A 72,089-nucleotide genomic window follows, 5' to 3' on the forward strand; every position below is an offset into this window, starting at 1 on the left:
CAAACTGCATCAGGCGGATCCTCATATCTGACAGTGTCTTTCCAGTGGAGGAAAGCAGATAGAAAAAGGACGGACAGAGGGCAGGTTGCATACTATGAGGGAAGGGCAGGGTAATGCTCTTGCGCCTCTCAGACACATACTAGACGGGCAACACCCTTGATAGTCCACAGAGTCTACCTCTGCTCAAAACACTTCAAATGTCCTGAGATAACTGTGCCATGGGACGTACTCATGACAGGGATGCGTCTGTGTAAAGCTGGAAACTGTGGTACCTGTCTGTGGTGAGGTCATGATGTTTTCCATACAGGGCGCTTACCTGTGTACATAGTAAAGTGTCTATTCAGGGAAGCTAGTTCAGTTGGATACTCACTCATAACAGTGTCTTCTCCTTTAAGGAATGAAGGTAGAACAAGGACGGACTGTGGGCACTTCAGATACTGTGAATGAAGTGCAGGCTATAACGTGTAGGCATCCAAAACCAATAAGGAATGTGCACGACATATGGTCATCCACACTCTGTTTCTGTGTCGATTCCCCAGTGTCCACCTCTGCTCAAAACACTTCTAATGTCACGAGGAATGGCGTTCTAGGACGTACTCATGACAGGGATGAATCTCTGGAAAGTGGGTAGCTCTGGGAACTGTCTGTGTTGAAATGATTAAGTGTTGCACACAGGGCCCTTACAGGTGATTCATAGGAAAATATCTGTTTGGGAAAACGACTTCAGGTGGATACTCATTCATAACAATGTCTTCTCCTTGGAGGAATGAAGATAGAACAGAAGCGGACTATGGGCACTTTGGGTACTGTGAGTGAAGTGCAGCCTATGGTGAGTAGGCATCCCAAACACATATGGATGTTCACGACCGGTTGTCATCCGTACTGTATTTCTTGTCAAAAACGCTTCACACATTGGGAGACAAGTGTGCTTGAGGAGGGATTCGTGGCAGTGTTCAGTCTGTCCAAGAAAGAAGCTGCTGGGACTGCATTGTGGGAAACAGGAATAGTCGCTTATAGGGCTCTAGTATCAGACGTCCATCGCCTTGACTCTAGGACCTTCTGTTTCAGGCAAACTGCATCAGGCGGATCCTCATATCTGACAGTGTCTTTCCAGTGGAGGAAAGCAGATAGAAAAAGGACGGACAGAGGGCAGGTTGCATACTATGAGGGAAGGGCAGGGTAATGCTCTTGCGCCTCTCAGACACATACTAGACGGGCAACACCCTTGATAGTCCACAGAGTCTACCTCTGCTCAAAACACTTCAAATGTCCTGAGATAACTGTGCCATGGGACGTACTCATGACAGGGATGCGTCTGTGTAAAGCTGGAAACTGTGGTACCTGTCTGTGGTGAGGTCATGATGTTTTCCATACAGGGCGCTTACCTGTGTACATAGTAAAGTGTCTATTCAGGGAAGCTAGTTCAGTTGGATACTCACTCATAACAGTGTCTTCTCCTTTAAGGAATGAAGGTAGAACAAGGACGGACAGTGGGCACTTCAGATACTGTGAATGAAGTGCAGGCTATAACATGTAGGCATCCAAAACCAATAAGGAATGTGCACGACATGTGGTCATCCGCACTCTGTTTCCGTGTCGATTCCCCAGTGTCTACCTCTGCTCAAAACACTTCTAATGTCACGACGAACGGCGTTCTAGGACGTACTCATCACAGGGACGAATCTGTGGAAAGTGCGTAGCTCTGGGACCTGTCTGTGTTGAAATGATTAAGTGTTGCACACAGGGCCCTGACAGGTGATTCATAGGAAAATATCTGTTTGGGGAAACGACTTCAGGTGGATACTCATTCATAACAGTGTCTTCTCCTTGGAGGAATGAAGATAGAACAGAGACGGACTATGGGCACTTTGGGTACTGTGAGTGAAGTGCAGCCTATGGTGCGTAGGCATCCCAAACACATAATGGATGTTCACGACCAGTTGTCATCCGTACTGTCTTTCGTGTCAAGAAAGCTTCACACATTGGGAGACAAGTGTGCTTGAGGAGGGATTCGTGGCAGTGTTCAGTCTGTCCAAGAAAGAAGCTGCGGGGACTGCATTGTGGCAAACAGGAATAGTCGCGAATAGGGCTCTAGTATCAGACGTCCATCCCCTTAAACCTAGGACCTTCTGTTTCAGGCAAACTGCTTCAGGCGGATCCTCATATCTGACAGTCTCTTTCCAGTGGAGGAAAGATGATAGAACAAGGCCGGACAGAGGGCAGGTTGCATAGTGTGTGTGAAGGGCAGGGAAATGCACTTAGGCCTCTAAGACTCATACTGGCAGTGGAAAACCCTTGAGAGTTCACAGAGTCTACCTCTGCTCCAAACACTTCAATTTTGCGAGACAACTGTGATATGGCACGTACTCATGACAAGGAAGCCTCTGTGCAAAACTGAATACAGTGGTACCTGTCTTTATTGAAATCATGATGTGTTCCCTACAAGGCACTTACCTGTGTTCCGAGGAAGGTACCTATGCAGAGAAACGAGTCCTGGTGGATACTCAATCCAACCAGTGTGTTCTCCTTTTACGAAATAAGGTAGAACAGGGACGGACTATGGGCACCGCAGGTACACTGAGTGAAGTGCAGCCTAAGGCGCTTAGGCATCCCAAACACATAGTGGATGTTCAATACCTGTGGTTATCCTCACTCTGTTTTTCTGTGGAAAAGACTTCAAACCTTTGGAGGGAAGTCTGTTTTAGGTGGGTTTCGAGGCCTTGTTGAATGTTTCATGAAAGAAGCTGTTAGGACTGCCTGTGTGCTAAACAGGAATAGGCGCGTATAGGGCTCTAGTGTCAGATGGCCATCCCCTCGAGCATAGGACATTCTGTTTGAGGCAAACTCCTTGAGGCGCATTCTCCTTTCTGACAGTGTCTTTCCAGTGGAGGAAAGCAGATAGAAAAAGGACGGAGAGAGGGCAGGTTGCATACTGTGAGTGAAGGGCAGGGTAATGCACTTGGCCTCACAGACACATACTCGACGTGCAGCACCCTTGATATTCCGCAGAGTCTAGCTCTGCTCAAAACACTTCAAATGTTCTGAGAAAACAGTGCCATGGGACGTACTCATTACAGGGATGCGTCTGTGCAAAGCTGGAAACTGTGGTACGTGTCTGTGGTGAGATCATGCTGTGTTCCATATAGGGCTCTTACCTGTGTTCATAGTAAAGTGCTATTCAGGGAAACTAGTTCAGTTGGATACTCACTCATAACAGTGTCTTCTCCATTAAGGAATGAAGGTAGAACAAGGACGGACTATGGGCACTTCAGATACTGTGAATGAAGTGCAGGCTATAGCGTGTAGGCATCCAAAACCAATAAGGAATGTGCACGACATATGGTCATCCACACTCTGTTTCTGTGTCGATTCCCCAGTGTCCACCTCTGCTCAAAACACTTCTAATGTCACGAGGAATGGCGTTCTAGGACGTACTCATGACAGGGACGAATCTCTGGAAAGTGGGTAGCTCTGGGAACTGTCTGTGTTGAAATGATTAAGTGTTGCACACAGGGCCCTTACAGGTGATTCATAGGAAAATATCTGTTTGGGAAAACGACTTCAGGTGGATACTCATTCATAACAGTGTCTTCTCCTTGGAGGAATGAAGATAGAACAGAAGCGGACTATGGGCACTTTGGGTACTGTGAGTGAAGTGCAGCCTATGGTGAGTAGGCATCCCAAACACATATGGATGTTCACGACCGGTTGTCATCCGTACTGTCTTTCTTGTCAAAAACGCTTCACACATTGGGAGACAAGTGTGCTTGAGGAGGGATTCGTGGCAGTGTTCAGTCTGTCCAAGAAAGAAGCTGCTGGGACTGCATTGTGGGAAACAGGAATAGTCGCTTATAGGGCTCTAGTATCAGACGTCCATCGCCTTGACTCTAGGACCTTCTGTTTCAGGCAAACTGCATCAGGCGGATCCTCATATCTGACAGTGTCTTTCCAGTGGAGGAAAGCAGATAGAAAAAGGACGGACAGAGGGCAGGTTGCATACTATGAGGGAAGGGCAGGGTAATGCTCTTGCGCCTCTCAGACACATACTAGACGGGCAACACCCTTGATAGTCCACAGAGTCTACCTATGCTCAAAACACTTCAAATGTCCTGAGATAACTGTGCCATGGGACGTACTCATGACAGGGATGCGTCTGTGTAAAGCTGGAAACTGTGGTACCTGTCTGTGGTGAGGTCATGATGTTTTCCATACAGGGCGCTTACCTGTGTACATAGTAAAGTGTCTATTCAGGGAAGCTAGTTCAGTTGGATACTCACTCATAACAGTGTCTTCTCCTTTAAGGAATGAAGGTAGAACAAGGACGGACTGTGAGCACTTCAGATACTGTGAATGAAGTGCAGGCTATAACGTGTAGGCATCCAAAACCAATAAGGAATGTGCACGACATGTGGTCATCCGCACTCTGTTTCCGTGTCGATTCCCCAGTGTCTACCTCTGCTCAAAACACTTCTAATGTCACGAGGAACGGCGTTCTAGGACGTACTCATCACAGGGACGAATCTGTGGAAAGTGCGTAGCTCTGGGACCTGTCTGTGTTGAAATGATTAAGTGTTGCACACAGGGCCCTGACAGGTGATTCATAGGAAAATATCTGTTTTGGGAAACGACTTCAGGTGGATACTCATTCATAACAGTGTCTTCTCCTTGGAGGAATGAAGATAGAACAGAGACGGACTATCGGCACTTTGGGTACTGTGAGTGAAGTGCAGCCTATGGTGCGTAGGCATCCCAAACACATAATGGATGTTCACGACCAGTTGTCATCCGTACTGTCTTTCGTGTCAAGAAAGCTTCACACATTGGGAGACAAGTGTGCTTGAGGAGGGATTCGTGGCAGTGTTCAGTCTGTCCAAGAAAGAAGCTGCTGGGACTGCATTGTGGCAAACAGGAATAGTCGCGAATAGGGCTCTAGTATCAGACGTCCATCCCCTTGACCCTAGGACATTCTGTTTCAGGCAAACTGCTTCAGGCGGATCCTCATATCTGACAGTCTCTTTCCAGTGGAGGAAAGATGATAGAACAAGGCCGGACAGAGGGCAGGTTGCATACTGTGTGTGAAGGGCAGGGAAATGCACTTAGGCCTCTAAGACACATACTGGCAGTGGAAAACCCTTGAGAGTTCACAGAGTCTACCTCTACTCCAAACACTTCAATTTTGCGAGACAACTGTGATATGGCACGTACTCATGACAAGGAAGCCTCTGTGCAAAACTGAATACAGTGGTACCTGTCTTTGTTGAAATCATGATGTGTTCCCTACAAGGCACTTACCTGTGTTCCGAGGAAGGTACCTATGCAGAGAAACGAGTCCGGGTGGATACTCAATCCAACCAGTGTGTTCTCCTTTTACGAAATAAGGTAGAACACGGACGGACTATGGGCACCGCAGGTACACTGATTGAAGTGCAGCCTAAGGCGCTTAGGCATCCCAAACACATAGTGGATGTTCAATACCTGTGGTTATCCTCACTCTGTTTTTCTGTGGAAAAGACTTCAAACCTTTGGAGGGAAGTCTGTTTTAGGTGGGTTTCGAGGCCTTGTTGAATGTTTCATGAAAGAAGCTGTTAGGACTGCCTGTGTGCTAAACAGGAATAGGCGCGTATAGGGCTCTAGTGTCAGATGGCCATCCCCTCGAGCATAGGACATTCTGTTTGAGGCAAACTCCTTGAGGCGCATTCACCTTTCTGACAGTGTCTTTCCAGTGGAGGAAAGCAGATAGAAAAAGGACGGAGAGAGGGCAGGTTGCATACTGTGAGTGAAGGGCAGGGTAATGCACTTGGCCTCACAGACACATACTCGACGTGCAGCACCCTTGATATTCCGCAGAGTCTAGCTCTGCTCAAAACACTTCAAATGTTCTGAGAAAACAGTGCCATGGGACGTACTCATTACAGGGATGCGTCTGTGCAAAGCTGGAAACTGTGCTACGTGTCTGTGGTGAGATCATGATGTGTTCCATATAGGGCTCTTACCTGTGTTCATAGTAAAGTGCTATTCAGGGAAACTAGTTCAGTTGGATACTCACTCATAACAGTGTCTTCTCCATTAAGGAATGAAGGTAGAACAAGGACGGACTATGGGCACTTCAGATACTGTGAATGAAGTGCAGGCTATAGCGTGTAGGCATCCAAAACCAATAAGGAATGTGCACGACATATGGTCATCCACACTCTGTTTCTGTGTCGATTCCCCAGTGTCCACCTCTGCTCAAAACACTTCTAATGTCACCAGGAACGGCGTTCTAGGACGTACTCATGACAGGGACGAATCTCTGGAAAGTGGGTAGCTCTGGGAACTGTCTGTGTTGAAATGATTAAGTGTTGCACACAGGGCCCTTACAGGTGATTCATAGGAAAATATCTGTTTGGGAAAACGACTTCAGGTGGATACTCATTCATAACAGTGTCTTCTCCTTGGAGGAATGAAGATGGAACAGAGACGGACTATGGGCACTTTGGGTACTGTGAGTAAGTGCAGCCTATGGTGAGTAGGCATCCCAAACACATATGGATGTTCACGACCGGTTGTCATCCGTACTGTCTTTCTTGTCAAAAAAGCTTCACACATTGGGAGACAAGTGTGCTTGAGGAGGGATTCGTGGCAGTGTTCAGTCTGTCCAAGAAAGAAGCTGCTGGGACTGCATGGTGGGAAACAGGAATAGTCGCCAGTAGGGCTCTAGTATCAGACGTCCATCGCCTTGACTCTAGGACCTTCTGTTTCAGGCAAACTGCATCAGGCGGATCCTCATATCTGACAGTGTCTTTCCAGTGGAGGAAAGGAGATAGAAAAAGGACGGACAGAGGGCAGGTTGCATACTATGAGGGAAGGGCAGGGTAATGCTCTTGCGCCTCTCAGACACATACTAGACGGGCAACACCCTTGATAGTCCACAGAGTCTACCTCTGCTCAAAACACTTCAAATGTCCTGAGATAACTGTGCCATGGGACGTACTCATGACAGGGATGCGTCTGTGTAAAGCTGGAAACTGTGGTACCTGTCTGTGGTGAGGTCATGATGTGTTCCATACAGGGCGCTTACCTGTGTACATAGTAAAGTGTCTATTCAGGGAAGCTAGTTGAGTTGGATACTCACTCATAACAGTGTCTTCTCCTTTAAGGAATGAAGGTAGAACAAGGACGGACTGTGGGCACTTCAGATACTGTGAATGAAGTGCAGGCTATAGCGTGTAGGCATCCAAAACCAATAAGGAATGTGCACGACATATGGTCATCCACACTCTGTTTCTGTGTCGATTCCCCAGTGTCCACCTCTGCTCAAAACACTTCTAATGTCACGAGGAACGGCGTTCTAGGACGTACTCATGACAGGGACGAATCTCTGGAAAGTGGGTAGCTCTGGGAACTGTCTGTGTTGAAATGATTAAGTGTTGCACACAGGGCCCTTACAGGTGATTCATAGGAAAATATCTGTTTGGGAAAACGACTTCAGGTGGATACTCATTCATAACAGTGTCTTCTCCTTGGAGGAATGAAGATAGAACAGAGACGGACTATGGGCACTTTGGGTACTGTGAGTGAAGTGCAGCCTATGGTGAGTAGGCATCCCAAACACATATGGATGTTCACGACCAGTTGTCATCCGTACTGTCTTTCTTGTCAAAAAAGCTTCACACATTGGGAGACAAGTGTGCTTGAGGAGGGATTCGTGGCAGTGTTCAGTCTGTCCAAGAAAGAAGCTGCTGGGACTGCATTGTGGGAAACAGGAATAGTCGCTTATAGGGCTCTAGTATCAGACGTCCATCGCCTTGACTCTAGGACCTTCTGTTTCAGGCAAACTGCATCAGGCGGATCCTCATATCTGACAGTGTCTTTCCAGTGGAGGAAAGCAGATAGAAAAAGGACGGACAGAGGGCAGGTTGCATACTATGAGGGAAGGGCAGGGTAATGCTCTTGCGCCTCTCAGACACATACTAGACGGGCAACACCCTTGATAGTCCACAGAGTCTACCTCTGCTCAAAACACTTCAAATGTCCTGAGATAACTGTGCCATGGGACGTACTCATGACAGGGATGCGTCTGTGTAAAGCTGGAAACTGTGGTACCTGTCTGTGGTGAGGTCATGATGTTTTCCATACAGGGCGCTTACCTGTGTACATAGTAAAGTGTCTATTCAGGGAAGCTAGTTCAGTTGGATACTCACTCATAACAGTGTCTTCTCCTTTAAGGAATGAAGGTAGAACAAGGACGGACTGTGGGCACTTCAGATACTGTGAATGAAGTGCAGGCTATAACGTGTAGGCATCCAAAACCAATAAGGAATGTGCACGACATGTGGTCATCCGCACTCTGTTTCCGTGTCGATTCCCCAGTGTCTACCTCTGCTCAAAACACTTCTAATGTCACGACGAACGGCGTTCTAGGACGTACTCATCACAGGGACGAATCTGTGGAAAGTGCGTAGCTCTGGGACCTGTCTGTGTTGAAATGATTAAGTGTTGCACACAGGGCCCTGACAGGTGATTCATAGGAAAATATCTGTTTGGGGAAACGACTTCAGGTGGATACTCATTCATAACAGTGTCTTCTCCTTGGAGGAATGAAGATAGAACAGAGACGGACTATGGGCACTTTGGGTACTGTGAGTGAAGTGCAGCCTATGGTGCGTAGGCATCCCAAACACATAATGGATGTTCACGACCAGTTGTCATCCGTACTGTCTTTCGTGTCAAGAAAGCTTCACACATTGGGAGACAAGTGTGCTTGAGGAGGGATTCGTGGCAGTGTTCAGTCTGTCCAAGAAAGAAGCTGCTGGGACTGCATTGTGGCAAACAGGAATAGTCGCGAATAGGGCTCTAGTATCAGACGTCCATCCCCTTGACCCTAGGACATTCTGTTTCAGGCAAACTGCTTCAGGCGGATCCTCATATCTGACAGTCTCTTTCCAGTGGAGGAAAGATGATAGAACAAGGCCGGACAGAGGGCAGGTTGCATACTGTGTGTGAAGGGCAGGGAAATGCACTTAGGCCTCTAAGACACATACTGGCAGTGTATTGAACCCTTGAGAGTTCACAGAGTCTACCTCTGCTCCAAACACTTCAATTTTGCGAGACAACTGTGGTATGGCACGTACTCATGACAAGGAAGCCTCTGTGCAAAACTGAATATAGTGGTACTTGTCTTTGTTGAAATCATGATGTGTTCCCTACAAGGCACTTACCTGTGTTCCGAGGAAGGTACCTATGCAGAGAAACGAGTCCGGGTGGATACTCAATCCAACCAGTGTGTTCTCCTTTTACGAAATAAGGTAGAACAGGGACGGACTATGGGCACCGCAGGTACACTGAGTGAAGTGCAGCCTAAGGCGCTTAGGCATCCCAAACACATAGTGGATGTTCAATACCTGTGGTTATCCTCACTCTGTTTTTCTGTGGAAAAGACTTCAAACCTTTGGAGGGAAGTCTGTTTTAGGTGGGTTTCGAGGCCTTGTTGAATGTTTCATGAAAGAAGCTGTTAGGACTGCCTGTGTGCTAAACAGGAATAGGCGCGTATAGGGCTCTAGTGTCAGATGGCCATCCCCTCGAGCATAGGACATTCTGTTTGAGGCAAACTCCTTGAGGCGCATTCTCCTTTCTGACAGTGTCTTTCCAGTGGAGGAAAGCAGATAGAAAAAGGACGGAGAGAGGGCAGGTTGCATACTGTGAGTGAAGGGCAGGGTAATGACTTGGCCTCACAGACACATACTCGACGTGCAGCCCCTTGATATTCCGCAGAGTCTAGCTCTGCTCAAAACACTTCAAATGTTCTGAGAAAACAGTGCCATGGGACGTACTCATTACAGGGATGCGTCTGTGCAAAGCTGGAAACTGTGGTACGTGTCTGTGGTGAGATCATGATGTGTTCCATATAGGGCTCTTACCTGTGTTCATAGTAAAGTGCTATTCAGGGAAACTAGTTCAGTTGGATACTCACTCATAACAGTGTCTTCTCCATTAAGGAATGAAGGTAGAACAAGGACGGACTATGGGCACTTCAGATACTGTGAATGAAGTGCAGGCTATAGCGTGTAGGCATCCAAAACCAATAAGGAATGTGCACGACATATGGTCATCCACACTCTGTTTCTGTGTCGAATCCCCAGTGTCCACCTCTGCTCAAAACACTTCTAATGTCACGAGGAACGGCGTTCTAGGACGTACTCATGACAGGGACGAATCTCTGGAAAGTGGGTAGCTCTGGGAACTGTCTGTGTTGAAATGATTAAGTGTTGCACACAGGGCCCTTACAGGTGATTCATAGGAAAATATCTGTTTGGGAAAACGACTTCAGGTGGATACTCATTCATAACAGTGTCTTCTCCTTGGAGGAATGAAGATAGAACAGAGACGGACTATGGGCACTTTGGGTACTGTGAGTGAAGTGCAGCCTATGGTGAGTAGGCATCCCAAACACATATGGATGTTCACGACCGGTTGTCATCCGTACTGTCTTTCTTGTCAAAAAAGCTTCACACATTGGGAGACAAGTGTGCTTGAGGAGGGATTCGTGGCAGTGTTCAGTCTGTCCAAGAAAGAAGCTGCTGGGACTGCATTGTGGGAAACAGGAATAGTCGCTTATAGGGCTCTAGTATCAGACGTCCATCGCCTTGACTCTAGGACCTTCTGTTTCAGGCAAACTGCATCAGGCGGATCCTCATATCTGACAGTGTCTTTCCAGTGGAGGAAAGCAGATAGAAAAAGGACGGACAGAGGGCAGGTTGCATACTATGAGGGAAGGGCAGGGTAATGCTCTTGCGCCTCTCAGACACATACTAGACGGGCAACACCCTTGATAGTCCACAGAGTCTACCTCTGCTCAAAACACTTCAAATGTCCTGAGATAACTGTGCCATGGGACGTACTCATGACAGGGATGCGTCTGTGTAAAGCTGGAAACTGTGGTACCTGTCTGTGGTGAGGTCATGATGTTTTCCATACAGGGCGCTTACCTGTGTACATAGTAAAGTGTCTATTCAGGGAAGCTAGTTCAGTTGGATACTCACTCATAACAGTGTCTTCTCCTTTAAGGAACGAAGGTAGAACAAGGACGGACTGTGGGCACTTCAGATACTGTGAATGAAGTGCAGGCTATAACGTGTAGGCATCCAAAACCAATAAGGAATGTGCACGACATGTGGTCATCCGCACTCTGTTTCCGTGTCGATTCCCCAGTGTCTACCTCTGCTCAAAACACTTCTAATGGCACGACGAACGGCGTTCTAGGACGTACTCATCACAGGGACGAATCTGTGGAAAGTGCGTAGCTCTGGGACCTGTCTGTGTTGAAATGATTAAGTGTTGCACACAGGGCCCTGACAGGTGATTCATAGGAAAATATCTGTTTGGGGAAACGACTTCAGGTGGATACTCATTCATAACAGTGTCTTCTCCTTGGAGGAATGAAGATAGAACAGAGACGGACTATGGGCACTTTGGGTACTGTGAGTGAAGTGCAGCCTATGGTGCGTAGGCATCCCAAACACATAATGGATGTTCACGACCAGTTGTCATCCGTACTGTCTTTCGTGTCAAGAAAGCTTCACACATTGGGAGACAAGTGTGCTTGAGGAGGGATTCGTGGCAGTGTTCAGTCTGTCCAAGAAAGAAGCTGCTGGGACTGCATTGTGGCAAACAGGAATAGTCGCGAATAGGGCTCTAGTATCAGACGTCCATCCCCTTGACCCTAGGACATTCTGTTTCAGGCAAACTGCTTCAGGCGGATCCTCATATCTGACAGTCTCTTTCCAGTGGAGGAAAGATGATAGAACAAGGCCGGACAGAGGGCAGGTTGCATACTGTGTGTGAAGGGCAGGGAAATGCACTTAGGCCTCTAAGACACATACTGGCAGTGGAAAACCCTTGAGAGTTCACAGAGTCTACCTCTGCTCCAAACACTTCAATTTTGCGAGACAACTGTGATATGGCACGTACTCATGACAAGGAAGCCTCTGTGCAAAACTGAATACAGTGGTACCTGTCTTTGTTGAAATCATGATGTGTTCCCTACAAGGCACTTACCTGTGTTCCGAGGAAGGTACCTATGCAGAGAAACGAGTCCGGGTGGATACTCAATCCAACCAGTGTGTTCTCCTTTTACGAAATAAGGTAGAACAGGGACGGACTATGGGCACCGCAGGTACACTGAGTGAAGTGCAGCCTAAGGCGCTTAGGCATCCCAAACACATAGTGGATGTTCAATACCTGTGGTTATCCTCACTCTGTTTTTCTGTGGAAAAGACTTCAAACCTTTGGAGGGAAGTCTGTTTTAGGTGGGTTTCGAGGCCTTGTTGAATGTTTCATGAAAGAAGCTGTTAGGACTGCCTGTGTGCTAAACAGGAATAGGCGCGTATAGGGCTCTAGTGTCAGATGGCCATCCCCTCGAGCATAGGACATTCTGTTTGAGGCAAACTCCTTGAGGCGCATTCTCCTTTCTGACAGTGTCTTTCCAGTGGAGGAAAGCAGATAGAAAAAGGACGGAGAGAGGGCAGGTTGCATACTGTGAGTGAAGGGCAGGGTAATGCACTTGGCCTCACAGACACATACTCGACGTGCAGCACCCTTGATATTCCGCAGAGTCTAGCTCTGCTCAAAACACTTCAAATGTTCTGAGAAAACAGTGCCATGGGACGTACTCATTACAGGGATGCGTCTGTGCAAAGCTGGAAACTGTGGTACGTGTCTGTGGTGAGATCATGATGTGTTCCATATAGGGCTCTTACCTGTGTTCATAGTAAAGTGCTATTCAGGGAAACTAGTTCAGTTGGATACTCACTCATAACAGTGTCTTCTCCATTAAGGAATGAAGGTAGAACAAGGACGGACTATGGGCACTTCAGATACTGTGAATGAAGTGCAGGCTATAGCGTGTAGGCATCCAAAACCAATAAGGAATGTGCACGACATATGGTCATCCACACTCTGTTTCTGTGTCGATTCCCCAGTGTCCACCTCTGCTCAAAACACTTCTAATGTCACGAGGAACGGCGTTCTAGGACGTACTCATGACAGGGACGAATCTCTGGAAAGTGGGTAGCTCTGGGAACTGTCTGTGTTGAAATGATTAAGTGTTGCACACAGGGCCCTTACAGGTGATTCATAGGAAAATATCTGTTTGGGAAAACGACTTCAGGTGGATACTCATTCATAACAGTGTCTTCTCCTTGGAGGAATGAAGATAGAACAGAGACGGACTATGGGCACTTTGGGTACTGTGAGTGAAGTGCAGCCTATGGTGAGTAGGCATCCCAAACACATATGGATGTTCACGACCGGTTGTCATCCGTACTGTCTTTCTTGTCAAAAAAGCTTCACACATTGGGAGACAAGTGTGCTTGAGGAGGGATTCGTGGCAGTGTTCAGTCTGTCCAAGAAAGAAGCTGCTGGGACTGCATTGTGGGAAACAGGAATAGTCGCTTATAGGGCTCTAGTATCAGACGTCCATCGCCTTGACTCTAGGACCTTCTGTTTCAGGCAAACTGCATCAGGCGGATCCTCATATCTGACAGTGTCTTTCCAGTGGAGGAAAGCAGATAGAAAAAGGACGGACAGAGGGCAGGTTGCATACTATGAGGGAAGGGCAGGGTAATGCTCTTGCGCCTCTCAGACACATACTAGACGGGCTACACCCTTGATAGTCCACAGAGTCTACCTCTGCTCAAAACACTTCAAATGTCCTGAGATAACTGTGCCATGGGACGTACTCATGACAGGGATGCGTCTGTGTAAAGCTGGAAACTGTGGTACCTGTCTGTGGTGAGGTCATGATGTTTTCCATACAGGGCGCTTACCTGTGTACATAGTAAAGTGTCTATTCAGGGAAGCTAGTTCAGTTGGATACTCACTCATAACAGTGTCTTCTCCTTTAAGGAATGAAGGTAGAACAAGGACGGCCTGTGGGCACTTCAGATACTGTGAATGAAGTGCAGGCTATAACGTGTAGGCATCCAAAACCAATAAGGAATGTGCACGACATGTGGTCATCCGCACTCTGTTTCCGTGTCGATTCCCCAGTGTCTACCTCTGCTCAAAACACTTCTAATGTCACGACGAACGGCGTTCTAGGACGTACTCATCACAGGGACGAATCTGTGGAAAGTGCGTAGCTCTGGGACCTGTCTGTGTTGAAATGATTAAGTGTTGCACACAGGGCCCTGACAGGTGATTCATAGGAAAATATCTGTTTGGGGAAACGACTTCAGGTGGATACTCATTCATAACAGTGTCTTCTCCTTGGAGGAATGAAGATAGAACAGAGACGGACTATGGGCACTTTGGGTACTGTGAGTGAAGTGCAGCCTATGGTGCGTAGGCATCCCAAACACATAATGGATGTTCACGACCAGTTGTCATCCGTACTGTCTTTCGTGTCAAGAAAGCTTCACACATTGGGAGACAAGTGTGCTTGAGGAGGGATTCGTGGCAGTGTTCAGTCTGTCCAAGAAAGAAGCTGCTGGGACTGCATTGTGGCAAACAGGAATAGTCGCGAATAGGGCTCTAGTATCAGACGTTCATCCCCTTGACCCTAGGACATTCTGTTTCAGGCAAACTGCTTCAGGCGGATCCTCATATCTGACAGTCTCTTTCCAGTGGAGGAAAGATGATAGAACAAGGCCGGACAGAGGGCAGGTTGCATACTGTGTGTGAAGGGCAGGGAAATGCACTTAGGCCTCTAAGACACATACTGGCAGTGGAAAACCCTTGAGAGTTCACAGAGTCTACCTCTGCTCCAAACACTTCAATTTTGCGAGACAACTGTGATATGGCACGTACTCATGACAAGGAAGCCTCTGTGCAAAACTGAATACAGTGGTACCTGTCTTTGTTGAAATCATGATGTGTTCCCTACAAGGCACTTACCTGTGTTCCGAGGAAGGTACCTATGCAGAGAAACGAGTCCGGGTGGATACTCAATCCAACCAGTGTGTTCTCCTTTTACGAAATAAGGTAGAACAGGGACGGACTATGGGCACCGCAGGTACACTGAGTGAAGTGCAGCCTAAGGCGCTTAGGCATCCCAAACACATAGTGGATGTTCAATACCTGTGGTTATCCTCACTCTGTTTTTCTGTGGAAAAGACTTCAAACCTTTGGAGGGAAGTCTGTTTTAGGTGGGTTTCGAGGCCTTGTTGAATGTTTCATGAAAGAAGCTGTTAGGACTGCCTGTGTGCTAAACAGGAATAGGCGCGTATAGGGCTCTAGTGTCAGATGGCCATCCCCTCGAGCATAGGACATTCTGTTTGAGGCAAACTCCTTGAGGCGCATTCTCCTTTCTGACAGTGTCTTTCCAGTGGAGGAAAGCAGATAGAAAAAGGACGGAGAGAGGGCAGGTTGCATACTGTGAGTGAAGGGCAGGGTAATGCACTTGGCCTCACAGACACATACTCGACGTGCAGCACCCTTGATATTCCGCAGAGTCTAGCTCTGCTCAAAACACTTCAAATGTTCTGAGAAAACAGTGCCATGGGACGTACTCATTACAGGGATGCGTCTGTGCAAAGCTGGAAACTGTGCTACGTGTCTGTGGTGAGATCATGATGTGTTCCATATAGGGCTCTTACCTGTGTTCATAGTAAAGTGCTATTCAGGGAAACTAGTTCAGTTGGATACTCACTCATAACAGTGTCTTCTCCATTAAGGAATGAAGGTAGAACAAGGACGGACTATGGGCACTTCAGATACTGTGAATGAAGTGCAGGCTATAGCGTGTAGGCATCCAAAACCAATAAGGAATGTGCACGACATATGGTCATCCACACTCTGTTTCTGTGTCGATTCCCCAGTGTCCACCTCTGCTCAAAACACTTCTAATGTCACGAGGAACGGCGTTCTAGGACGTACTCATGACAGGGACGAATCTCTGGAAAGTGGGTAGCTCTGGGAACTGTCTGTGTTGAAATGTTTAAGTGTTGCACACAGGGCCCTTACAGGTGATTCATAGGAAAATATCTGTTTGGGAAAACGACTTCAGGTGGATACTCATTCATAACAGTGTCTTCTCCTTGGAGGAATGAAGATAGAACAGAGACGGACTATGGGCACTTTGGGTACTGTGAGTGAAGTGCAGCCTATGGTGAGTAGGCATCCCAAACACATATGGATGTTCACGACCGGTTGTCATCCGTACTGTCTTTCTTGTCAAAAAAGCTTCACACATTGGGAGACAAGTGTGCTTGAGGAGGGATTCGTGGCAGTGTTCAGTCTGTCCAAGAAAGAAGCTGCTGGGACTGCATTGTGGGAAACAGGAATAGTCGCTTATAGGGCTCTAGTATCAGACGTCCATCGCCTTGACTCTAGGACCTTCTGTTTCAGGCAAACTGCATCAGGCGGATCCTCATATCTGACAGTGTCTTTCCAGTGGAGGAAAGCAGATAGAAAAAGGACGGACAGAGGGCAGGTTGCATACTATGAGGGAAGGGCAGGGTAATGCTCTTGCGCCTCTCAGACACATACTAGACGGGCAACACCCTTGATAGTCCACAGAGTCTACCTCTGCTCAAAACACTTCAAATGTCCTGAGATAACTGTGCCATGGGACGTACTCATGACAGGGATGCGTCTGTGTAAAGCTGGAAACTGTGGTACCTGTCTGTGGTGAGGTCATGATGTTTTCCATACAGGGCGCTTACCTGTGTACATAGTAAAGTGTCTATTCAGGGAAGCTAGTTCAGTTGGATACTCACTCATAACAGTGTCTTCTCCTTTAAGGAACGAAGGTAGAACAAGGACGGACTGTGGGCACTTCAGATACTGTGAATGAAGTGCAGGCTATAACGTGTAGGCATCCAAAACCAATAAGGAATGTGCACGACATGTGGTCATCCGCACACTGTTTCCGTGTCGATTCCCCAGTGTCTACCTCTGCTCAAAACACTTCTAATGTCACGACGAACGGCGTTCTAGGACGTACTCATCACAGGGACGAATCTGTGGAAAGTGCGTAGCTCTGGGACCTGTCTGTGTTGAAATGATTAAGTGTTGCACACAGGGCCCTGACAGGTGATTCATAGGAAAATATCTGTTTGGGGAAACGACTTCAGGTGGATACTCATTCATAACAGTGTCTTCTCCTTGGAGGAATGAAGATAGAACAGAGACGGACTATGGGCACTTTGGGTACTGTGAGTGAAGTGCAGCCTATGGTGCGTAGGCATCCCAAACACATAATGGATGTTCACGACCAGTTGTCATCCGTACTGTCTTTCGTGTCAAGAAAGCTTCACACATTGGGAGACAAGTGTGCTTGAGGAGGGATTCGTGGCAGTGTTCAGTCTGTCCAAGAAAGAAGCTGCTGGGACTGCATTGTGGCAAACAGGAATAGTCGCGAATAGGGCTCTAGTATCAGACGTCCATCCCCTTGACCCTAGGACATTCTGTTTCAGGCAAACTGCTTCAGGCGGATCCTCATATCTGACAGTCTCTTTCCAGTGGAGGAAAGATGATAGAACAAGGCCGGACAGAGGGCAGGTTGCATACTGTGTGTGAAGGGCAGGGAAATGCACTTAGGCCTCTAAGACACATACTGGCAGTGGAAAACCCTTGAGAGTTCACAGAGTCTACCTCTGCTCCAAACACTTCAATTTTGCGAGACAACTGTGATATGGCACGTACTCATGACAAGGAAGCCTCTGTGCAAAACTGAATACAGTGGTACCTGTCTTTGTTGAAATCATGATGTGTTCCCTACAAGGCACTTACCTGTGTTCCGAGGAAGGTACCTATGCAGAGAAACGAGTCCGGGTGGATACTCAATCCAACCAGTGTGTTCTCCTTTTACGAAATAAGGTAGAACAGGGACGGACTATGGGCACCGCAGGTACACTGAGTGAAGTGCAGCCTAAGGCGCTTAGGCATCCCAAACACATAGTGGATGTTCAATACCTGTGGTTATCCTCACTCTGTTTTTCTGTGGAAAAGACTTCAAACCTTTGGAGGGAAGTCTGTTTTAGGTGGGTTTCGAGGCCTTGTTGAATGTTTCATGAAAGAAGCTGTTAGGACTGCCTGTGTGCTAAACAGGAATAGGCGCGTATAGGGCTCTAGTGTCAGATGGCCATCCCCTCGAGCATAGGACATTCTGTTTGAGGCAAACTCCTTGAGGCGCATTCTCCTTTCTGACAGTGTCTTTCCAGTGGAGGAAAGCAGATAGAAAAAGGACGGAGAGAGGGCAGGTTGCATACTGTGAGTGAAGGGCAGGGTAATGCACTTGGCCTCACAGACACATACTCGACGTGCAGCACCCTTGATATTCCGCAGAGTCTAGCTCTGCTCAAAACACTTCAAATGTTCTGAGAAAACAGTGCCATGGGACGTACTCATTACAGGGATGCGTCTGTGCAAAGCTGGAAACTGTGGTACGTGTCTGTGGAGAGATCATGATGTGTTCCATATAGGGCTCTTACCTGTGTTCATAGTAAAGTGCTATTCAGGGAAACTAGTTCAGTTGGATACTCACTCATAACAGTGTCTTCTCCATTAAGGAATGAAGGTAGAACAAGGACGGACTATGGGCACTTCAGATACTGTGAATGAAGTGCAGGCTATAGCGTGTAGGCATCCAAAACCAATAAGGAATGCGCACGACATATGGTCATCCACACTCTGTTTCTGTGTCGATTCCCCAGTGTCCACCTCTGCTCAAAACACTTCTAATGTCACGAGGAACGGCGTTCTAGGACGTACTCATGACAGGGACGAATCTCTGGAAAGTGGGTAGCTCTGGGAACTGTCTGTGTTGAAATGATTAAGTGTTGCACACAGGGCCCTTACAGGTGATTCATAGGAAAATATCTGTTTGGGAAAACGACTTCAGGTGGATACTCATTCATAACAGTGTCTTCTCCTTGGAGGAATGAAGATAGAACAGAGATGGACTATGGGCACTTTGGGTACTGTGAGTGAAGTGCAGCCTATGGTGAGTAGGCATCCCAAACACATATGGATGTTCACGACCGGTTGTCATCCGTACTGTCTTTCTTGTCAAAAAAGCTTCACACATTGGGAGACAAGTGTGCTTGAGGAGGGATTCGTGGCAGTGTTCAGTCTGTCCAAGAAAGAAGCTGCTGGGACTGCATTGTGGGAAACAGGAATAGTCGCTTATAGGGCTCTAGTATCAGACGTCCATCGCCTTGACTCTAGGACCTTCTGTTTCAGGCAAACTGCATCAGGCGGATCCTCATATCTGACAGTGTCTTTCCAGTGGAGGAAAGCAGATAGAAAAAGGACGGACAGAGGGCAGGTTGCATACTATGAGGGAAGGGCAGGGTAATGCTCTTGCGCCTCTCAGACACATACTAGACGGGCAACACCCTTGATAGTCCACAGAGTCTACCTCTGCTCAAAACACTTCAAATGTCCTGAGATAACTGTGCCATGGGACGTACTCATGACAGGGATGCGTCTGTGTAAAGCTGGAAACTGTGGTACCTGTCTGTGGTGAGGTCATGATGTTTTCCATACAGGGCGCTTACCTGTGTACATAGTAAAGTGTCTATTCAGGGAAGCTAGTTCAGTTGGATACTCACTCATAACAGTGTCTTCTCCTTTAAGGAATGAAGGTAGAACAAGGACGGACTGTGGGCACTTCAGATACTGTGAATGAAGTGCAGGCTATAACGTGTAGGCATCCAAAACCAATAAGGAATGTGCACGACATGTGGTCATCCGCACTCTGTTTCCGTGTCGATTCCCCAGTGTCTACCTCTGCTCAAAACACTTCTAATGTCACGACGAACGGCGTTCTAGGACGTACTCATCACAGGGACGAATCTGTGGAAAGTGCGTAGCTCTGGGACCTGTCTGTGTTGAAATGATTAAGTGTTGCACACAGGGCCCTGACAGGTGATTCATAGGAAAATATCTGTTTGGGGAAACGACTTCAGGTGGATACTCATTCATAACAGTGTCTTCTCCTTGGAGGAATGAAGATAGAACAGAGACGGACTATGGGCACTTTGGGTACTGTGAGTGAAGTGCAGCCTATGGTGCGTAGGCATCCCAAACACATAATGGATGTTCACGACCAGTTGTCATCCGTACTGTCTTTCGTGTCAAGAAAGCTTCACACATTGGGAGACAAGTGTGCTTGAGGAGGGATTCGTGGCAGTGTTCAGTCTGTCCAAGAAAGAAGCTGCTGGGACTGCATTGTGGCAAACAGGAATAGTCGCGAATAGGGCTCTAGTATCAGACGTCCATCCCCTTGACCCTAGGACATTCTGTTTCAGGCAAACTGCTTCAGGCGGATCCTCATATCTGACAGTCTCTTTCCAGTGGAGGAAAGATGATAGAACAAGGCCGGACAGAGGGCAGGTTGCATACTGTGTGTGAAGGGCAGGGAAATGCACTTAGGCCTCTAAGACACATACTGGCAGTGGAAAACCCTTGAGAGTTCACAGAGTCTACCTCTGCTCCAAACACTTCAATTTTGCGAGACAACTGTGATATGGCACGTACTCATGACAAGGAAGCCTCTGTGCAAAACTGAATACAGTGGTACCTGTCTTTGTTGAAATCATGATGTGTTCCCTACAAGGCACTTACCTGTGTTCCGAGGAAGGTACCTATGCAGAGAAACGAGTCCGGGTGGATACTCAATCCAACCAGTGTGTTCTCCTTTTACGAAATAAGGTAGAACAGGGACGGACTATGGGCACCGCAGGTACACTGAGTGAAGTGCAGCCTAAGGCGCTTAGGCATCCCAAACACATAGTGGATGTTCAATACCTGTGGTTATCCTCACTCTGTTTTTCTGTGGAAAAGACTTCAAACCTTTGGAGGGAAGTCTGTTTTAGGTGGGTTTCGAGGCCTTGTTGAATGTTTCATGAAAGAAGCTGTTAGGACTGCCTGTGTGCTAAACAGGAATAGGCGCGTATAGGGCTCTAGTGTCAGATGGCCATCCCCTCGAGCATAGGACATTCTGTTTGAGGCAAACTCCTTGAGGCGCATTCTCCTTTCTTTTTTTTTTTTTTTTTTTCCCAATTTATTTATTTTCAGAAAAACAGTATTCATTATTTTTTCACCACACCCAGTGCTCCATGCAAGCTGTGCCCTCTATAATACCTACCACCTGGTACCCCAACCTCCCACCCCCCCGCCACTTCAAACCCCTCAGACTGTTTTTCAGAGTCCATAGTCTCTCATGGTTCACCTCCCCTTCCAATTTACCCAAATTCCCTACTACTCTCTAACGCCCCTTGTCCTCCATGCTATTGGTTATGCTCCACAAATGAGTGAAACCATATGATAATTGACTCTCTCTGCTTGACTGATTTCACTCAGCATAATCTCTTCCAGTCCCGTCCATGTTGCTACAAAAGTTGGATATTCGTCCTTTCTGATGGAGGCATAATACTCCATAGTGTATATGGACCACATCTTCCTTATCCATTCATCCGTTGAAGGGCATCTTGGTTCTTTCCATAGTTTGGCGACTGTGGCCATTGCTGCTATAAACATTGGGGTACAGATGGCCCTTCTTTTCACGACATCTGTATCTTTGGGTTAAATACCCAGGAGTGCAATTGCAGGGTCGTAGGGAAGCTCTATTTTTAATTTCTTGAGGAATCTCCACACTGTTCTCCAAAGAGGCTGCACCAACTTGCATTCCCACCAACAGTGTAAGAGGGTTCCCCTTTCTCCACATCCTCTCCAACACATGTTGTTTCCTGTTTTGTTAATTTTGGCCATTCTAACTGGTGTAAGGTGATATCTCAATGTGGTTTTAATTTGAATCTCCCTGAGGGCTAATGATGAGGTAAAGGATCTATACTTGAGGAACTATAGAACACTCATGAAAGAAATTGAAGAAGACACAAAAAGATGGAAGACCATTCCATGCTCTTGGATCGGAAGAATAAACATCGTTAAAATGTCTATACTGCCTAGAGCAATCTATACTTTTAATGCCATTCCGATCAAAATTCCACCGGCATTCTTCAAAGAGCTGGAGCAAATAATCCAAAAATTTGTATGGAATCAGAAGAGACCCCGAATCGCTAAGGAAACGTTGAAAAACAAAAATAAAGCTGGCGGCATCACCTTACCTGATTTCAAGCTTTATTACAAAGCTGTGATCACCAAGACAGCATGGTACTGGCATAAAAACAGACACATAGACCAGTGGAACAGAGTAGAGAGCCCTGATATGGACCCTCAACTCTATGGTCAATTAATCTTCGACAAAACAGGAAAAAATATACAGTGGAAAAAAGACAGTCTCTTCAATAAATGGTGCTGGGAAAACTGGACAGCTATATGTAGAAGAATGAAACTCGACCATTCTCTTACACCGTACACAAAGATCAACTCAAAATGGATAAAAGACCTCAACGTGAGACAGGAATCTATCAGAATCTTAGAGGAGAACATAGGCAGTAATCTCTTCGATATCAGCCACAGCAACTTCTTTCAAGATACGTCTCCAAAGGCAAAGGAAACAAAAGCGAAAATAGACTTCTGGGACTTCATCAAAATCAAAAGCTTCTGCACAGCAAAGGAAACAGTCAAAAAAACAAAGAGGCAACCCACGGAATGGGAGAAGATATTTGCAAATGACAGTACAGACAAAAGGTTGATATCCAGGATCTATAATGAACTCCTCAAACTCAACACACACGAAACAGACAAACACATCAAAAAATGGGCAGAAGATATGAACAGACACTTCTCCAATCAAGAAATACAAATGGCTATCAGACACATGAAAAAATGCGCATTCTCCTTTCTGACAGTGTCTTTCCAGTGGAGGAAAGCAGATAGAAAAAGGACGGAGAGAGGGCAGGTTGCATACTGTGAGTGAAGGGCAGGGTAATGCACTTGGCCTCACAGACACATACTCGACGTGCAGCACCCTTGATATTCCGCAGAGTCTAGCTCTGCTCAGAACACTTCAAATGTTCTGAGAAAACAGTGCCATGGGACGTACTCATTACAGGGATGCGTCTGTGCAAAGCTGGAAACTGTGGTACGTGTCTGTGGTGAGATCATGATGTGTTCCATATAGGGCTCTTACCTGTGTTCATAGTAAAGTGCTATTCAGGGAAACTAGTTCAGTTGGATACTCACTCATAACAGTGTCTTCTCCATGAAGGAATGAAGGTAGAACAAGGACGGACTATGGGCACTTCAGATACTGTGAATGAAGTGCAGGCTATAGCGTGTAGGCATCCAAAACCAATAAGGAATGTGCACGACATATGGTCATCCACACTCTGTTTCTGTGTCGAATCCCCAGTGTCCACCTCTGCTCAAAACACTTCTAATGTCACGAGGAACGGCGTTCTAGGACGTACTCATGACAGGGACGAATCTCTGGAAAGTGGGTAGCTCTGGGAACTGTCTGTGTTGAAATGATTAAGTGTTGCACACAGGGCCCTTACAGGTGATTCATAGGAAAATATCTGTTTGGGAAAACGACTTCAGGTGGATACTCATTCATAACAGTGTCTTCTCCTTGGAGGAATGAAGATAGAACAGAGACGGACTATGGGCACTTTGGGTACTGTGAGTGAAGTGCAGCCTATGGTGAGTAGGCATCCCAAACACATATGGATGTTCACGACCGGTTGTCATCCGTACTGTCTTTCTTGTCAAAAAAGCTTCACACATTGGGAGACAAGTGTGCTTGAGGAGGGATTCGTGGCAGTGTTCAGTCTGTCCAAGAAAGAAGCTGCTGGGACTGCATTGTGGGAAACAGGAATAGTCGCTTATAGGGCTCTAGTATCAGACGTCCATCGCCTTGACTCTAGGACCTTCTGTTTCAGGCAAACTGCATCAGGCGGATCCTCATATCTGACAGTGTCTTTCCAGTGGAGGAAAGCAGATAGAAAAAGGACGGACAGAGGGCAGGTTGCATACTATGAGGGAAGGGCAGGGTAATGCTCTTGCGCCTCTCAGACACATACTAGACGGGCAACACCCTTGATAGTCCACAGAGTCTACCTCTGCTCAAAACACTTCAAATGTCCTGAGATAACTGTGCCATGGGACGTACTCATGACAGGGATGCGTCTGTGTAAAGCTGGAAACTGTGGTACCTGTCTGTGGTGAGGTCATGATGTGTTCCATACGGGGCGCTTACCTGTGTACATAGTAAAGTGTCTATTCAGGGAAGCTAGTTCAGTTGGATACTCACTCATAACAGTGTCTTCTCCTTTAAGGAATGAAGGTAGAACAAGGACGGACTGTGGGCACTTCAGATACTGTGAATGAAGTGCAGGCTATAACGTGTAGGCATCCAAAACCAATAAGGAATGTGCACGACATGTGGTCATCCGCACTCTGTTTCCGTGTCGATTCCCCAGTGTCTACCTCTGCTCAAAACACTTCTAATGTCACGACGAACGGCGTTCTAGGACGTACTCATCACAGGGACGAATCTGTGGAAAGTGCGTAGCTGTGGGACCTGTCTGTGTTGAAATGATTAAGTGTTGCACACAGGGCCCTGACAGGTGATTCATAGGAAAATATCTGTTTGGGGAAACGACTTCAGGTGGATACTCATTCATAACAGTGTCTTCTCCTTGGAGGAATGAAGATAGAACAGAGACGGACTATGGGCACTTTGGGTACTGTGAGTGAAGTGCAGCCTATGGTGCGTAGGCATCCCAAACACATAATGGATGTTCACGACCAGTTGTCATCCGTACTGTCTTTCGTGTCAAGAAAGCTTCACACATTGGGAGACAAGTGTGCTTGAGGAGGGATTCGTGGCAGTGTTCAGTCTGTCCAAGAAAGAAGCTGCTGGGACTGCATTGTGGCAAACAGGAATAGTCGCGAATAGGGCTCTAGTATCAGACGTCCATCCCCTTGACCCTAGGACATTCTGTTTCAGGCAAACTGCTTCAGGCGGATCCTCATATCTGACAGTCTCTTTCCAGTGGAGGAAAGATGATAGAACAAGGCCGGACAGAGGGCAGGTTGCATACTGTGTGTGAAGGGCAGGGAAATGCACTTAGGCCTCTAAGACACATACTGGCAGTGGAAAACCCTTGAGAGTTCACAGAGTCTACCTCTGCTCCAAACACTTCAATTTTGCGAGACAACTGTGATATGGCACGTACTCATGACAAGGAAGCCTCTGTGCAAAACTGAATACAGTGGTACCTGTCTTTGTTGAAATCATGATGTGTTCCCTACAAGGCACTTACCTGTGTTCCGAGGAAGGTACGTATGCAGAGAAACGAGTCCGGGTGGATAGTCAATCCAACCAGTGTGTTCTCCTTTTACGAAATAAGGTAGAACAGGGACGGACTATGGGCACCGCAGGTACACTGAGTGAAGTGCAGCCTAAGGCGCTTAGGCATCCCAAACACATAGTGGATGTTCAATACCTGTGGTTATCCTCACTCTGTTTTTCTGTGGAAAAGACTTCAAACCTTTGGAGGGAAGTCTGTTTTAGGTGGGTTTCGAGGCCTTGTTGAATGTTTCATGAAAGAAGCTGTTAGGACTGCCTGTGTGCTAAACAGGAATAGGCGCGTATAGGGCTCTAGTGTCAGATGGCCATCCCCTCGAGCATAGGACATTCTGTTTGAGGCAAACTCCTTGAGGCGCATTCTCCTTTCTTTTTTTTTTTTTTTTTTTTTTCCCAATTTATTTATTTTCAGAAAAACAGTATTCATTATTTTTTCACCACACCCAGTGCTCCATGCAAGCTGTGCCCTCTATAATACCTACCACCTGGTACCCCAACCTCCCACCCCCCCGCCACTTCAAACCCCTCAGACTGTTTTTCAGAGTCCATAGTCTCTCATGGTTCACCTCCCCTTCCAATTTACCCAAATTCCCTACTACTCTCTAACGCCCCTTGTCCTCCATGCTATTGGTTATGCTCCACAAATGAGTGAAACCATATGATAATTGACTCTCTCTGCTTGACTGATTTCACTCAGCATAATCTCTTCCAGTCCCGTCCATGTTGCTACAAAAGTTGGATATTCGTCCTTTCTGATGGAGGCATAATACTCCATAGTGTATATGGACCACATCTTCCTTATCCATTCATCCGTTGAAGGGCATCTTGGTTCTTTCCATAGTTTGGCGACTGTGGCCATTGCTGCTATAAACATTGGGGTACAGATGGCCCTTCTTTTCACGACATCTGTATCTTTGGGGTAAATACCCAGGAGTGCAATTGCAGGGTCGTAGGGAAGCTCTATTTTTAATTTCTTGAGGAATCTCCACACTGTTCTCCAAAGAGGCTGCACCAACTTGCATTCCCACCAACAGTGTAAGAGGGTTCCCCTTTCTCCACATCCTCTCCAACACATGTTGTTTCCTGTTTTGTTAATTTTGGCCATTCTAACTGGTGTAAGGTGATATCTCAATGTGGTTTTAATTTGAATCTCCCTGAGGGCTAATGATGAGGTAAAGGATCTATACTTGAGGAACTATAGAACACTCATGAAAGAAATTGAAGAAGACACAAAAAGATGGAAGACCATTCCATGCTCTTGGATCGGAAGAATAAACATCGTTAAAATGTCTATACTGCCTAGAGCAATCTATACTTTTAATGCCATTCCGATCAAAATTCCACCGGCATTCTTCAAAGAGCTGGAGCAAATAATCCAAAAATTTGTATGGAATCAGAAGAGACCCCGAATCGCTAAGGAAACGTTGAAAAACAAAAATAAAGCTGGCGGCATCACCTTACCTGATTTCAAGCTTTATTACAAAGCTGTGATCACCAAGACAGCATGGTACTGGCATAAAAACAGACACATAGACCAGTGGAACAGAGTAGAGAGCCCTGATATGGACCCTCAACTCTATGGTCAATTAATCTTCGACAAAACAGGAAAAAATATACAGTGGAAAAAAGACAGTCTCTTCAATAAATGGTGCTGGGAAAACTGGACAGCTATATGTAGAAGAATGAAACTCGACCATTCTCTTACACCGTACACAAAGATCAACTCAAAATGGATAAAAGACCTCAACGTGAGACAGGAATCTATCAGAATCTTAGAGGAGAACATAGGCAGTAATCTCTTCGATATCAGCCACAGCAACTTCTTTCAAGATACGTCTCCAAAGGCAAAGGAAACAAAAGCGAAAATAGACTTCTGGGACTTCATCAAAATCAAAAGCTTCTGCACAGCAAAGGAAACAGTCAAAAAAACAAAGAGGCAACCCACGGAATGGGAGAAGATATTTGCAAATGACAGTACAGACAAAAGGTTGATATCCAGGATCTATAATGAACTCCTCAAACTCAACACACACGAAACAGACAAACACATCAAAAAATGGGCAGAAGATATGAACAGACACTTCTCCAATCAAGAAATACAAATGGCTATCAGACACATGAAAAAATGCGCATTCTCCTTTCTGACAGTGTCTTTCCAGTGGAGGAAAGCAGATAGAAAAAGGACGGAGAGAGGGCAGGTTGCATACTGTGAGTGAAGGGCAGGGTAATGCACTTGGCCTCACAGACACATACTCGACGTGCAGCACCCTTGATATTCCGCAGAGTCTAGCTCTGCTCAGAACACTTCAAATGTTCTGAGAAAACAGTGCCATGGGACGTACTCATTACAGGGATGCGTCTGTGCAAAGCTGGAAACTGTGGTACGTGTCTGTGGTGAGATCATGATGTGTTCCATATAGGGCTCTTACCTGTGTTCATAGTAAAGTGCTATTCAGGGAAACTAGTTCAGTTGGATACTCACTCATAACAGTGTCTTCTCCATTAAGGAATGAAGGTAGAACAAGGACGGACTATGGGCACTTCAGATACTGTGAATGAAGTGCAGGCTATAGCGTGTAGGCATCCAAAACCAATAAGGAATGTGCACGACATATGGTCATCCACACTCTGTTTCTGTGTCGATTCCCCAGTGTCCACCTCTGCTCAAAACACTTCTAATGTCACGAGGAACGGCGTTCTAGGACGTACTCATGACAGGGACGAATCTCTGGAAAGTGGGTAGCTCTGGGAACTGTCTGTGTTGAAATGATTAAGTGTTGCACACAGGGCCCTTACAGGTGATTCATAGGAAAATATCTGTTTGGGAAAACGACTTCAGGTGGATACTCATTCATAACAGTGTCTTCTCCTTGGAGGAATGAAGATAGAACAGAGACGGACTATGGGCACTTTGGGTACTGTGAGTGAAGTGCAGCCTATGGTGAGTAGGCATCCCAAACACATATGGATGTTCACGACCGGTTGTCATCCGTACTGTCTTTCTTGTCAAAAAAGCTTCACACATTGGGAGACAAGTGTGCTTGAGGAGGGATTCGTGGCAGTGTTCAGTCTGTCCAAGAAAGAAGCTGCTGGGACTGCATTGTGGGAAACAGGAATAGTCGCTTATAGGGCTCTAGTATCAGACGTCCATCGCCTTGACTCTAGGACCTTCTGTTTCAGGCAAACTGCATCAGGCGGATCCTCATATCTGACAGTGTCTTTCCAGTGGAGGAAAGCAGATAGAAAAAGGACGGACAGAGGGCAGGTTGCATACTATGAGGGAAGGGCAGGGTAATGCTCTTGCGCCTCTCAGACACATACTAGACGGGCAACACCCTTGATAGTCCACAGAGTCTACCTCTGCTCAAAACACTTCAAATGTCCTGAGATAACTGTGCCATGGGACGTACTCATGACAGGGATGCGTCTGTGTAAAGCTGGAAACTGTGGTACCTGTCTGTGGTGAGGTCATGATGTTTTCCATACAGGGCGCTTACCTGTGTACATAGTAAAGTGTCTATTCAGGGAAGCTAGTTCAGTTGGATACTCACTCATAACAGTGTCTTCTCCTTTAAGGAATGAAGGTAGAACAAGGACGGACTGTGGGCACTTCAGATACTGTGAATGAAGTGCAGGCTATAACGTGTAGGCATCCAAAACCAATAAGGAATGTGCACGACATGTGGTCATCCGCACTCTGTTTCCGTGTCGATTCCCCAGTGTCTACCTCTGCTCAAAACACTTCTAATGTCACGACGAACGGCGTTCTAGGACGTACTCATCACAGGGACGAATCTGTGGAAAGTGCGTAGCTCTGGGACCTGTCTGTGTTGAAATGATTAAGTGTTGCACACAGGGCCCTGACAGGTGATTCATAGGAAAATATCTGTTTGGGGAAACGACTTCAGGTGGATACTCATTCATAACAGTGTCTTCTCCTTGGAGGAATGAAGATAGAACAGAGACGGACTATGGGCACTTTGGGTACTGTGAGTGAAGTGCAGCCTATGGTGCGTAGGCATCCCAAACACATAATGGATGTTCACGACCAGTTGTCATCCGTACTGTCTTTCGTGTCAAGAAAGCTTCACACATTGGGAGACAAGTGTGCTTGAGGAGGGATTCGTGGCAGTGTTCAGTCTGTCCAAGAAAGAAGCTGCTGGGACTGCATTGTGGCAAACAGGAATAGTCGCGAATAGGGCTCTAGTATCAGACGTCCATCCCCTTGACCCTAGGACATTCTGTTTCAGGCAAACTGCTTCAGGCGGATCCTCATATCTGACAGTCTCTTTCCAGTGGAGGAAAGATGATAGAACAAGGCCGGACAGAGGGCAGGTTGCATACTGTGTGTGAAGGGCAGGGAAATGCACTTAGGCCTCTAAGACACATACTGGCAGTGGAAAACCCTTGAGAGTTCACAGAGTCTACCTCTGCTCCAAACACTTCAATTTTGCGAGACAACTGTGATATGGCACGTACTCATGACAAGGAAGCCTCTGTGCAAAACTGAATACAGTGGTACCTGTCTTTGTTGAAATCATGATGTGTTCCCTACAAGGCACTTACCTGTGTTCCGAGGAAGGTACCTATGCAGAGAAACGAGTCCGGGTGGATACTCAATCCAACCAGTGTGTTCTCCTTTTACGAAATAAGGTAGTACAGGGACGGACTATGGGCACCGCAGGTACACTGAGTGAAGTGCAGCCTAAGGCGCTTAGGCATCCCAAACACATAGTGGATGTTCAATACCTGTGGTTATCCTCACTCTGTTTTTCTGTGGAAAAGACTTCAAACCTTTGGAGGGAAGTCTGTTTTAGGTGGGTTTCGAGGCCTTGTTGAATGTTTCATGAAAGAAGCTGTTAGGACTGCCTGTGTGCTAAACAGGAATAGGCGCGTATAGGGCTCTAGTGTCAGATGGCCATCCCCTCGAGCATAGGACATTCTGTTTGAGGCAAACTCCTTGAGGCGCATTCTCCTTTCTTTTTTTTTTTTTTTTTTTCCCAATTTATTTATTTTCAGAAAAACAGTATTCATTATTTTTTCACCACACCCAGTGCTCCATGCAAGCTGTGCCCTCTATAATACCTACCACCTGGTACCCCAATCTCCCACCCCCCCGCCACTTCAAACCCCTCAGACTGTTTTTCAGAGTCCATAGTCTCTCATGGTTCACCTCCCCTTCCAATTTACCCAAATTCCCTACTACTCTCTAACGCCCCTTGTCCTCCATGCTATCGGTTATGCTCCACAAATGAGTGAAACCATATGATAATTGACTCTCTCTGCTTGACTGATTTCACTCAGCATAATCTCTTCCAGTCCCGTCCATGTTGCTACAAAAGTTGGATATTCGTCCTTTCTGATGGAGGCATAATACTCCATAGTGTATATGGACCACATCTTCCTTATCCATTCATCCGTTGAAGGGCATCTTGGTTCTTTCCATAGTTTGGCGACTGTGGCCATTGCTGCTATAAACATTGGGGTACAGATGGCCCTTCTTTTCACGACATCTGTATCTTTGGGGTAAATACCCAGGAGTGCAATTGCAGGGTCGTAGGGAAGCTCTATTTTTAATTTCTTGAGGAATCTCCACACTGTTCTCCAAAGAGGCTGCACCCACTTGCATTCCCACCAACAGTGTAAGAGGGTTCCCCTTTCTCCACATCCTCTCCAACACATGTTGTTTCCTGTTTTGTTAATTTTGGCCATTCTAACTGGTGTAAGGTGATATCTCAATGTGGTTTTAATTTGAATCTCCCTGAGGGCTAATGATGAGGTAAAGGATCTATACTTGAGGAACTATAGAACACTCATGAAAGAAATTGAAGAAGACACAAAAAGATGGAAGACCATTCCATGCTCTTGGATCGGAAGAATAAACATCGTTAAAATGTCTATACTGCCTAGAGCAATCTATACTTTTAATGCCATTCCGATCAAAATTCCACCGGCATTCTTCAAAGAGCTGGAGCAAATAATCCAAAAATTTGTATGGAATCAGAAGAGACCCCGAATCGCTAAGGAAACGTTGAAAAACAAAAATAAAGCTGGCGGCATCACCTTACCTGATTTCAAGCTTTATTACAAAGCTGTGATCACCAAGACAGCATGGTACTGGCATAAAAACAGACACATAGACCAGTGGAACAGAGTAGAGAGCCCTGATATGGACCCTCAACTCTATGGTCAATTAATCTTCGACAAAACAGGAAAAAATATACAGTGGAAAAAAGACAGTCTCTTCAATAAATGGTGCTGGGAAAACTGGACAGCTATATGTAGAAGAATGAAACTCGACCATTCTCTTACACCGTACACAAAGATCAACTCAAAATGGATAAAAGACCTCAACGTGAGACAGGAATCTATCAGAATCTTAGAGGAGAACATAGGCAGTAATCTCTTCGATATCAGCCACAGCAACTTCTTTCAAGATACGTCTCCAAAGGCAAAGGAAACAAAAGCGAAAATAGACTTCTGGGACTTCATCAAAATCAAAAGCTTCTGCACAGCAAAGGAAACAGTCAAAAAAACAAAGAGGCAACCCACGGAATGGGAGAAGATATTTGCAAATGACAGTACAGACAAAAGGTTGATATCCAGGATCTATAATGAACTCCTCAAACTCAACACACACGAAACAGACAAACACATCAAAAAATGGGCAGAAGATATGAACAGACACTTCTCCAATCAAGAAATACAAATGGCTATCAGACACATGAAAAAATGCGCATTCTCCTTTCTGACAGTGTCTTTCCAGTGGAGGAAAGCAGATAGAAAAAGGACGGAGAGAGGGCAGGTTGCATACTGTGAGTGAAGGGCAGGGTAATGCACTTGGCCTCACAGACACATACTCGACGTGCAGCACCCTTGATATTCCGCAGAGTCTAGCTCTGCTCAAAACACTTCAAATGTTCTGAGAAAACAGTGCCATGGGACGTACTCATTACAGGGATGCGTCTGTGCAAAGCTGGAAACTGTGGTACGTGTCTGTGGTGAGATCATGATGTGTTCCATATAGGGCTCTTACCTGTGTTCATAGTAAAGTGCTATTCAGGGAAACTAGTTCAGTTGGATACTCACTCATAACAGTGTCTTCTCCATTAAGGAATGAAGGTAGAACAAGGACGGACTATGGGCACTTCAGATACTGTGAATGAAGTGCAGGCTATAGCGTGTAGGCATCCAAAACCAATAAGGAATGTGCACGACATGTGGTCATCCGCACTCTGTTTCCGTGTCGATTCCCCAGTGTCTACCTCTGCTCAAAACACTTCTAATGTCACGACGAACGGCGTTCTAGGACGTACTCATCACAGGGACGAATCTGTGGAAAGTGCGTAGCTCTGGGACCTGTCTGTGTTGAAATGATTAAGTGTTGCACACAGGGCCCTGACAGGTGATTCATAGGAAAATATCTGTTTGGGGAAACGACTTCAGGTGGATACTCATTCATAACAGTGTCTTCTCCTTGGAGGAATGAAGATAGAACAGAGACGGACTATGGGCACTTTGGGTACTGTGAGTGAAGTGCAGCCTATGGTGCGTAGGCATCCCAAACACATAATGGATGTTCACGACCAGTTGTCATCCGTACTGTCTTTCGTGTCAAGAAAGCTTCACACATTGGGAGACAAGTGTGCTTGAGGAGGGATTCGTGGCAGTGTTCAGTCTGTCCAAGAAAGAAGCTGCTGGGACTGCATTGTGGCAAACAGGAATAGTCGCGAATAGGGCTCTAGTATCAGACGTCCATCCCCTTGACCCTAGGACATTCTGTTTCAGGCAAACTGCTTCAGGCGGATCCTCATATCTGACAGTCTCTTTCCAGTGGAGGAAAGATGATAGAACAAGGCCGGACAGAGGGCAGGTTGCATACTGTGTGTGAAGGGCAGGGAAATGCACTTAGGCCTCTAAGACACATACTGGCAGTGGAAAACCCTTGAGAGTTCACAGAGTCTACCTCTGCTCCAAACACTTCAATTTTGCGAGACAACTGTGATATGGCACGTACTCATGACAAGGAAGCCTCTGTGCAAAACTGAATACAGTGGTACCTGTCTTTGTTGAAATCATGATGTGTTCCCTACAAGGCACTTACCTGTGTTCCGAGGAAGGTACCTATGCAGAGAAACGAGTCCGGGTGGATACTCAATCCAACTAGTGTGTTCTCCTTTTACGAAATAAGGTAGTACAGGGACGGACTATGGGCACCGCAGGTACACTGAGTGAAGTGCAGCCTAAGGCGCTTAGGCATCCCAAACACATAGTGGATGTTCAATACCTGTGGTTATCCTCACTCTGTTTTTCTGTGGAAAAGACTTCAAACCTTTGGAGGGAAGTCTGTTTTAGGTGGGTTTCGAGGCCTTGTTGAATGTTTCATGAAAGAAGCTGTTAGGACTGCCTGTGTGCTAAACAGGAATAGGCGCGTATAGGGCTCTAGTGTCAGATGGCCATCCCCTCGAGCATAGGACATTCTGTTTGAGGCAAACTCCTTGAGGCGCATTCTCCTTTCTTTTTTTTTTTTTTTTTTCCCAATTTATTTATTTTCAGAAAAACAGTATTCATTATTTTTTCACCACACCCAGTGCTCCATGCAAGCTGTGCCCTCTATAATACCTACCACCTGGTACCCCAATCTCCCACCCCCCCGCCACTTCAAACCCCTCAGACTGTTTTTCAGAGTCCATAGTCTCTCATGGTTCACCTCCCCTTCCAATTTACCCAAATTCCCTACTACTCTCTAACGCCCCTTGTCCTCCATGCTATCGGTTATGCTCCACAAATGAGTGAAACCATATGATAATTGACTCTCTCTGCTTGACTGATTTCACTCAGCATAATCTCTTCCAGTCCCGTCCATGTTGCTACAAAAGTTGGATATTCGTCCTTTCTGATGGAGGCATAATACTCCATAGTGTATATGGACCACATCTTCCTTATCCATTCATCCGTTGAAGGGCATCTTGGTTCTTTCCATAGTTTGGCGACTGTGGCCATTGCTGCTATAAACATTGGGGTACAGATGGCCCTTCTTTTCACGACATCTGTATCTTTGGGGTAAATACCCAGGAGTGCAATTGCAGGGTCGTAGGGAAGCTCTATTTTTAATTTCTTGAGGAATCTCCACACTGTTCTCCAAAGAGGCTGCACCCACTTGCATTCCCACCAACAGTGTAAGAGGGTTCCCCTTTCTCCACATCCTCTCCAACACATGTTGTTTCCTGTTTTGTTAATTTTGGCCATTCTAACTGGTGTAAGGTGATATCTCAATGTGGTTTTAATTTGAATCTCCCTGAGGGCTAATGATGAGGTAAAGGATCTATACTTGAGGAACTATAGAACACTCATGAAAGAAATTGAAGAAGACACAAAAAGATGGAAGACCATTCCATGCTCTTGGATCGGAAGAATAAACATCGTTAAAATGTCTATACTGCCTAGAGCAATCTATACTTTTAATGCCATTCCGATCAAAATTCCACCGGCATTCTTCAAAGAGCTGGAGCAAATAATCCAAAAATTTGTATGGAATCAGAAGAGACCCCGAATCGCTAAGGAAACGTTGAAAAACAAAAATAAAGCTGGCGGCATCACCTTACCTGATTTCAAGCTTTATTACAAAGCTGTGATCACCAAGACAGCATGGTACTGGCATAAAAACAGACACATAGACCAGTGGAACAGAGTAGAGAGCCCTGATATGGACCCTCAACTCTATGGTCAATTAATCTTCGACAAAACAGGAAAAAATATACAGTGGAAAAAAGACAGTCTCTTCAATAAATGGTGCTGGGAAAACTGGACAGCTATATGTAGAAGAATGAAACTCGACCATTCTCTTACACCGTACACAAAGATCAACTCAAAATGGATAAAAGACCTCAACGTGAGACAGGAATCTATCAGAATCTTAGAGGAGAACATAGGCAGTAATCTCTTCGATATCAGCCACAGCAACTTCTTTCAAGATACGTCTCCAAAGGCAAAGGAAACAAAAGCGAAAATAGACTTCTGGGACTTCATCAAAATCAAAAGCTTCTGCACAGCAAAGGAAACAGTCAAAAAAACAAAGAGGCAACCCACGGAATGGGAGAAGATATTTGCAAATGACAGTACAGACAAAAGGTTGATATCCAGGATCTATAATGAACTCCTCAAACTCAACACACACGAAACAGACAAACACATCAAAAAATGGGCAGAAGATATGAACAGACACTTCTCCAATCAAGAAATACAAATGGCTATCAGACACATGAAAAAATGCGCATTCTCCTTTCTGACAGTGTCTTTCCAGTGGAGGAAAGCAGATAGAAAAAGGACGGAGAGAGGGCAGGTTGCATACTGTGAGTGAAGGGCAGGGTAATGCACTTGGCCTCACAGACACATACTCGACGTGCAGCACCCTTGATATTCCGCAGAGTCTAGCTCTGCTCAAAACACTTCAAATGTTCTGAGAAAACAGTGCCATGGGACGTACTCATTACAGGGATGCGTCTGTGCAAAGCTGGAAACTGTGGTACGTGTCTGTGGTGAGATCATGATGTGTTCCATATAGGGCTCTTACCTGTGTTCATAGTAAAGTGCTATTCAGGGAAACTAGTTCAGTTGGATACTCACTCATAACAGTGTCTTCTCCATTAAGGAATGAAGGTAGAACAAGGACGGACTATGGGCACTTCAGATACTGTGAATGAAGTGCAGGCTATAGCGTGTAGGCATCCAAAACCAATAAGGAATGTGCACGACATATGGTCATCCACACTCTGTTTCTGTGTCGATTCCCCAGTGTCCACCTCTGCTCAAAACACTTCTAATGTCACGAGGAACGGCGTTCTAGGACGTACTCATGACAGGGACGAATCTCTGGAAAGTGGGTAGCTCTGGGAACTGTCTGTGTTGAAATGATTAAGTGTTGCACACAGGGCCCTTACAGGTGATTCATAGGAAAATATCTGTTTGGGAAAACGACTTCAGGTGGATACTCATTCATAACAGTGTCTTCTCCTTGGAGGAATGAAGATAGAACAGAGACGGACTATGGGCACTTTGGGTACTGTGAGTGAAGTGCAGCCTATGGTGAGTAGGCATCCCAAACACATATGGATGTTCACGACCGGTTGTCATCCGTACTGTCTTTCTTGTCAAAAAAGCTTCACACATTGGGAGACAAGTGTGCTTGAGGAGGGATTCGTGGCAGTGTTCAGTCTGTCCAAGAAAGAAGCTGCTGGGACTGCATTGTGGGAAACAGGAATAGTCGCTTATAGGGCTCTAGTATCAGACGTCCATCGCCTTGACTCTAGGACCTTCTGTTTCAGGCAAACTGCATCAGGCGGATCCTCATATCTGACAGTGTCTTTCCAGTGGAGGAAAGCAGATAGAAAAAGGACGGACAGAGGGCAGGTTGCATACTATGAGGGAAGGGCAGGGTAATGCTCTTGCGCCTCTCAGACACATACTAGACGGGCAACACCCTTGATAGTCCACAGAGTCTACCTCTGCTCAAAACACTTCAAATGTCCTGAGATAACTGTGCCATGGGACGTACTCATGACAGGGATGCGTCTGTGTAAAGCTGGAAACTGTGGTACCTGTCTGTGTGAGGTCATGATGTGTTCCATACAGGGCGCTTACCTGTGTACATAGTAAAGTGTCTATTCAGGGAAGCTAGTTCAGTTGGATACTCACTCATAACAGTGTCTTCTCCTTTAAGGAATGAAGGTAGAACAAGGACGGACTGTGGGCACTTCAGATACTGTGAATGAAGTGCAGGCTATAACGTGTAGGCATCCAAAACCAATAAGGAATGTGCACGACATGTGGTCATCCGCACTCTGTTTCCGTGTCGATTCCCCAGTGTCTACCTCTGCTCAAAACACTTCTAATGTCACGAGGAACGGCGTTCTAGGACGTACTCATCACAGGGACGAATCTGTGGAAAGTGCGTAGCTCTGGGACCTGTCTGTGTTGAAATGATTAAGTGTTGCACACAGGGCCCTGACAGGTGATTCATAGGAAAATATCTGTTTGGGGAAACGACTTCAGGTGGATACTCATTCATAACAGTGTCTTCTCCTTGGAGGAATGAAGATAGAACAGAGACGGACTATGGGCACTTTGGGTACTGTGAGTGAAGTGCAGCCTATGGTGCGTAGGCATCCCAAACACATAATGGATGTTCACGACCAGTTGTCATCCGTACTGTCTTTCGTGTCAAGAAAGCTTCACACATTGGGAGACAAGTGTGCTTGAGGAGGGATTCGTGGCAGTGTTCAGTCTGTCCAAGAAAGAAGCTGCTGGGACTGCATTGTGGCAAACAGGAATAGTCGCGAATAGGGCTCTAGTATCAGACGTCCATCCCCTTGACCCTAGGACATTCTGTTTCAGGCAAACTGCTTCAGGCGGATCCTCATATCTGACAGTCTCTTTCCAGTGGAGGAAAGATGATAGAACAAGGCCGGACAGAGGGCAGGTTGCATACTGTGTGTGAAGGGCAGGGAAATGCACTTAGGCCTCTAAGACACATACTGGCAGTGGAAAACCCTTGAGAGTTCACAGAGTCTACCTCTGCTCCAAACACTTCAATTTTGCGAGACAACTGTGATATGGCACGTACTCATGACAAGGAAGCCTCTGTGCAAAACTGAATACAGTGGTACCTGTCTTTGTTGAAATCATGATGTGTTCCCTACAAGGCACTTACCTGTGTTCCGAGGAAGGTACCTATGCAGAGAAACGAGTCCGGGTGGATACTCAATCCAACCAGTGTGTTCTCCTTTTACGAAATAAGGTAGAACAGGGACGGACTATGGGCACCGCAGGTACACTGAGTGAAGTGCAGCCTAAGGCGCTTAGGCATCCCAAACACATAGTGGATGTTCAATACCTGTGGTTATCCTCACTCTGTTTTTCTGTGGAAAAGACTTCAAACCTTTGGAGGGAAGTCTGTTTTAGGTGGGTTTCGAGGCCTTGTTGAATGTTTCATGAAAGAAGCTGTTAGGACTGCCTGTGTGCTAAACAGGAATAGGCGCGTATAGGGCTCTAGTGTCAGATGGCCATCCCCTCGAGCATAGGACATTCTGTTTGAGGCAAACTCCTTGAGGCGCATTCTCCTTTCTTTTTTTTTTTTTTTTTTTTCCCAATTTATTTATTTTCAGAAAAACAGTATTCATTATTTTTTCACCACACCCAGTGCTCCATGCAAGCTGTGCCCTCTATAATACCTACCACCTGGTACCCCAACCTCCCACCCCCCCGCCACTTCAAACCCCTCAGACTGTTTTTCAGAGTCCATAGTCTCTCATGGTTCACCTCCCCTTCCAATTTACCCAAATTCCCTACTACTCTCTAACGCCCCTTGTCCTCCATGCTATTGGTTATGCTCCACAAATGAGTGAAACCATATGATAATTGACTCTCTCTGCTTGACTGATTTCACTCAGCATAATCTCTTCCAGTCCCGTCCATGTTGCTACAAAAGTTGGATATTCGTCCTTTCTGATGGAGGCATAATACTCCATAGTGTATATGGACCACATCTTCCTTATCCATTCATCCGTTGAAGGGCATCTTGGTTCTTTCCATAGTTTGGCGACTGTGGCCATTGCTGCTATAAACATTGGGGTACAGATGGCCCTTCTTTTCACGACATCTGTATCTTTGGGGTAAATACCCAGGAGTGCAATTGCAGGGTCGTAGGGAAGCTCTATTTTTAATTTCTTGAGGAATCTCCACACTGTTCTCCAAAGAGGCTGCACCCACTTGCATTCCCACCAACAGTGTAAGAGGGTTCCCCTTTCTCCACATCCTCTCCAACACATGTTGTTTCCTGTTTTGTTAATTTTGGCCATTCTAACTGGTGTAAGGTGATATCTCAATGTGGTTTTAATTTGAATCTCCCTGAGGGCTAATGATGAGGTAAAGGATCTATACTTGAGGAACTATAGAACACTCATGAAAGAAATTGAAGAAGACACAAAAAGATGGAAGACCATTCCATGCTCTTGGATCGGAAGAATAAACATCGTTAAAATGTCTATACTGCCTAGAGCAATCTATACTTTTAATGCCATTCCGATCAAAATTCCACCGGCATTCTTCAAAGAGCTGGAGCAAATAATCCAAAAATTTGTATGGAATCAGAAGAGACCCCGAATCGCTAAGGAAACGTTGAAAAACAAAAATAAAGCTGGCGGCATCACCTTACCTGATTTCAAGCTTTATTACAAAGCTGTGATCACCAAGACAGCATGGTACTGGCATAAAAACAGACACATAGACCAGTGGAACAGAGTAGAGAGCCCTGATATGGACCCTCAACTCTATGGTCAATTAATCTTCGACAAAACAGGAAAAAATATACAGTGGAAAAAAGACAGTCTCTTCAATAAATGGTGCTGGGAAAACTGGACAGCTATATGTAGAAGAATGAAACTCGACCATTCTCTTACACCGTACACAAAGATCAACTCAAAATGGATAAAAGACCTCAACGTGAGACAGGAATCTATCAGAATCTTAGAGGAGAACATAGGCAGTAATCTCTTCGATATCAGCCACAGCAACTTCTTTCAAGATACGTCTCCAAAGGCAAAGGAAACAAAAGCGAAAATAGACTTCTGGGACTTCATCAAAATCAAAAGCTTCTGCACAGCAAAGGAAACAGTCAAAAAAACAAAGAGGCAACCCACGGAATGGGAGAAGATATTTGCAAATGACAGTACAGACAAAAGGTTGATATCCAGGATCTATAATGAACTCCTCAAACTCAACACACACGAAACAGACAAACACATCAAAAAATGGGCAGAAGATATGAACAGACACTTCTCCAATCAAGAAATACAAATGGCTATCAGACACATGAAAAAATGCGCATTCTCCTTTCTGACAGTGTCTTTCCAGTGGAGGAAAGCAGATAGAAAAAGGACGGAGAGAGGGCAGGTTGCATACTGTGAGTGAAGGGCAGGGTAATGCACTTGGCCTCACAGACACATACTCGACGTGCAGCACCCTTGATATTCCGCAGAGTCTAGCTCTGCTCAGAACACTTCAAATGTTCTGAGAAAACAGTGCCATGGGACGTACTCATTACAGGGATGCGTCTGTGCAAAGCTGGAAACTGTGGTACGTGTCTGTGGTGAGATCATGATGTGTTCCATATAGGGCTCTTACCTGTGTTCATAGTAAAGTGCTATTCAGGGAAACTAGTTCAGTTGGATACTCACTCATAACAGTGTCTTCTCCATTAAGGAATGAAGGTAGAACAAGGATGGACTATGGGCACTTCAGATACTGTGAATGAAGTGCAGGCTATAGCGTGTAGGCATCCAAAACCAATAAGGAATGTGCACGACATATGGTCATCCACACTCTGTTTCTGTGTCGATTCCCCAGTGTCCACCTCTGCTCAAAACACTTCTAATGTCACGAGGAACGGCGTTCTAGGACGTACTCATGACAGGGACGAATCTCTGGAAAGTGGGTAGCTCTGGGAACTGTCTGTGTTGAAATGATTAAGTGTTGCACACAGGGCCCTTACAGGTGATTCATAGGAAAATATCTGTTTGGGAAAACGACTTCAGGTGGATACTCATTCATAACAGTGTCTTCTCCTTGGAGGAATGAAGATAGAACAGAGACGGACTATGGGCACTTTGGGTACTGTGAGTGAAGTGCAGCCTATGGTGAGTAGGCATCCCAAACACATATGGATGTTCACGACCGGTTGTCATCCATACTGTCTTTCTTGTCAAAAAAGCTTCACACATTGGGAGACAAGTGTGCTTGAGGAGGGATTCGTGGCAGTGTTCAGTCTGTCCAAGAAAGAAGCTGCTGGGACTGCATTGTGGGAAACAGGAATAGTCGCTTATAGGGCTCTAGTATCAGACGTCCATCGCCTTGACTCTAGGACCTTCTGTTTCAGGCAAACTGCATCAGGCGGATCCTCATATCTGACAGTGTCTTTCCAGTGGAGGAAAGCAGATAGAAAAAGGACGGACAGAGGGCAGGTTGCATACTATGAGGGAAGGGCAGGGTAATGCTCTTGCGCCTCTCAGACACATACTAGACGGGCAACACCCTTGATAGTCCACAGAGTCTACCTCTGCTCAAAACACTTCAAATGTCCTGAGATAACTGTGCCATGGGACGTACTCATGACAGGGATGCGTCTGTGTAAAGCTGGAAACTGTGGTACCTGTCTGTGGTGAGGTCATGATGTTTTCCATACAGGGCGCTTACCTGTGTACATAGTAAAGTGTCTATTCAGGGAAGCTAGTTCAGTTGGATACTCACTCATAACAGTGTCTTCTCCTTTAAGGAATGAAGGTAGAACAAGGACGGACTGTGGGCACTTCAGATACTGTGAATGAAGTGCAGGCTATAACGTGTAGGCATCCAAAACCAATAAGGAATGTGCACGACATGTGGTCATCCGCACTCTGTTTCCGTGTCGATTCCCCAGTGTCTACCTCTGCTCAAAACACTTCTAATGTCACGACGAACGGCGTTCTAGGACGTACTCATCACAGGGACGAATCTGTGGAAAGTGCGTAGCTCTGGGACCTGTCTGTGTTGAAATGATTAAGTGTTGCACACAGGGCCCTGACAGGTGATTCATAGGAAAATATCTGTTTGGGGAAACGACTTCAGGTGGATACTCATTCATAACAGTGTCTTCTCCTTGGAGGAATGAAGATAGAACAGAGACGGACTATGGGCACTTTGGGTACTGTGAGTGAAGTGCAGCCTATGGTGCGTAGGCATCCCAAACACATAATGGATGTTCACGACCAGTTGTCATCCGTACTGTCTTTCGTGTCAAGAAAGCTTCACACATTGGGAGACAAGTGTGCTTGAGGAGGGATTCGTGGCAGTGTTCAGTCTGTCCAAGAAAGAAGCTGCTGGGACTGCATTGTGGCAAACAGGAATAGTCGCGAATAGGGCTCTAGTATCAGACGTCCATCCCCTTGACCCTAGGACATTCTGTTTCAGGCAAACTGCTTCAGGCGGATCCTCATATCTGACAGTCTCTTTCCAGTGGAGGAAAGATGATAGAACAAGGCCGGACAGAGGGCAGGTTGCATACTGTGTGTGAAGGGCAGGGAAATGCACTTAGGCCTCTAAGACACATACTGGCAGTGGAAAACCCTTGAGAGTTCACAGAGTCTACCTCTGCTCCAAACACTTCAATTTTGCGAGACAACTGTGATATGGCACGTACTCATGACAAGGAAGCCTCTGTGCAAAACTGAATACAGTGGTACCTGTCTTTGTTGAAATCATGATGTGTTCCCTACAAGGCACTTACCTGTGTTCCGAGGAAGGTACCTATGCAGAGAAACGAGTCCGGGTGGATACTCAATCCAACCAGTGTGTTCTCCTTTTACGAAATAAGGTAGAACAGGGACGGACTATGGGCACCGCAGGTACACTGAGTGAAGTGCAGCCTAAGGCGCTTAGGCATCCCAAACACATAGTGGATGTTCAATACCTGTGGTTATCCTCACTCTGTTTTTCTGTCGAAAAGGCTTCAAACCTTTGGAGGGAAGTCTGTTTTAGGTGGGTTTCGAGGCCTTGTTGAATGTTTCATGAAAGAAGCTGTTAGGACTGCCTGTGTGCTAAACAGGAATAGGCGCGTATAGGGCTCTAGTGTCAGATGGCCATCCCCTCGAGCATAGGACATTCTGTTTGAGGCAAACTCCTTGAGGCGCATTCTCCTTTCTGACAGTGTCTTTCCAGTGGAGGAAAGCAGATAGAAAAAGGACGGAGAGAGGGCAGGTTGCATACTGTGAGTGAAGGGCAGGGTAATGCACTTGGCCTCACAGACACATACTCGACGTGCAGCACCCTTGATATTCCGCAGAGTCTAGCTCTGCTCAAAACACTTCAAATGTTCTGAGAAAACAGTGCCATGGGACGTACTCATTACAGGGATGCGTCTGTGCAAAGCTGGAAACTGTGCTACGTGTCTGTGGTGAGATCATGATGTGTTCCATATAGGGCTCTTACCTGTGTTCATAGTAAAGTGCTATTCAGGGAAACTAGTTCAGTTGGATACTCACTCATAACAGTGTCTTCTCCATTAAGGAATGAAGGTAGAACAAGGACGGACTATGGGCACTTCAGATACTGTGAATGAAGTGCAGGCTATAGCGTGTAGGCATCCAAAACCAATAAGGAATGTGCACGACATATGGTCATCCACACTCTGTTTCTGTGTCGATTCCCCAGTGTCCACCTCTGCTCAAAACACTTCTAATGTCACGAGGAACGGCGTTCTAGGACGTACTCATGACAGGGACGAATCTCTGGAAAGTGGGTAGCTCTGGGAACTGTCTGTGTTGAAATGATTAAGTGTTGCACACAGGGCCCTTACAGGTGATTCATAGGAAAATATCTGTTTGGGGAAACGACTTCAGGTGGATACTCATTCATAACAGTGTCTTCTCCTTGGAGGAATGAAGATAGAACAGAGACGGACTATGGGCACTTTGGGTACTGTGAGTGAAGTGCAGCCTATGGTGAGTAGGCATCCCAAACACATATGGATGTTCACGACCGGTTGTCATCCGTACTGTCTTTCTTGTCAAAAAAGCTTCACACATTGGGAGACAAGTGTGCTTGAGGAGGGATTCGTGGCAGTGTTCAGTCTGTCCAAGAAAGAAGCTGCTGGGACTGCATTGTGGGAAACAGGAATAGTCGCTTATAGGGCTCTAGTATCAGACGTCCATCGCCTTGACTCTAGGACCTTCTGTTTCAGGCAAACTGCATCAGGCGGATCCTCATATCTGACAGTGTCTTTCCAGTGGAGGAAAGCAGATAGAAAAAGGACGGACAGAGGGCAGGTTGCATACTATGAGGGAAGGGCAGGGTAATGCTCTTGCGCCTCTCAGACACATACTAGACGGGCAACACCCTTGATAGTCCACAGAGTCTACCTCTGCTCAAAACACTTCAAATGTCCTGAGATAACTGTGCCATGGGACGTACTCATGACAGGGATGCGTCTGTGTAAAGCTGGAAACTGTGGTACCTGTCTGTGGTGAGGTCATGATGTGTTCCATACAGGGCGCTTACCTGTGTACATAGTAAAGTGTCTATTCAGGGAAGCTAGTTCAGTTGGATACTCACTCATAACAGTGTCTTCTCCTTTAAGGAATGAAGGTAGAACAAGGACGGACTGTGGGCACTTCAGATACTGGGAATGAAGTGCAGGCTATAACGTGTAGGCATCCAAAACCAATAAGGAATATGCACGACATGTGGTCACCCGCACTCTGTTTCCGTGTCGATTCCCCAGTGTCTACCTCTGCTCAAAACACTTCTAATGTCACGAGGAACGGCGTTCTAGGACGTACTCATCACAGGGACGAATCTGTGGAAAGTGCGTAGCTCTGGGACCTGTCTGTGTTGAAATGATTAAGTGTTGCACACAGGGCCCTGACAGGTGATTCATAGGAAAATATCTGTTTGGGGAAACGACTTCAGGTGGATACTCATTCATAACAGTGTCTTCTCCTTGGAGGAATGAAGATAGAACAGAGACGGACTATGGGCACTTTGGGTACTGTGAGTGAAGTGCAGCCTATGGTGCGTAGGCATCCCAAACACATAATGGATGTTCACGACCAGTTGTCATCCGTACTGTCTTTCGTGTCAAGAAAGCTTCACACATTGGGAGACAAGTGTGCTTGAGGAGGGATTCGTGGCAGTGTTCAGTCTGTCCAAGAAAGAAGCTGCTGGGACTGCATTGTGGCAAACAGGAATAGTCGCGAATAGGGCTCTAGTATCAGACGTCCATCCCCTTGACCCTAGGACATTCTGTTTCAGGCAAACTGCTTCAGGCGGATCCTCATATCTGACAGTCTCTTTCCAGTGGAGGAAAGATGATAGAACAAGGCCGGACAGAGGGCAGGTTGCATACTGTGTGTGAAGGGCAGGGAAATGCACTTAGGCCTCTAAGACACATACTGGCAGTGGAAAACCCTTGAGAGTTCACAGAGTCTACCTCTGCTCCAAACACTTCAATTTTGCGAGACAACTGTGATATGGCACGTACTCATGACAAGGAAGCCTCTGTGCAAAACTGAATACAGTGGTACCTGTCTTTGTTGAAATCATGATGTGTTCCCTACAAGGCACTTACCTGTGTTCCGAGGAAGGTACCTATGCAGAGAAACGAGTCCGGGTGGATACTCAATCCAACCAGTGTGTTCTCCTTTTACGAAATAAGGTAGAACAGGGACGGACTATGGGCACCGCAGGTACACTGAGTGAAGTGCAGCCTAAGGCGCTTAGGCATCCCAAACACATAGTGGATGTTCAATACCTGTGGTTATCCTCACTCTGTTTTTCTGTGGAAAAGACTTCAAACCTTTGGAGGGAAGTCTGTTTTAGGTGGGTTTCGAGGCCTTGCTGAATGTTTCATGAAAGAAGCTGTTAGGACTGCCTGTGTGCTAAACAGGAATAGGCGCGTATAGGGCTCTAGTGTCAGATGGCCATCCCCTCGAGCATAGGACATTCTGTTTGAGGCAAACTCCTTGAGGCGCATTCTCCTTTCTGACAGTGTCTTTCCAGTGGAGGAAAGCAGATAGAAAAAGGACGGAGAGAGGGCAGGTTGCATACTGTGAGTGAAGGGCAGGGTAATGCACTTGGCCTCACAGACACATACTCGACGTGCAGCACCCTTGATATTCCGCAGAGTCTAGCTCTGCTCAAAACACTTCAAATGTTCTGAGAAAACAGTGCCATGGGACGTACTCATTACAGGGATGCGTCTGTGCAAAGCTGGAAACTGTGGTACGTGTCTGTGGTGAGATCATGATGTGTTCCATATAGGGCTCTTACCTGTGTTCATAGTAAAGTGCTATTCAGGGAAACTAGTTCAGTTGGATACTCACTCATAACAGTGTCTTCTCCATTAAGGAATGAAGGTAGAACAAGGACGGTCTATGGGCACTTCAGATACTGTGAATGAAGTGCAGGCTATAGCGTGTAGGCCTCCAAAACCAATAAGGAATGTGCACGACATATGGTCATCCACACTCTGTTTCTGTGTCGATTCCCCAGTGTCCACCTCTGCTCAAAACACTTCTAATGTCACGAGGAACGGCGTTCTAGGACGTACTCATGACAGGGACGAATCTCTGGAAAGTGGGTAGCTCTGGGAACTGTCTGTGTTGAAATGATTAAGTGTTGCACACAGGGCCCTTACAGGTGATTCATAGGAAAATATCTGTTTGGGAAAACGACTTCAGGTGGATACTCATTCATAACAGTGTCTTCTCCTTGGAGGAATGAAGATAGAACAGAGACGGACTATGGGCACTTTGGGTACTGTGAGTGAAGTGCAGCCTATGGTGAGTAGGCATCCCAAACACATATGGATGTTCACGACCGGTTGTCATCCGTACTGTCTTTCTTGTCAAAAAAGCTTCACACATTGGGAGACAAGTGTGCTTGAGGAGGGATTCGTGGCAGTGTTCAGTCTGTCCAAGAAAGAATCTGCTGGGACTGCATTGTGGGAAACAGGAATAGTCGCTTATAGGGCTCTAGTATCAGACGTCCATCGCCTTGACTCTAGGACCTTCTGTTTCAGGCAAACTGCATCAGGCGGATCCTCATATCTGACAGTGTCTTTCCAGTGGAGGAAAGCAGATAGAAAAAGGACGGACAGAGGGCAGGTTGCATACTATGAGGGAAGGGCAGGGTAATGCTCTTGCGCCTCTCAGACACATACTAGACGGGCAACACCCTTGATAGTCCACAGAGTCTACCTCTGCTCAAAACACTTCAAATGTCCTGAGATAACTGTGCCATGGGACGTACTCATGACAGGGATGCGTCTGTGTAAAGCTGGAAACTGTGGTACCTGTCTGTGGTGAGGTCATGATGTGTTCCATACAGGGCGCTTACCTGTGTACATAGTAAAGAGTCTATTCAGGGAAGCTAGTTCAGTTGGATACTCACTCATAACAGTGTCTTCTCCTTTAAGGAATGAAGGTAGAACAAGGACGGACTGTGGGCACTTCAGATACTGTGAATGAAGTGCAGGCTATAACGTGTAGGCATCCAAAACCAATAAGGAATGTGCACGACATGTGGTCATCCGCACTCTGTTTCCGTGTCGATTCCCCAGTGTCTACCTCTGCTCAAAACACTTCTAATGTCACGACGAACGGCGTTCTAGGACGTACTCATCACAGGGACGAATCTGTGGAAAGTGCGTAGCTCTGGGACCTGTCTGTGTTGAAATGATTAAGTGTTGCACACAGGGCCCTGACAGGTGATTCATAGGAAAATATCTGTTTGGGGAAACGACTTCAGGTGGATAATCATTCATAACAGTGTCTTCTCCTTGGAGGAATGAAGATAGAACAGAGACGGACTATGGGCACTTTGGGTACTGTGAGTGAAGTGCAGCCTATGGTGCGTAGGCATCCCAAACACATAATGGATGTTCACGACCAGTTGTCATCCGTACTGTCTTTCGTGTCAAGAAAGCTTCACACATTGGGAGACAAGTGTGCTTGAGGAGGGATTCGTGGCAGTGTTCAGTCTGTCCAAGAAAGAAGCTGCTGGGACTGCATTGTGGCAAACAGGAAGAGTCGCGAATAGGGCTCTAGTATCAGACGTCCATCCCCTTGACCCTAGGACATTCTGTTTCAGGCAAACTGCTTCAGGCGGATCCTCATATCTGACAGTCTCTTTCCAGTGGAGGAAAGATGATAGAACAAGGCCGGACAGAGGGCAGGTTGCATACTGTGTGTGACGGGCAGGGAAATGCACTTAGGCCTCTAAGACACATACTGGCAGTGGAAAACCCTTGAGAGTTCACAGAGTCTACCTCTGCTCCAAACACTTCAATTTTGCGAGACAACTGTGATATGGCACGTACTCATGACAAGGAAGCCTCTGTGCAAAACTGAATACAGTGGTACCTGTCTTTGTTGAAATCATGATGTGTTCCCTACAAGGCACTTACCTGTGTTCCGAGGAAGGTACCTATGCAGAGAAACGAGTCCGGGTGGATACTCAATCCAACCAGTGTGTTCTCCTTTTACGAAATAAGGTAGAACAGGGACGGACTATGGGCACCGCAGGTACACTGAGTGAAGTGCAGCCTAAGGCGCTTAGGCATCCCAAACACATAGTGGATGTTCAATACCTGTGGTTATCCTCACTCTGTTTTTCTGTGGAAAAGACTTCAAACCTTTGGAGGGAAGTCTGTTTTAGGTGGGTTTCGAGGCCTTGTTGAATGTTTCATGAAAGAAGCTGTTAGGACTGCCTGTGTGCTAAACAGGAATAGGCGCGTATAGGGCTCTAGTGTCAGATGGCCATCCCCTCGAGCATAGGACATTCTGTTTGAGGCAAACTCCTTGAGGCGCATTCTCCTTTCTGACAGGGTCTTTCCAGTGGAGGAAAGCAGATAGAAAAAGGACGGAGAGAGGGCAGGTTGCATACTGTGAGTGAAGGGCAGGGTAATGCACTTGGCCTCACAGACACATACTCGACGTGCAGCACCCTTGATATTCCGCAGAGTCTAGCTCTGCTCAAAACACTTCAAATGTTCTGAGAAAACAGTGCCATGGGACGTACTCATTACAGGGATGCGTCTGTGCAAAGCTGGAAACTGTGCTACGTGTCTGTGGTGAGATCATGATGTGTTCCATATAGGGCTCTTACCTGTGTTCATAGTAAAGTGCTATTCAGGGAAACTAGTTCAGTTGGATACTCACTCATAACAGTGTCTTCTCCATTAAGGAATGAAGGTAGAACAAGGACGGACTATGGGCACTTCAGATACTGTGAATGAAGTGCAGGCTATAGCGTGTAGGCATCCAAAACCAATAAGGAATGTGCACGACATATGGTCATCCACACTCTGTTTCTGTGTCGATTCCCCAGTGTCCACCTCTGCTCAAAACACTTCTAATGTCACGAGGAATGGCGTTCTAGGACGTACTCATGACAGGGACGAATCTCTGGAAAGTGGGTAGCTCTGGGAACTGTCTGTGTTGAAATGATTAAGTGTTGCACACAGGGCCCTTACAGGTGATTCATAGGAAAATATCTGTTTGGGAAAACGACTTCAGGTGGATACTCATTCATAACAGTGTCTTCTCCTTGGAGGAATGAAGATAGAACAGAGACGGACTATGGGCACTTTGGGTACTGTGAGTGAAGTGCAGCCTATGGTGAGTAGGCATCCCAAACACATATGGATGTTCACGACCGGTTGTCATCCGTACTGTCTTTCTTGTCAAAAAAGCTTCACACATTGGGAGACAAGTGTGCTTGAGGAGGGATTCGTGGCAGTGTTCAGTCTGTCCAAGAAAGAAGCTGCTGGGACTGCATTGTGGGAAACAGGAATAGTCGCTTATAGGGCTCTAGTATCAGACGTCCATCGCCTTGACTCTAGGACCTTCTGTTTCAGGCAAACTGCATCAGGCGGATCCTCATATCTGACAGTGTCTTTCCAGTGGAGGAAAGCAGATAGAAAAAGGACGGACAGAGGGCAGGTTGCATACTATGAGGGAAGGGCAGGGTAATGCTCTTGCGCCTCTCAGACACATACTAGACGGGCAACACCCTTGATAGTCCACAGAGTCTACCTCTGCTCAAAACACTTCAAATGTCCTGAGATAACTGTGCCATGGGACGTACTCATGACAGGGATGCGTCTGTGTAAAGCTGGAAACTGTGGTACCTGTCTGTGGTGAGGTCATGATGTGTTCCATACAGGGCGCTTACCTGTGTACATAGTAAAGAGTCTATTCAGGGAAGCTAGTTCAGTTGGATACTCACTCATAACAGTGTCTTCTCCTTTAAGGAATGAAGGTAGAACAAGGACGGACTGTGGGCACTTCAGATACTGTGAATGAAGTGCAGGCTATAACGTGTAGGCATCCAAAACCAATAAGGAATGTGCTCGACATGTGGTCATCCGCACTCTGTTTCCGTGTCGATTCCCCAGTGTCTACCTCTGCTCAAAACACTTCTAATGTCACGAGGAACGGCGTTCTAGGACGTACTCATCACAGGGACGAATCTGTGGAAAGTGCGTAGCTCTGGGACCTGTCTGTGTTGAAATGATTAAGTGTTGCACACAGGGCCCTGACAGGTGATTCATAGGAAAATATCTGTTTGGGGAAACGACTTCAGGTGGATACTCATTCATAACAGTGTCTTCTCCTTGGAGGAATGAAGATAGAACAGAGACGGACTATGGGCACTTTGGGTACTGTGAGTGAAGTGCAGCCTATGGTGCGTAGGCATCCCAAACACATAATGGATGTTCACGACCAGTTGTCATCCGTACTGTCTTTCGTGTCAAGAAAGCTTCACACATTGGGAGACAAGTGTGCTTGAGGAGGGATTCGTGGCAGTGTTCAGTCTGTCCAAGAAAGAAGCTGCTGGGACTGCATTGTGGCAAACAGGAATAGTCGCGAATAGGGCTCTAGTATCAGACGTCCATCCCCTTGACCCTAGGACATTCTGTTTCAGGCAAACTGCTTCAGGCGGATCCTCATATCTGACAGTCTCTTTCCAGTGGAGGAAAGATGATAGAACAAGGCCGGACAGAGGGCAGGTTGCATACTGTGTGTGAAGGGCAGGGAAATGCACTTAGGCCTCTAAGACACATACTGGCAGTGGAAAACCCTTGAGAGTTCACAGAGTCTACCTCTGCTCCAAACACTTCAATTTTGCGAGACAACTGTGATATGGCACGTACTCATGACAAGGAAGCCTCTGTGCAAAACTGAATACCGTGGTACCTGTCTTTGTTGAAATCATGATGTGTTCCCTACAAGGCACTTACCTGTGTTCCGAGGAAGGTACCTTTGCAGAGAAACGAGTCCTGGTGGATACTCAATCCAACCAGTGTGTTCTCCTTTTACGAAATAAGGTAGAACAGGGACGGACTATGGGCACCGCAGGTACACTGAGTGAAGTGCAGCCTAAGGCGCTTAGGCATCCCAAACACATAGTGGATGTTCAATACCTGTGGTTATCCTCACTCTGTTTTTCTGTGGAAAAGACTTCAAACCTTTGGAGGGAAGTCTGTTTTAGGTGGGTTTCGAGGCCTTGTTGAATGTTTCATGAAAGAAGCTGTTAGGACTGCCTGTGTGCTAAACAGGAATAGGCGCGTATAGGGCTCTAGTGTCAGATGGCCATCCCCTCGAGCATAGGACATTCTGTTTGAGGCAAACTCCTTGAGGCGCATTCTCCTTTCTGACAGTGTCTTTCCAGTGGAGGAAAGCAGATAGAAAAAGGACGGAGAGAGGGCAGGTTGCATACTGTGAGTGAAGGGCAGGGTAATGCACTTGGCCTCACAGACACATACTCGACGTGCAGCACCCTTGATATTCCGCAGAGTCTAGCTCTGCTCAAAACACTTCAAATGTTCTGAGAAAACAGTGCCATGGGACGTACTCATTACAGGGATGCGTCTGTGCAAAGCTGGAAACTGTGCTACGTGTCTGTGGTGAGATCATGATGTGTTCCATATAGGGCTCTTACCTGTGTTCATAGTAAAGTGCTATTCAGGGAAACTAGTTCAGTTGGATACTCACTCATAACAGTGTCTTCTCCATTAAGGAATGAAGGTAGAACAAGGATGGACTATGGGCACTTCAGATACTGTGAATGAAGTGCAGGCTATAGCGTGTAGGCATCCAAAACCAATAAGGAATGTGCACGACATATGGTCATCCACACTCTGTTTCTGTGTCGATTCCCCAGTGTCCACCTCTTCTCAAAACACTTCTAATGTCACGAGGAACGGCGTTCTAGGACGTACTCATGACAGGGACGAATCTCTGGAAAGTGGGTAGCTCTGGGAACTGTCTGTGTTGAAATGATTAAGTGTTGCACACAGGGCCCTTACAGGTGATTCATAGGAAAATATCTGTTTGGGAAAACGACTTCAGGTGGATACTCATTCATAACAGTGTCTTCTCCTTGGAGGAATGAAGATAGAACAGAGACGGACTATGGGCACTTTGGGTACTGTGAGTGAAGTGCAGCCTATGGTGAGTAGGCATCCCAAACACATATGGATGTTCACGACCGGTTGTCATCCGTACTGTCTTTCTTGTCAAAAAAGCTTCACACATTGGGAGACAAGTGTGCTTGAGGAGGGATTCGTGGCAGTGTTCAGTCTGTCCAAGAAAGAAGCTGCTGGGACTGCATTGTGGGAAACAGGAATAGTCGCTTATAGGGCTCTAGTATCAGACGTCCATCGCCTTGACTCCAGGACCTTCTGTTTCAGGCAAACTGCATCAGGCGGATCCTCATATCTGACAGTGTCTTTCCAGTGGAGGAAAGCAGATAGAAAAAGGACGGACAGAGGGCAGGTTGCATACTATGAGGGAAGGACAGGGTAATGCTCTTGCGCCTCTCAGACACATACTAGACGGGCAACACCCTTGATAGTCCACAGAGTCTACCTCTGCTCAAAACACTTCAAATGTCCTGAGATAACTGTGCCATGGGACGTACTCATGACAGGGATGCGTCTGTGTAAAGCTGGAAACTGTGGTACCTGTCTGTGGTGAGGTCATGATGTGTTCCATACAGGGCGCTTACCTGTGTACATAGTAAAGAGTCTATTCAGGGAAGCTAGTTCAGTTGGATACTCACTCATAACAGTGTCTTCTCCTTTAAGGAATGAAGGTAGAACAAGGACGGACTGTGGGCACTTCAGATACTGTGAATGAAGTGCAGGCTATAACGTGTAGGCATCCAAAACCAATAAGGAATGTGCTCGACATGTGGTCATCCGCACTCAGTTTCCGTGTCGATTCCCCAGTGTCTACCTCTGCTCAAAACACTTCTAATGTCACGAGGAACGGCGTTCTAGGACGTACTCATCACAGGGACGAATCTGTGGAAAGTGCGTAGCTCTGGGACCTGTCTGTGTTGAAATGATTAAGTGTTGCACACAGGGCCCTGACAGGTGATTCATAGGAAAATATCTGTTTGGGGAAACGACTTCAGGTGGATACTCATTCATAACAGTGTCTTCTCCTTGGAGGAATGAAGATAGAACAGAGTCGGACTATGGGCACTTTGGGTACTGTGAGTGAAGTGCAGCCTATGGTGCGTAGGCATCCCAAACACATAATGGATGTTCACGACCAGTTGTCATCCGTACTGTCTTTCGTGTCAAGAAAGCTTCAAACATTGGGAGACAAGTGTGCTTGAGGAGGGATTCGTGGCAGTGTTCAGTCTGTCCAAGAAAGAAGCTGCTGGGACTGCATTGTGGCAAACAGGAATAGTCGCGAATAGGGCTCTAGTATCAGACGTCCATCCCCTTGACCCTAGGACATTCTGTTTCAGGCAAACTGCTTCAGGCGGATCCTCATATCTGACAGTCTCTTTCCAGTGGAGGAAAGATGATAGAACAAGGCCGGACAGAGGGCAGGTTGCATACTGTGTGTGAAGGGCAGGGAAATGCACTTAGGCCTCTAAGACACATACTGGCAGTGGAAAACCCTTGAGAGTTCACAGAGTCTACCTCTGCTCCAAACACTTCAATTTTGCGAGACAACTGTGATATGGCACGTACTCATGACAAGGAAGCCTCTGTGCAAAACTGAATACCGTGGTACCTGTCTTTGTTGAAATCAATATGTGTTCCCTACAAGGCACTTACCTGTGTTCCGAGGAAGGTACCTTTGCAGAGAAACGAGTCCTGGTGGATACTCAATCCAACCAGTGTGTTCTCCTTTTACGAAATAAGGTAGAACAGGGACGGACTATGGGCACCGCAGGTACACTGAGTGAAGTGCAGCCTAAGGCGCTTAGGCATCCCAAACACATAGTGGATGTTCAATACCTGTGGTTATCCTCACTCTGTTTTTCTGTGGAAAAGACTTCAAACCTTTGGAGGGAAGTCTGTTTTAGGTGGGTTTCGAGGCCTTGTTGAATGTTTCATGAAAGAAGCTGTTAGGACTGCCTGTGTGCTAAACAGGAATAGGCGCGTATACGGCTCTAGTGTCAGATGGCCATCCCCTCGAGCATAGGACATTCTGTTTGAGGCAAACTCCTTGAGGCGCATTCTCCTTTCTGACAGTGTCTTTCCAGTGGAGGAAAGCAGATAGAAAAAGGACGGAGAGAGGGCAGGTTGCATACTGTGAGTGAAGGGCAGGGTAATGCACTTGGCCTCACAGACACATACTCGACGTGCAGCACCCTTGATATTCCGCAGAGTCTAGCTCTGCTCAAAACACTTCAAATGTTCTGAGAAAACAGTGCCATGGGACGTACTCATTACAGGGATGCGTCTGTGCAAAGCTGGAAACTGTGCTACGAGTCTGTGGTGAGATCATGATGTGTTCCATATAGGGCTCTTACCTGTGTTCATAGTAAAGTGCTATTCAGGGAAACTAGTTCAGTTGGATACTCACTCATAACAGTGTCTTCTCCATTAAGGAATGAAGGTAGAACAAGGACGGACTATGGGCACTTCAGATACTGTGAATGAAGTGCAGGCTATAGCGTGTAGGCATCCAAAACCAATAAGGAATGTGCACGACATATGGTCATCCACACTCTGTTTCTGTGTCGATTCCCCAGTGTCCACCTCTGCTCAAAACACTTCTAATGTCACGAGGAACGGCGTTCTAGGACGTACTCATGACAGGGACGAATCTCTGGAAAGTGGGTAGCTCTGGGAACTGTCTGTGTTGAAATGATTAAGTGTTGCACACAGGGCCCTTACAGGTGATTCATAGGAAAATATCTGTTTGGGAAAACGACTTCAGGTGGATACTCATTCATAACAGTGTCTTCTCCTTGGAGGAATGAAGATAGAACAGAGACGGACTATGGGCACTTTGGGTACTGTGAGTGAAGTGCAGCCTATGGTGAGTAGGCATCCCAAACACATATGGATGTTCACGACCGGTTGTCATCCGTACTGTCTTTCTTGTCAAAAAAGCTTCACACATTGGGAGACAAGTGTGCTTGAGGAGGGATTCGTGGCAGTGTTCAGTCTGTCCAAGAAAGAAGCTGCTGGGACTGCATTGTGGGAAACAGGAATAGTCGCTTATAGGGCTCTAGTATCAGACGTCCATCGCCTTGACTCTAGGACCTTCTGTTTCAGGCAAACTGCATCAGGCGGATCCTCATATCTGACAGTGTCTTTCCAGTGGAGGAAAGCAGATAGAAAAAGGACGGACAGAGGGCAGGTTGCATACTATGAGGGAAGGGCAGGGTAATGCTCTTGCGCCTCTCAGACACATACTAGACGGGCAACACCCTTGATAGTCCACAGAGTCTACCTCTGCTCAAAACACTTCAAATGTCCTGAGATAACTGTGCCATGGGACGTACTCATGACAGGGATGCGTCTGTGTAAAGCTGGAAACTGTGGTACCTGTCTGTGGTGAGGTCATGATGTGTTCCATACAGGGCGCTTACCTGTGTACATAGTAAAGAGTCTATTCAGGGAAGCTAGTTCAGTTGGATACTCACTCATAACAGTGTCTTCTCCTTTAAGGAATGAAGGTAGAACAAGGACGGACTGTGGGCACTTCAGATACTGTGAATGAAGTGCAGGCTATAACGTGTAGGCATCCAAAACCAATAAGGAATGTGCACGACATGTGGTCATCCGCACTCTGTTTCCGTGTCGATTCCCCAGTGTCTACCTCTGCTCAAAACACTTCTAATGTCACGACGAACGGCGTTCTAGGACGTACTCATCACAGGGACGAATCTGTGGAAAGTGCGTAGCTCTGGGACCTGTCTGTGTTGAAATGATTAAGTGTTGCACACAGGGCCCTGACAGGTGATTCATAGGAAAATATCTGTTTGGGGAAACGACTTCAGGTGGATACTCATTCATAACAGTGTCTTCTCCTTGGAGGAATGAAGATAGAACAGAGTCGGACTATGGGCACTTTGGGTACTGTGAGTGAAGTGCAGCCTATGGTGCGTAGGCATCCCAAACACATAATGGATGTTCACGACCAGTTGTCATCCGTACTGTCTTTCGTGTCAAGAAAGCTTCACACATTGGGAGACAAGTGTGCTTGAGGAGGGATTCGTGGCAGTGTTCAGTCTGTCCAAGAAAGAAGCTGCTGGGACTGCATTGTGGCAAACAGGAATAGTCGCGAATAGGGCTCTAGTATCAGACGTCCATCCCCTTGACCCTAGGACATTCTGTTTCAGGCAAACTGCTTCAGGCGGATCCTCATATCTGACAGTCTCTTTCCAGTGGAGGAAAGATGATAGAACAAGGCCGGACAGAGGGCAGGTTGCATACTGTGTGTGAAGGGCAGGGAAATGCACTTAGGCCTCTAAGACACATACTGGCAGTGGAAAACCCTTGAGAGTTCACAGAGTCTACCTCTGCTCCAAACACTTCAATTTTGCGAGACAACTGTGATATGGCACGTACTCATGACAAGGAAGCCTCTGTGCAAAACTGAATACAGTGGTACCTGTCTTTGTTGAAATCATGATGTGTTCCCTACAAGGCACTTACCTGTGTTCCGAGGAAGGTACCTATGCAGAGAAACGAGTCCTGGTGGATACTCAATCCAACCAGTGTGTTCTCCTTTTACGAAATAAGGTAGAACAGGGACGGACTATGGGCACCGCAGGTACACTGAGTGAAGTGCAGCCTAAGGCGCTTAGGCATCCCAAACACATAGTGGATGTTCAATACCTGTGGTTATCCTCACTCTGTTTTTCTGTGGAAAAGACTTCAAACCTTTGGAGGGAAGTCTGTTTTAGGTGGGTTTCGAGGCCTTGTTGAATGTTTCATGAAAGAAGCTGTTAGGACTGCCTGTGTGCTAAACAGGAATAGGCGCGTATAGGGCTCTAGTGTCAGATGGCCATCCCCTCGAGCATAGGACATTCTGTTTGAGGCAAACTCCTTGAGGCGCATTCTCCTTTCTGACAGGGTCTTTCCAGTGGAGGAAAGCAGATAGAAAAAGGACGGAGAGAGGGCAGGTTGCATACTGTGAGTGAAGGGCAGGGTAATGCACTTGGCCTCACAGACACATACTCGACGTGCAGCACCCTTGATATTCCGCAGAGTCTAGCTCTGCTCAAAACACTTCAAATGTTCTGAGAAAACAGTGCCATGGGACGTACTCATTACAGGGATGCGTCTGTGCAAAGCTGGAAACTGTGCTACGTGTCTGTGGTGAGATCATGATGTGTTCCATATAGGGCTCTTACCTGTGTTCATAGTAAAGTGCTATTCAGGGAAACTAGTTCAGTTGGATACTCACTCATAACAGTGTCTTCTCCATTAAGGAATGAAGGTAGAACAAGGATGGACTATGGGCACTTCAGATACTGTGAATGAAGTGCAGGCTATAGCGTGTAGGCATCCAAAACCAATAAGGAATGTGCACGACATATGGTCATCCACACTCTGTTTCTGTGTCGATTCCCCAGTGTCCACCTCTTCTCAAAACACTTCTAATGTCACGAGGAACGGCGTTCTAGGACGTACTCATGACAGGGACGAATCTCTGGAAAGTGGGTAGCTCTGGGAACTGTCTGTGTTGAAATGATTAAGTGTTGCACACAGGGCCCTTACAGGTGATTCATAGGAAAATATCTGTTTGGGAAAACGACTTCAGGTGGATACTCATTCATAACAGTGTCTTCTCCTTGGAGGAATGAAGATAGAACAGAGACGGACTATGGGCACTTTGGGTACTGTGAGTGAAGTGCAGCCTATGGTGAGTAGGCATCCCAAACACATATGGATGTTCACGACCGGTTGTCATCCGTACTGTCTTTCTTGTCAAAAAAGCTTCACACATTGGGAGACAAGTGTGCTTGAGGAGGGATTCGTGGCAGTGTTCAGTCTGTCCAAGAAAGAAGCTGCTGGGACTGCATTGTGGGAAACAGGAATAGTCGCTTATAGGGCTCTAGTATCAGACGTCCATCGCCTTGACTCTAGGACCTTCTGTTTCAGGCAAACTGCATCAGGCGGATCCTCATATCTGACAGTGTCTTTCCAGTGGAGGAAAGCAGATAGAAAAAGGACGGACAGAGGGCAGGTTGCATACTATGAGGGAAGGGCAGGGTAATGCTCTTGCGCCTCTCAGACACATACTAGACGGGCAACACCCTTGATAGTCCACAGAGTCTACCTCTGCTCAAAACACTTCAAATGTCCTGAGATAACTGTGCCATGGGACGTACTCATGACAGGGATGCGTCTGTGTAACGCTGGAAACTGTGGTACCTGTCTGTGGTGAGGTCATGATGTGTTCCATACAGGGCGCTTACCTGTGTACATAGTAAAGAGTCTATTCAGGGAAGCTAGTTCAGTTGGATACTCACTCATAACAGTGTCTTCTCCTTTAAGGAATGAAGGTAGAACAAGGATGGACTGTGGGCACTTCAGATACTGTGAATGAAGTGCAGGCTATAACGTGTAGGCATCCAAAACCAATAAGGAATGTGCTCGACATTTGGTCATCCGCACTCTGTTTCCGTGTCGATTCCCCAGTGTCTACCTCTGCTCAAAACACTTCTAATGTCACGAGGAACGGCGTTCTAGGACGTACTCATCACAGGGACGAATCTGTGGAAAGTGCGTAGCTCTGGGACCTGTCTGTGTTGAAATGATTAAGTGTTGCACACAGGGCCCTGACAGGTGATTCATAGGAAAATATCTGTTTGGGGAAACGACTTCAGGTGGATACTCATTCATAACAGTGTCTTCTCCTTGGAGGAATGAAGATAGAACAGAGTCGGACTATGGGCACTTTGGGTACTGTGAGTGAAGTGCAGCCTATGGTGCGTAGGCATCCCAAACACATAATGGATGTTCACGACCAGTTGTCATCCGTACTGTCTTTCGTGTCAAGAAAGCTTCACACATTGGGAGACAAGTGTGCTTGAGGAGGGATTCGTGGCAGTGTTCAGTCTGTCCAAGAAAGAAGCTGCTGGGACTGCATTGTGGCAAACAGGAATAGTCGCGAATAGGGCTCTAGTATCAGACGTCCATCCCCTTGACCCTAGGACATTCTGTTTCAGGCAAACTGCTTCAGGCGGATCCTCATATCTGACAGTCTCTTTCCAGTGGAGGAAAGATGATAGAACAAGGCCGGACAGAGGGCAGGTTGCATACTGTGTGTGAAGGGCAGGGAAATGCACTTAGGCCTCTAAGACACATACTGGCAGTGGAAAACCCTTGTGAGTTCACAGAGTCTACCTCTGCTCCAAACACTTCAATTTTGCGAGACAACTGTGATATGGCACGTACTCATGACAAGGAAGCCTCTGTGCAAAACTGAATACAGTGGTACCTGTCTTTGTTGAAATCATGATGTGTTCCCTACAAGGCACTTACCTGTGTTCCGAGGAAGGTACCTATGCAGAGAAACGAGTCCTCGTGGATACTCAATCCAACCAGTGTGTTCTCCTTTTACGAAATAAGGTAGAACAGGGACGGAATATGGGCACCGCAGGTACACTGAGTGAAGTGCAGCCTAAGGCGCTTAGGCATCCCAAACACATAGTGGATGTTCAATACCTGTGGTTATCCTCACTCTGTTTTTCTGTGGAAAAGACTTCAAACCTTTGGAGGGAAGTCTGTTTTAGGTGGGTTTCGAGGCCTTGTTGAATGTTTCATGAAAGAAGCTGTTAGGACTGCCTGTGTGCTAAACAGGAATGGGCGCGTATAGGGCTCTAGTGTCAGATGGCCATCCCCTCGAGCATAGGACATTCTGTTTGAGGCAAACTCCTTGAGGCGCATTCTCCTTTCTGACAGTGTCTTTCCAGTGGAGGAAAGCAGATAGAAAAAGGACGGAGAGAGGGCAGGTTGCATACTGTGAGTGAAGGGCAGGGTAATGCACTTGGCCTCACAGACACATACTCGACGTGCAGCACCCTTGATATTCCGCAGAGTCTAGCTCTGCTCAAAACACTTCAAATGTTCTGAGAAAACAGTGCCATGGGACGTACTCATTACAGGGATGCGTCTGTGCAAAGCTGGAAACTGTGCTACGTGTCTGTGGTGAGATCATGATGTGTTCCATATAGGGCTCTTACCTGTGTTCATAGTAAAGTGCTATTCAGGGAAACTAGTTCAGTTGGATACTCACTCATAACAGTGTCTTCTCCATTAAGGAATGAAGGTAGAACAAGGACGGACTATGGGCACTTCAGATACTGTGAATGAAGTGCAGGCTATAGCGTGTAGGCATCCAAAACCAATAAGGAATGTGCACGACATATGGTCATCCACACTCTGTTTCTGTGTCGATTCCCCAGTGTCCACCTCTGCTCAAAACACTTCTAATGTCACGAGGAACGGCGTTCTAGGACGTACTCATGACAGGGACGAATCTCTGGAAAGTGGGTAGCTCTGGGAACTGTCTGTGTTGAAATGATTAAGTGTTGCACACAGGGCCCTTACAGGTGATTCATAGGAAAATATCTGTTTGGGAAAACGACTTCAGGTGGATACTCATTCATAACAGTGTCTTCTCCTTGGAGGAATGAAGATAGAACAGAGACGGACTATGGGCACTTTGGGTACTGTGAGTGAAGTGCAGCCTATGGTGAGTAGGCATCCCAAACACATATGGATGTTCACGACCGGTTGTCATCCGTACTGTCGTTCTTGTCAAAAAAGCTTCACACATTGGGAGACAAGTGTGCTTGAGGAGGGATTCGTGGCAGTGTTCAGTCTGTCCAAGAAAGAAGCTGCTGGGACTGCATTGTGGGAAACAGGAATAGTCGCCAATAGGGCTCTAGTATCAGACGTCCATCGCCTTGACTCTAGGACCTTCTGTTTCAGGCAAACTGCATCAGGCGGATCCTCATATCTGACAGTGTCTTTCCAGTGGAGGAAAGCAGATAGAAAAAGGACGGACAGAGGGCAGGTTGCATACTATGAGGGAAGGGCAGGGTAATGCTCTTGCGCCTCTCAGACACATACTAGACGGGCAACACCCTTGATAGTCCACAGAGTCTACCTCTGCTCAAAACACTTCAAATGTCCTGAGATAACTGTGCCATGGGACGTACTCATGACAGGGATGCGTCTGTGTAAAGCTGGAAACTGTGGTACCTGTCTGTGGTGAGGTCATGATGTGTTCCATACAGGGCGCTTACCTGTGTACATAGTAAAGTGTCTATTCAGGGAAGCTAGTTCAGTTGGATACTCACTCATAACAGTGTCTTCTCCTTTAAGGAATGAAGGTAGAACAAGGACGGACTGTGGGCACTTCAGATACTGTGAATGAAGTGCAGGCTATAACGTGTAGGCATCCAAAACCAATAAGGAATGTGCACGACATGTGGTCATCCGCACTCTGTTTCCGTGTCGATTCCCCAGTGTCTACCTCTGCTCAAAACACTTCTAATGTCACGACGAACGGCGTTCTAGGACGTACTCATCACAGGGACGAATCTGTGGAAAGTGCGTAGCTCTGGGACCTGTCTGTGTTGAAATGATTAAGTGTTGCACACAGGGCCCTGACAGGTGATTCATAGGAAAATATCTGTTTGGGGAAACGACTTCAGGTGGATACTCATTCATAACAGTGTCTTCTCCTTGGAGGAATGAAGATAGAACAGAGTCGGACTATGGGCACTTTGGGTACTGTGAGTGAAGTGCAGCCTATGGTGCGTAGGCATCCCAAACACATAATGGATGTTCACGACCAGTTGTCATCCGTACTGTCTTTCGTGTCAAGAAAGCTTCACACATTGGGAGACAAGTGTGCTTGAGGAGGGATTCGTGGCAGTGTTCAGTCTGTCCAAGAAAGAAGCTGCTGGGACTGCATTGTGGCAAACAGGAATAGTCGCGAATAGGGCTCTAGTATCAGACGTCCATCCCCTTGACCCTAGGACATTCTGTTTCAGGCAAACTGCTTCAGGCGGATCCTCATATCTGACAGTCTCTTTCCAGTGGAGGAAAGATGATAGAACAAGGCCGGACAGAGGGCAGGTTGCATACTGTGTGTGAAGGGCAGGGAAATGCACTTAGGCCTCTAAGACACATACTGGCAGTGGAAAACCCTTGAGAGTTCACAGAGTCTACCTCTGCTCCAAACACTTCAATTTTGCGAGACAACTGTGATATGGCACGTACTCATGACAAGGAAGCCTCTGTGCAAAACTGAATACAGTGGTACCTGTCTTTGTTGAAATCATGATGTGTTCCCTACAAGGCACTTACCTGTGTTCCGAGGAAGGTACGTATGCAGAGAAACGAGTCCGGGTGGATAGTCAATCCAACCAGTGTGTTCTCCTTTTACGAAATAAGGTAGAACAGGGACGGACTATGGGCACCGCAGGTACACTGAGTGAAGTGCAGCCTAAGGCGCTTAGGCATCCCAAACACATAGTGGATGTTCAATACCTGTGGTTATCCTCACTCTGTTTTTCTGTGGAAAAGACTTCAAACCTTTGGAGGGAAGTCTGTTTTAGGTGGGTTTCGAGGCCTTGTTGAATGTTTCATGAAAGAAGCTGTTAGGACTGCCTGTGTGCTAAACAGGAATAGGCGCGTATAGGGCTCTAGTGTCAGATGGCCATCCCCTCGAGCATAGGACATTCTGTTTGAGGCAAACTCCTTGAGGCGCATTCTCCTTTCTGACAGGGTCTTTCCAGTGGAGGAAAGCAGATAGAAAAAGGACGGAGAGAGGGCAGGTTGCATACTGTGAGTGAAGGGCAGGGTAATGCACTTGGCCTCACAGACACATACTCGACGTGCAGCACCCTTGATATTCCGCAGAGTCTAGCTCTGCTCAAAACACTTCAAATGTTCTGAGAAAACAGTGCCATGGGACGTACTCATTACAGGGATGCGTCTGTGCAAAGCTGGAAACTGTGCTACGTGTCTGTGGTGAGATCATGATGTGTTCCATATAGGGCTCTTACCTGTGTTCATAGTAAAGTGCTATTCAGGGAAACTAGTTCAGTTGGATACTCACTCATAACAGTGTCTTCTCCATTAAGGAATGAAGGTAGAACAAGGACGGACTATGGGCACTTCAGATACTGTGAATGAAGTGCAGGCTATAGCGTGTAGGCATCCAAAACCAATAAGGAATGTGCACGACATATGGTCATCCACACTCTGTTTCTGTGTCGATTCCCCAGTGTCCACCTCTTCTCAAAACACTTCTAATGTCACAAGGAACGGCGTTCTAGGACGTACTCATGACAGGGACGAATCTCTGGAAAGTGGGTAGCTCTGGGAACTGTCTGTGTTGAAATGATTAAGTGTTGCACACAGGGCCCTTACAGGTGATTCATAGGAAAATATCTGTTTGGGAAAACGACTTCAGGTGGATACTCATTCATAACAGTGTCTTCTCCTTGGAGGAATGAAGATAGAACAGAGACGGACTATGGGCACTTTGGGTACTGTGAGTGAAGTGCAGCCTATGGTGAGTAGGCATCCCAAACACATATGGATGTTCACGACCGGTTGTCATCCGTACTGTCTTTCTTGTCAAAAAAGCTTCACACATTGGGAGACAAGTGTGCTTGAGGAGGGATTCGTGGCAGTGTTCAGTCTGTCCAAAAAAGAAGCTGCTGGGACTGCATTGTGGGAAACAGGAATAGTCGCTTATAGGGCTCTAGTATCAGACGTCCATCGCCTTGACTCTAGGACCTTCTGTTTCAGGCAAACTGCATCAGGCGGATCCTCATATCTGACAGTGTCTTTCCAGTGGAGGAAAGCAGATAGAAAAAGGACGGACAGAGGGCAGGTTGCATACTATGAGGGAAGGGCAGGGTAATGCTCTTGCGCCTCTCAGACACATACTAGACGGGCAACACCCTTGATAGTCCACAGAGTCTACCTCTGCTCAAAACACTTCAAATGTCCTGAGATAACTGTGCCATGGGACGTACTCATGACAGGGATGCGTCTGTGTAAAGCTGGAAACTGTGGTACCTGTCTGTGGTGAGGTCATGATGTGTTCCATACAGGGCGCTTACCTGTGTACATAGTAAAGAGTCTATTCAGGGAAGCTAGTTCAGTTGGATACTCACTCATAACAGTGTCTTCTCCTTTAAGGAATGAAGGTAGAACAAGGACGGACTGTGGGCACTTCAGATACTGTGAATGAAGTGCAGGCTATAACGTGTAGGCATCCAAAACCAATAAGGAATGTGCTCGACATGTGGTCATCCGCACTCTGTTTCCGTGTCGATTCCCCAGTGTCTACCTCTGCTCAAAACACTTCTAATGTCACGAGGAACGGCGTTCTAGGATGTACTCATCACAGGGACGAATCTGTGGAAAGTGCGTAGCTCTGGGACCTGTCTGTGTTGAAATGATTAAGTGTTGCACACAGGGCCCTGACAGGTGATTCATAGGAAAATATCTGTTTGGGGAAACGACTTCAGGTGGATACTCATTCATAACAGTGTCTTCTCCTTGGAGGAATGAAGATAGAACAGAGTCGGACTATGGGCACTTTGGGTACTGTGAGTGAAGTGCAGCCTATGGTGCGTAGGCATCCCAAACACATAATGGATGTTCACGACCAGTTGTCATCCGTACTGTCTTTCGTGTCAAGAAAGCTTCACACATTGGGAGACAAGTGTGCTTGAGGAGGGATTCGTGGCAGTGTTCAGTCTGTCCAAGAAAGAAGCTGCTGGGACTGCATTGTGGCAAACAGGAATAGTCGCGAATAGGGCTCTAGTATCAGACGTCCATCCCCTTGACCCTAGGACATTCTGTTTCAGGCAAACTGCTTCAAGCGGATCCTCATATCTGACAGTCTCTTTCCAGTGGAGGAAAGATGATAGAACAAGGCCGGACAGAGGGCAGGTTGCATACTGTGTGTGAAGGGCAGGGAAATGCACTTAGGCCTCTAAGACACATACTGGCAGTGGAAAACCCTTGTGAGTTCACAGAGTCTACCTCTGCTCCAAACACTTCAATTTTGCGAGACAACTGTGATATGGCACGTACTCATGACAAGGAAGCCTCTGTGCAAAACTGAATACAGTGGTACCTGTCTTTGTTGAAATCATGATGTGTTCCCTACAAGGCACTTACCTGTGTTCCGAGGAAGGTACCTATGCAGAGAAACGAGTCCGGGTGGATACTCAATCCAACCAGTGTGTTCTCCTTTTACGAAATAAGGTAGAACAGGGACGGAATATGGGCACCGCAGGTACACTGAGTGAAGTGCAGCCTAAGGCGCTTAGGCATCCCAAACACATAGTGGATGTTCAATACCTGTGGTTATCCTCACTCTGTTTTTCTGTGGAAAAGACTTCAAACCTTTGGAGGGAAGTCTGTTTTAGGTGGGTTTCGAGGCCTTGTTGAATGTTTCATGAAAGAAGCTGTTAGGACTGCCTGTGTGCTAAACAGGAATGGGCGCGTATAGGGCTCTAGTGTCAGATGGCCATCCCCTCGAGCATAGGACATTCTGTTTGAGGCAAACTCCTTGAGGCGCATTCTCCTTTCTGACAGTGCCTTTCCAGTGGAGGAAAGCAGATAGAAAAAGGACGGAGAGAGGGCAGGTTGCATACTGTGAGTGAAGGGCAGGGTAATGCACTTGGCCTCACAGACACATACTCGACGTGCAGCACCCTTGATATTCCGCAGAGTCTAGCTCTGCTCAAAACACTTCAAATGTTCTGAGAAAACAGTGCCATGGGACGTACTCATTACAGGGATGCGTCTGTGCAAAGCTGGAAACTGTGCTACGTGTCTGTGGTGAGATCATGATGTGTTCCATATAGGGCTCTTACCTGTGTTCATAGTAAAGTGCTATTCAGGGAAACTAGTTCAGTTGGATACTCACTCATAACAGTGTCTTCTCCATTAAGGAATGAAGGTAGAACAAGGACGGACTATGGGCACTTCAGATACTGTGAATGAAGTGCAGGCTATAGCGTGTAGGCATCCAAAACCAATAAGGAATGTGCACGACATATGGTCATCCACACTCTGTTTCTGTGTCGATTCCCCAGTGTCCACCTCTGCTCAAAACACTTCTAATGTCACGAGGAACGGCGTTCTAGGACGTACTCATGACAGGGACGAATCTCTGGAAAGTGGGTAGCTCTGGGAACTGTCTGTGTTGAAATGATTAAGTGTTGCACACAGGGCCCTTACAGGTGATTCATAGGAAAATATCTGTTTGGGAAAACGACTTCAGGTGGATACTCATTCATAACAGTGTCTTCTCCTTGGAGGAATGAAGATAGAACAGAGACGGACTATGGGCACTTTGGGTACTGTGAGTGAAGTGCAGCCTATGGTGAGTAGGCATCCCAAACACATATGGATGTTCACGACGGTTGTCATCCGTACTGTCTTTCTTGTCAAAAAAGCTTCACACATTGGGAGACAAGTGTGCTTGAGGAGGGATTCGTGGCAGTGTTCAGTCTGTCCAAGAAAGAAGCTGCTGGGACTGCATTGTGGGAAACAGGAATAGTCGCCAATAGGGCTCTAGTATCAGACGTCCATCGCCTTGACTCTAGGACCTTCTGTTTCAGGCAAACTGCATCAGGCGGATCCTCATATCTGACAGTGTCTTTCCAGTGGAGGAAAGCAGATAGAAAAAGGACGGACAGAGGGCAGGTTGCATACTATGAGGGAAGGGCAGGGTAATGCTCTTGCGCCTCTCAGACACATACTAGACGGGCAACACCCTTGATAGTCCACAGAGTCTACCTCTGCTCAAAACACTTCAAATGTCCTGAGATAACTGTGCCATGGGACGTACTCATGACAGGGATGCGTCTGTGTAAAGCTGGAAACTGTGGTACCTGTCTGTGGTGAGGTCATGATGTGTTCCATACAGGGCGCTTACCTGTGTACATAGTAAAGTGTCTATTCAGGGAAGCTAGTTCAGTTGGATACTCACTCATAACAGTGTCTTCTCCTTTAAGGAATGAAGGTAGAACAAGGACGGACTGTGGGCACTTCAGATACTGTGAATGAAGTGCAGGCTATAACGTGTAGGCATCCAAAACCAATAAGGAATGTGCACGACATGTGGTCATCCGCACTCTGTTTCCGTGTCGATTCCCCAGTGTCTACCTCTGCTCAAAACACTTCTAATGTCACGACGAACGGCGTTCTAGGACGTACTCATCACAGGGACGAATCTGTGGAAAGTGCGTAGCTCTGGGACCTGTCTGTGTTGAAATGATTAAGTGTTGCACACAGGGCCCTGACAGGTGATTCATAGGAAAATATCTGTTTGGGGAAACGACTTCAGGTGGATACTCATTCATAACAGTGTCTTCTCCTTGGAGGAATGAAGATAGAACAGAGTCGGACTATGGGCACTTTGGGTACTGTGAGTGAAGTGCAGCCTATGGTGCGTAGGCATCCCAAACACATAATGGATGTTCACGACCAGTTGTCATCCGTACTGTCTTTCGTGTCAAGAAAGCTTCACACATTGGGAGACAAGTGTGCTTGAGGAGGGATTCGTGGCAGTGTTCAGTCTGTCCAAGAAAGAAGCTGCTGGGACTGCATTGTGGCAAACAGGAATAGTCGCGAATAGGGCTCTAGTATCAGACGTCCATCCCCTTGACCCTAGGACATTCTGTTTCAGGCAAACTGCTTCAGGCGGATCCTCATATCTGACAGTCTCTTTCCAGTGGAGGAAAGATGATAGAACAAGGCCGGACAGAGGGCAGGTTGCATACTGTGTGTGAAGGGCAGGGAAATGCACTTAGGCCTCTAAGACACATACTGGCAGTGGAAAACCCTTGAGAGTTCACAGAGTCTACCTCTGCTCCAAACACTTCAATTTTGCGAGACAACTGTGATATGGCACGTACTCATGACAAGGAAGCCTCTGTGCAAAACTGAATACAGTGGTACCTGTCTTTGTTGAAATCATGATGTGTTCCCTACAAGGCACTTACCTGTGTTCCGAGGAAGGTACCTATGCAGAGAAACGAGTCCGGGTGGATACTCAATCCAACCAGTGTGTTCTCCTTTTACGAAATAAGGTAGAACAGGGACGGACTATGGGCACCGCAGGTACACTGAGTGAAGTGCAGCCTAAGGCGCTTAGGCATCCCAAACACATAGTGGATGTTCAATACCTGTGGTTATCCTCACTCTGTTTTTCTGTGGAAAAGACTTCAAACCTTTGGAGGGAAGTCTGATTTAGGTGGGTTTCGAGGCCTTGCTGAATGTTTCATGAAAGAAGCTGTTAGGACTGCCTGTGTGCTAAACAGGAATAGGCGCGTATAGGGCTCTAGTGTCAGATGGCCATCCCCTCGAGCATAGGACATTCTGTTTGAGGCAAACTCCTTGAGGCGCATTCTCCTTTCTGACAGTGTCTTTCCAGTGGAGGAAAGCAGATAGAAAAAGGACGGAGAGAGGGCAGGTTGCATACTGTGAGTGAAGGGCAGGGTAATGCACTTGGCCTCACAGACACATACTCGACGTGCAGCACCCTTGATATTCCGCAGAGTCTAGCTCTGCTCAAAACACTTCAAATGTTCTGAGAAAACAGTGCCATGGGACGTACTCATTACAGGGATGCGTCTGTGCAAAGCTGGAAACTGTGCTACGTGTCTGTGGTGAGATCATGATGTGTTCCATATAGGGCTCTTACCTGTGTTCATAGTAAAGTGCTATTCAGGGAAACTAGTTCAGTTGGATACTCACTCATAACAGTGTCTTCTCCATTAAGGAATGAAGGTAGAACAAGGACGGACTATGGGCACTTCAGATACTGTGAATGAAGTGCAGGCTATAGCGTGTAGGCATCCAAAACCAATAAGGAATGTGCACGACATGTGGTCATCCACACTCTGTTTCTGTGTCGATTCCCCAGTGTCCACCTCTGCTCAAAACACTTCTAATGTCACGAGGAACGGCGTTCTAGGACGTACTCATGACAGGGACGAATCTCTGGAAAGTGGGTAGCTCTGGGAACTGTCTGTGTTGAAATGATTAAGTGTTGCACACAGGGCCCTGACAGGTGATTCATAGGAAAATATCTGTTTAGGAAAACGACTTCAGGTGGATACTCATTCATAACAGTGTCTTCTCCTTGGAGGAATGAAGATAGAACAGAGACGGACTATGGGCACTTTGGGTACTGTGAGTGAAGTGCAGCCTATGGTGAGTAGGCATCCCAAACACATATGGATGTTCACGACCGGTTGTCATCCGTACTGTCTTTCTTGTCAAAAACGCTTCACACATTGGGAGACAAGTGTGCTTGAGGAGGGATTCGTGGCAGTGTTCAGTCTGTCCAAGAAAGAAGCTGCTGGGACTGCATTGTGGGAAACAGGAATAGTCGCCAATAGGGCTCTAGTATCAGACGTCCATCGCCTTGACTCTAGGACCTTCTGTTTCAGGCAAACTGCATCAGGCGGATCCTCATATCTGACAGTGTCTTTCCAGTGGAGGAAAGCAGATAGAAAAAGGACGGACAGAGGGCAGGTTGCATACTATGAGGGAAGGGCAGGGTAATGCTCTTGCGCCTCTCAGACACATACTAGACGGTTAACACCCTTGATAGTCCACAGAGTCTACCTCTGCTCAAAACACTTCAAATGTCCTGAGATAACTGTGCCATGGGACGTACTCATGACAGGGATGCGTCTGTGTAAAGCTGGAAACTGTGGTACCTGTCTGTGGTGAGGTCATGATGTGTTCCATACAGGGCGCTTACCTGTGTACATAGTAAAGTGTCTATTCAGGGAAGCTAGTTCAGTTGGATACTCACTCATAACAGTGTCTTCTCCTTTAAGGAATGAAGGTAGAACAAGGACGGACTGTGGGCACTTCAGATACTGTGAATGAAGTGCAGGCTATAACGTGTAGGCATCCAAAACCAATAAGGAATGTGCACGACATGTGGTCATCCGCACTCTGTTTCCGTGTCGATTCCCCAGTGTCTACCTCTGCTCAAAACACTTCTAATGTCACGAGGAACGGCGTTCTAGGACGTACTCATCACAGGGACGAATCTGTGGAAAGTGCGTAGCTCTGGGACCTGTCTGTGTTGAAATGATTAAGTGTTGCACACAGGGCCCTGACAGGTGATTCATAGGAAAATATCTGTTTGGGGAAACGACTTCAGGTGGATACTCATTCATAACAGTGTCTTCTCCTTGGAGGAATGAAGATAGAACAGAGACGGACTATGGGCACTTTGGGTACTGTGAGTGAAGTGCAGCCTATGGTGCGTAGGCATCCCAAACACATAATGGATGTTCACGACCAGTTGTCATCCGTACTGTCTTTCGTGTCAAGAAAGCTTCACACATTGGGAGACAAGTGTGCTTGAGGAGGGATTCGTGGCAGTGTTCAGTCTGTCCAAGAAAGAAGCTGCTGGGACTGCATTGTGGCAAACAGGAATAGTCGCGAATAGGGCTCTAGTATCAGACGTCCATCCCCTTGACCCTAGGACATTCTGTTTCAGGCAAACTGCTTCAGGCGGATCCTCATATCTGACAGTCTCTTTCCAGTGGAGGAAAGATGATAGAACAAGGCCGGACAGAGGGCAGGTTGCATACTGTGTGTGAAGGGCAGGGAAATGCACTTAGGCCTCTAAGACACATACTGGCAGTGGAAAACCCTTGAGAGTTCACAGAGTCTACCTCTGCTCCAAACACTTCAATTTTGCGAGACAACTGTGATATGGCACGTACTCATGACAAGGAAGCCTCTGTGCAAAACTGAATACAGTGGTACCTGTCTTTGTTGAAATCATGATGTGTTCCCTACAAGGCACTTACCTGTGTTCCGAGGAAGGTACCTATGCAGAGAAACGAGTCCTGGTGGATACTCAATCCAACCAGTGTGTTCTCCTTTTACGAAATAAGGTAGAACAGGGACGGACTATGGGCACCGCAGGTACACTGAGTGAAGTGCAGCCTAAGGCGCTTAGGCATCCCAAACACATAGTGGATGTTCAATACCTGTGGTTATCCTCACTCTGTTTTTCTGTGGAAAAGACTTCAAACCTTTGGAGGGAAGTCTGTTTTAGGTGGGTTTCGAGGCCTTGTTGAATGTTTCATGAAAGAAGCTGTTAGGACTGCCTGTGTGCTAAACAGGAATAGGCGCGTATAGGGCTCTAGTGTCAGATGGCCATCCCCTCGAGCATAGGACATTCTGTTTGAGGCAAACTCCTTGAGGCGCATTCTCCTTTCTGACAGTGTCTTTCCAGTGGAGGAAAGCAGATAGAAAAAGGACGGAGAGAGGGCAGGTTGCATACTGTGAGTGAAGGGCAGGGTAATGCACTTGGCCTCACAGACACATACTCGACGTGCAGCACCCTTGATATTCCGCAGAGTCTAGCTCTGCTCAAAACACTTCAAATGTTCTGAGAAAACAGTGCCATGGGACGTACTCATTACAGGGATGCGTCTGTGCAAAGCTGGAAACTGTGCTACGTGTCTGTGGTGAGATCATGATGTGTTCCATATAGGGCTCTTACCTGTGTTCATAGTAAAGTGCTATTCAGGGAAACTAGTTCAGTTGGATACTCACTCATAACAGTGTCTTCTCCATTAAGGAATGAAGGTAGAACAAGGACGGACTATGGGCACTTCAGATACTGTGAATGAAGTGCAGGCTATAGCGTGTAGGCATCCAAAACCAATAAGGAATGTGCACGACATATGGTCATCCACACTCTGTTTCTGTGTCGATTCCCCAGTGTCCACCTCTGCTCAAAACACTTCTAATGTCACGAGGAACGGCGTTCTAGGACGTACTCATGACAGGGACGAATCTCTGGAAAGTGGGTAGCTCTGGGAACTGTCTGTGTTGAAATGATTAAGTGTTGCACACAGGGCCCTTACAGGTGATTCATAGGAAAATATCTGTTTGGGAAAACGACTTCAGGTGGATACTCATTCATAACAGTGTCTTCTCCTTGGAGGAATGAAGATAGAACAGAGACGGACTATGGGCACTTTGGGTACT

This window comes from Neovison vison, chromosome 13 (genome assembly GCF_020171115.1).
Source record: "Neovison vison isolate M4711 chromosome 13, ASM_NN_V1, whole genome shotgun sequence".
Lineage (NCBI taxonomy): Eukaryota > Metazoa > Chordata > Mammalia > Carnivora > Mustelidae > Neogale > Neogale vison.